Here is a 72,089-nt window from a genome sequence, read left to right as displayed (position 1 = left end):
AAAAATACCCTTGACCTAAAACTAAAATTTTCTCCCTTAATATCAAATATCAAAATATATTTATTTATTTTTTCTTTCATATCACTTCTCTCTCCTTGTTCTCTCTCATCATATTTTTCTCTCTCTTTCATCATTTTATCATACACTTTCTCTCTCCTTAATCTCTCCTATCATACTCTCTTTCCTTTTTTTTCTCATTACACTTTCTCTCTCATCATACTTTCTCTCTTCTCAATCTCTTCCATCACACTCTCTTTCCTATTTTTTTTTCTCATTACACTTTCTCTCTCATCATACTTTCTCTCTCCTCAATCTCTTCCATCGCACTCTCTTCCTTCTTTTTTTCTCATCATACTTTCTCTCTCCTCAATCTCTCTTTTCTCTTTTTTTTCTCATCACACTTTCTCTCTCCTCGATCTCTCTTGTCACACTCCCTCCTTTTTTTTCCTCAACACACTTTCTCTCTCATCGTACTTTCTCTCTCATCATACTATATCTCTCCTCAATCTCTCCCATCACACTCATTGTTCTCTTTTTTTCTCATCACACTTTCTCTCTCACCACACTTTCTCTCTCGCCATACTTTATCTCTCCTCAATCTCTCTCCTCAGTTTTTTCTCATTATATTTCTCTCTCTTCATCCTCTCCCATCATACTTTCTCTCATATCATATTTTCTCTCTCATCTTCTCTTATCATGCTCTCTCCTATCACATTCTCTTTTCTCATTTTCTTTCATCACAATTTCTCTCTCTTCATTCTTTCACATCACACTTTCTCTCTCATCATTCTCTTTCATCATATTTTTCTCTCACATTCATCTTTCTCTCATATCTAATTTTTTCTCTTATTTTCCTTTAAAGGTAAAAAAGGAAATTTTGATTTATTCCGATAGAAAATATGCAACTAACCAAACATTGCTTTTAAGAGTGATATTCATGCTCACACTCATTCTCATTCCACAATACAATGATTCTCATTCCGATTCCTATTCCTAGGAAAGAACCAAACGCCCCCTAAATCCAATAACGCTCACAATGCAACAAATGGAAATTAATAAGACATCTTCTAATTCTAATAAGAGAAAACAACCTTCGGAAATGAACCAAACATATATTTGGCATCTAAGGCTAGGTCATAGGATTCAAAGGTTAATAGCTGATGGACCTTTGGGTTCATTGGTGGTGGAAAATTTTCCAATCTGCGAATCTTGCTTGGAAGGGAAAATGACCAAGAGACCTTTTAAGGTCAAGGGGTATAGAGCCAAAGATGTGTTGGAATTGGTTCATTCTGATTTTTATGGACCTATGACTATCCAGGCAAGAGGCGGTTTCGAATATTTTGTCTCTTTTATAGACGACTATTCAAGATACGGGTGCATTTACTTTATACATCGTAAGTCTAAGTGCTTTGATAAGTTCAAAGAATACAAGGCTGATGTGGAGAAACGTAATGGTAAAAGTATCAAGACACTACGGTCTGATCATGGTGGTGAATACCTCTTAGGAGAGTTTAGGAGTTACTTATCAGAGGCTGGGATTCAATCCCAACTGTTTGCACCTGGTACACCCTAACAGAATGGTGTGACAGAATGAAGGAATATGAATCTTATGGAAATTGTTAGATCAATGATGAGTTATTCAGAATTACCAAATTCATTTTGGGGATATGCTCTGGAAACAGCAATGTACATTCTGAACTTGGTACCTTCTAAGTCAGTGCCCTCTACTCCCACAGAATTGTGAAATGGGCGTAAACCTAGTTTGAAGCATATTCAGATTTGGGATAGTCCAGCACATGTGCTGAAGGGAGACACTGATAAGTTGGAATCATGTACAGAAGTTTACTTTTTTGTGGGTTATCTTAAAGGAATGAAAGGTGGTTTATTTTATAATCCTAAAGATCAGAAGATCATTGTTAGCACCAATGCCTGATTTTTAGAAGAGGACTATGTAATGAATCATAAGCTTATGAGTAAAATTATTCTTGAGGAAATAAGAGTAGACACGTCTATTTTAGTACCAACTGTACAAGATGAGATACCACAAGAAACTGCAACATGTGTCACAAATGATGCACAATTACAAGTAGTGTCTCGTCGTAGTGGGAGGGTTGTTAGGCAACCTGATAGATTCATATTTTTGGGAGAATCTTAGGACTTGATCCCTGGTAAACATGAACTTGATCCCTGGACATATGATGAAGCACTCCAAGATAAAGATGTAGCATCTTAGCAAAGTGCAATGAACTCTGAAATAGAATCTATGTACTATAATCAGGTCTGGGAGCTTGTAGAACCACCAAATGGTGTAAAAGTCATTGGATGTAAATGGGTCTACAAAAGAAAAAGAGAGATAGATAAGAAGGTGGAAATCTTTAAAGCAAGGCTTGTTGCAAAAGGGTATACTCAGAAAGAGGGAATCGATTATGAGGAAACCTTTTCGCCGGTAGCCATGCTTAAGTCTATCCGGATACTTTTATCTATTGTCGCTCATATGGATTATGAGATTTGGCAAATAGATGTCAAGACAGCTTTCCTTAATGGAAGTCGTGAAGAAAATATCCATATGAAGCAACCAGAGGGATTCATTGCGAAGGGCAAAGAACATCTTGTATGTAAGCTCAATCGGTTTATCTATGGACTGAAGCAAGCTTCGAGATCTTGGAACATCCGGCTTAATGAAGTGATCTAGTCTTATAGATTTATTCAGTGTCCGGATGAGTCTTGTGTATACAAGAAGAGTGACGGAAACGTGGTGGTATTTCTTGTACTATACGTAGATGACATTTTGCTCATTGACAACAATGTCAAAGTGTTGTCAGATGTAAGGGTATGGTTATCCAAGCAGTTTGATATGAAGGATTTGGGAGAATGTGGACATATTCTTGGGATCAAAGTAATAAGGAATCGCAAGAAAAGAATGTTATGTTTATCCCAAGCTTCATACATCGATACTATCCTTGCTCGTTTTAGCATGCAAAACTCCAAGAAAGGTTTTCTACCTTTTCGGCATGGAGTACCTTTACCTAAAGAGATGTGTCCTAAAAAATCAAAGGAGATAGAGGACATGAAGGCAACTCCTTATGTTTCGGCTGTAGGAAGCCTAATGTATACGATGTTATATACGAGACCGGATATCTATTTTACCGTGGGCATGGTTAGCAGATATCAAAGTAACTCAAGACAAAGACATTGGACTGCCGTAAAGCATATATTGAAGTACCTGAAAAGGACTAGAGATTATATGCTAGTTTACCAAGCAGATGATTTGCTCCCTATGGGCTACACGGATTCGAACTTCCAATCAGATAGGGACAATAGTAAGTCGACTTCAGGGTATGTGTTTACTTTAGGAGGTGGAGCCATAGCATGGAGGAGTGTTAAGCAGAAATGCGTTTCGGACTCCACCATAAAAACTAAGTATGTGGCAGCCTCTGAGGCAGCCAAAGAAGTTGTATGGCTCAGAAACTTCTTGATGGACTTAGATGTGATTCCTGGTTTGCCCAAAATTATCATAATTTATTGTGATAAGTGGTGCAGTAGCAAACTCAAAGGAACCACGAGCCCATAAGGCAAGTAAACACATTGAGCGCAAGTACCACCTGATACGAGACATCATAAAGCGAGGAGAAGTTGTTGTTGCTAAGATTGCATCGGAAGATAACCTGGCAGATCATTTAACTAAGGCCCTTCCGGCGAGAGCTTTTGATAGGCATGTTGAGGGGATGGGGATTAGATGTATGGCAGCATAGTCTTTTAGTATAAGTGGGAGATTGTTAGGATGTATACTAAAAGCCTAGCTTTTTGTATGAACATTTATTTTGTAATAAGAATCATATTGGTCAAATGTCTGCATTTAGTAAAATGTAGTTATCCATTTAATTTATATTATAGATAACATGATGTGTGGTCTCACACAGAAGATCATGTTATCAGTTCCTTATAAATTATAAATAGTAGCTCATAACCAAGATGGATTGGGACAAACCATTGGAATGGTTGTAGTGTAATTTGGTACTAGTTTATCTTGACTATAAAATTACACTAGTACACTATGTATGTATTGAGCATGACCATTTGAGGTTGTTCCTTTTATACTGACTGTATAAAAGAACATAACCTCTGTTATTATGGATGTGCGTACTCTTAATCCCGATATAATAACAAGCACATATACTTAGTATTTATTTCTTTAATTTATCAATCGGTGAGATTTATTCGTTAAATCAATAAGCCCGATAAGTGGGAAAATAATTTTATTTATATGGTATGTTGTTGATTATAGAAGGAAACTGTGTCCTAGTTATCTAGGTTGATGATGTCCCCTTGAGGAACTCATAAGGATTGTCATGTAAATCCTACAGGTGGACTTAGTTCCGGCATGACAATGAAGTTGAGTGGTACTACTCTTGGAGCTAGATATTAATTAAGTGAGTTGTTAGTAACTCATTTAATTAATAAACATTTGATATCTTAAACACAGGGAGACTAATGCACTCATGATAAGAATGAGCCCATAATGTAATATGACATTGGTGCGGTAGTTCAATAATGACTCTTTAGTGGTATGAGTTATTATTGATGAACTTGAGTTGGGTGTTCGGGTCGAACAGAGGAAGCTCAAGTCCATCAGGAGGCCAAAACCAATTCCTCCTCTAGGTCCCTGTTATAGCCTCTTATTAAAAGCCTTTTTATTCACCCAAAGCCAGCTTCTTACCCAAGCTAGGGGCTGGCCACATCCTTGCTTGGTGCCCCAGCAAGGGGTCGGCCAAGCCTTGCTTGGTGACCAAGCAAGGGGCCGGCTACTAAAGTAATAAAAAGAGAGATTTTAATTTTTATAAAAATCTTTCCTTTTATAGCAATCTACAAAGGATTAAAAGAGAGATTTTAATTTTAAAATCTTTCCTTTTTTGAAGTCATCCACATGGTTTTAAAAGAGAGTTTTAAATTTTAAAATCTTTCCTTTTTTTGTTGCCATCTATATTGGTTTTAAAAAAAATAATTTTGATAAAACTTTCCTTTTTTGTAACAGTGATTTAAAAGAGAAGTTTAATTTTAAACTTTCCTTTTGTAGCCATCACAATAGGAAATTTAAAAGAGAGAGAGATTTTAATTATTATTAAAATTTCCTTTTTTGCTATGATTGGAATTAAAAGGAACTTTTAATTATGTTTAAAACTTTCCTTTTTTGCATTCACCAAGGATTATAAAAGAGAGGTAGATGGTGTCTTATGATAAATAACACAACCTAAAGTTCCCTCTTTTCTTTTCCTTGGTGGTCAGCCCTTCTCTTTCTCTTCTCCCTTTGTTTTCTTCTCTTGAGGTCGGCAGCACATCAAGCTCCATCTTCTTATGGCCGGTTTGCTTGGAGGGGAAGAAGAAGAGAAGGAAGTTTTCTATTTTGGCATTCCTTGGATGGCCGAAACTTGTAGGCAAAGAAGAAAGGCTCCGGTGGATTTCATCTTGGTAGATCATCGCCCACACGACGTCCAAGAGGAGGAGAGGAATACAGTAGAAAATCAAGAGGTCTTTAAGATACAAAGAAAGGAATAACTAATTATTTGTTTCCGTTGCATAATTAGTTTGTGTTTTTTATATAGATCCTGAAATACCAACATAAGAGGCTAGCGATTTTGTGTTTCAATTTTGTGTTTCTATTGTGGTCTCTATAGTTAAACCTAAGGTTACTGTAAGAAGTTTAAATATTCAATTTCTTTGAAAGGCGTTGTCTAGGAAGTGGTGGATGATCTCATACCCAAGAAGGTCGAGTGTCTCGCCATGTTTAACCTGGAAGTCAATCTTTGAAATAGATATTTAATCAACTTTTGTAATATGGTTTAACTTCTGAAGAACACATGGGTTGAACTTAGAGTAAAAATGTTAAGTTCCATTTCCAATCCAAGTTTAACTTCTGAAGAATAACTTGGATTAAAAATATTAAGTTTCGTTTGCAATCTAAATTTAACTTCTGTAGAGTACATGGGTTGCTAGGAAAAGTTCTGTGCTTATACAAATTTTTATACAAGGGAAACAGAACAGAATTCCAAGTAACACCCAACAATAATATGCACCATTCATCCAAGATCATGGGCTATCTGAGCCATCCATCAAAGATCTAGTTCATCCAAGTCAAAGGAGAGTAGATCACAGACATTGATCAAGATCTAAGGCCTTTGATATAGATTTGAACTAATCCAGTGGTTGATCCAAATTTGGATTATTCTTAGCCACCCATTCAAATCCATTTGAAAGATACTACAATTAAAGATTGATGAAGCACAGTGAGATAGGGATCAAAAATGGAGGGGTGTGCGAGCTTCATCTTCTTCCCATCTTCCATTGTCGACATCTCCACCCCATCTTCTCTCCTAATGCCAATCACCGAGAGGTAAAGGGCTTTTCCTTCCTCAGCGATCATCCATTCACCTTCCTTCCATCAACATAATCCACCGAGAGTTTATGGCCTTCTTCTTCCACACTAACACCACCTCCATCGACGCCACTATCGGAGCTCGCCCGCCATCATCTATTGAGGTCAAGGGCTTTTCCTTCCTCAATCATTGATATCCAGAGAATCAAGGGGATGTAAGTACCTCTATAGTAGTTTGATATGATCAACTAAGTCAAGTTAAGTCATGTGTATATTTGATACATTGTGTCTAAGTGTATAGAAACTTAGAAGCACAAGAAGTCGAGTAAAAGATGTTGCTAGCGAGAAGGATGACACGAGAGAGAGTCGACAGGCTCGGTGCATCCGAGGAACGAGGTGCTGCGGAAGAGTACACTAGCAGAGGAGAAGGAAGCTAAGCGCGCAGTATTTTCGAGGTATAAGAAGCTAGAGCCGAAGATTACTCGAGGAGAAGGCTGGAAGATGGGTTCGGGTGAGTCCAATTCTGGATAGTTGAAATTACCCAAATGAACGAAACCGAAATGGAGGAGAATCGGACAGTCAAGTTGGTGTTGATTGTCCGAGCGCCCGAACCCCGTGGGCACCCCTAGGGGCACCTCCTCGACGCGATGCTAAGCGAGGGCACGTCAACCACGTCTGGGTGCCTGAACCAGGATAAGTTTATCCTTTGTGAATCGTTGTTGGCGTGGATAAAGTTTTATCCACATCCAGGTATCCGTACCCCATCCAAGCTCCCAGAGCTGCCACATCAGCAAACTGTCAGATTCGACCAATAAAATATAAATATAGCCCTGGTCTCAGTAGTTGAGAACAACACTGGTTAACAAGTTCTATATTTCAGTTTCTAGTTTTGTTCTTTACTTTTCTGAGCTTTTAACATTGTAAGAGGTTATTCCACCTTTGGAAGAAGGAGATTTTAGTGAGCTACATTTGCCTTAGATTAACAATCTTCAAATTACAAACCAAGTAAATATTCTTGCCTCTTTCTTTACTTTATGCATTTAACTTTCTGTTTCTTAACAAGTATCTGTATAACTTAGTCTAAAGATCGAGAAAGGGTATTCTTTTAATTTCAAGTAATTCACCCCCTCTTGCTGGCCGCCCGAGGACCTATAGGGGATTCCTTACTGTAGGTCTCGTGTGGCCAGCAAGAGAGGGATGAATTTCCTTGAAATTATAAAAATACTCTTGTTGATCTTTTAACTTTAATTAGACAAACACTTAATAAGTAAAAAAGAAAATATGTAAAAAAATTTGAGGCTACCGAGATTTCCTTGATTTAGAACCGGAAATGTTGCTAATCCAAAGTAATGTTGGCACTAGCAAAATCACCTTCTTTAAGCTAGGTCGGAGGCGGAGAAGCCCCATACAATGTTTGAAAGCACAAATATAAAATATGGAATTAAAATTGAAGTACAGAAAAGTGTTGTACTTAAATGAAGAGGATCATGGCTCTATTTATAGTTTGCTGGTCGAACTGTAGTTTTGCTAACGTGGCATCTCTGGGTGCCTAGACCCTCTCTAGGCGACCCAGTTGTGAGATTTATCTGCTCGCAATAGCTACTCAACGGTGCAATGAAAACAATTCATCCTTGTCTAGGCTCCTGGACCAATCCTAGCGCCCGGAGTGCTGCTAATGTGGACTCGGAAGTGATCTGTAACAATGGCTCTGCAACGAGGCGCCTGTTCGGCACTAAGGTAGTTTGGGCTCTCGGACTCTCTCTGGGTGCTCGGAGTCGAGTTCCTAGACTTGGTTCAGGTGCCTGGATAAGGTCAACTCAGAGTTGACTTTATCCGGCTTCGACTCTGATCACTTGGGTGATTCTCCAGCTATCCAGAGTTGAGTTCACCCCAAACCCAACTCCGGCCTTCTCTCCTTGAACAGTCTTCCCCTCTAGTTTCTCGTCCCTCGGAAGCGTCGTGCGCGTCCTTCTCATCTGCCAATGTATTCTTCCATAGTACCTCGTCCCTCAGATGCACTGAACCCGTCGACTCGCTACCCATACCATTCTTCTCACTAGCTGTGTCTTCCACTCCACTTCTTGTGTTCCTAAGTTCCTGTACACTTAGACATAAGAATCAAATATAATAGGACTTAACTTGACTTGGTTGACCGCATCACAATCAACTCGGGATACTTACAATCTCCCCCTTTTTAATGTGCATCAACCCAAATTAAGTTAGGGTAATATAAACATAGAATTTATTTGAAAAAATAAATTAACAATCGAAACCAAGAATAATGCAATTAAGTACCACTAAAACATGTAAATAATTGACTTCCCCTAAACCCCTAAATTTCGCTCTCCTTTGATCACATCAAAAAATTAGGGGTATATCTTGAAAAAAATTCTGAAATAATTTTCTAAAGGTGAGTAACCAATACCCAAATATGAGGAAAAAAATTTTAAGAAATATTTTTAAATGTTCGAATTTCTAAGAATTAAAAGACCAGATTTGTTAAAAGTAATTTAAAAATTATTTTTAAGTGTTTAAAAAATACTAACTTTTTTATGATGGTTAAACTGTTGGAGTGTATACTGAAAGCCTAAGCTTTGTAAACATTCATTATGAATAAAGAATCACATTTGGTCAAATTGTCTACATTTGTTTGTAGTTGTTCATTTAATTTATATTGTAGATAATATAGTATGTGGTGTCACATACAGAAGATGATGTTATCAGTACCTTATAAATTATAAACAGTAGCTCACGACTAAAATGGAAAGGAACAAACCATTAGAAGGTCGTAGTGTAATTAGGTATTAGTTTATCTTGACTATATAATTACACTAGTACACTCAGAGTGTATTGAGTAGGACCATTAGAGGTCGTTTCTTTTATACTGACTTTATAAAGGAACAAAGACCTCAGTTATTATGGAAGTGTGTGCTCTTAATCCTAATATAATAACAAGCACATATGTTTGATATTTATTTCTTTAATTTATCAATGGGTGAGATTTAGTTCGATGAATCAATAAACCCGATAAGTTGGGAAATGGTATCACTTATAGTGTGTGTTAGAAGGAAACCGTGTCCTAGAGATACTAGGTTGATAATGTCCCCAAGAGGAGCTCATAAGGATTGTCATGTTAAACCCTACTGGACTTAGTCCGACATGACGATAAGGTTGAGTGGTACTACTCTTGGACTTAGATATTAATTAAATGAGTTGTCTCACTTAATTAGTGGACATTCGATATCTTAAACACGGAGACTAACACACTCATAATAAGAAGGAGCCCAAAAATGTAATTTGGGATTTGGTGGTAGTTCAATGATAGTTCTCTAGTGGAATGAATTATCATTGATAAAATTAAGTTGTGTGTTCAAGGCGAACACGGTAATTTTATCGGAGACCAAACCAATTCCTCCTCTCGGTCCCTATCGTAGCCTCTTATTTATAGAGTTCTATACCCACCTATACCCACCCAATAGGGGTCGGCCAAGCTAGCTTGGGAACCAAGCTAGAGCCGGCCTAGGTATAATTTTGGGTGGCCAAGAAATTTAATTTTAATTTTTATTATTATGTGGAAGATATAATTTAAAGAGAATTAAAATTAAAATATCTCTCTACAAAAGATTAAAGAAAGAGATTAGATCTCTTTCCTTATTTGTAGATTGGAGAGATGTTTTATTTTCTCTTTAAAATTATTCACATGTTAATAAAATTAAAGTTATAGAAATTTCCTTTTATTAACCATGAAGAGATTTTTAAAGAAAAATTTTATTTTTTAAAATTTCCGGAAACAAATTAGGAAGTTTTAATTTGTTGATTGAAACTCTCCTAATTTGCTCTTTTGATTGTGGCCGACCATTACAAGTTGATTGGGAAATTTTATTTTATTTTTCTCAATTAATTCATGTCAAGGAAAATTAAGGAAATTTTATTGTAATTAAATTTCCTAATTTGCCTAGGCCAAGGAATATAAAAGAAGGGGTGAGGGTGCCTTCATGAGACACAACATCTATTATTTCTCTCCCTCTTTTGTTCCTTGGTGTGGCCGGCCATCATCTCCTTCTCTTCCTCTTGTGGTGGCCGAACCTCTCCCTCTCCCTTGGAGCTCTTGTGGTGGCCGGATACTACTAGGAGAAGAAGAAGAAGAAGGAGAGGAAGCTAGCATCTCTTGGAGCTTGGTTAGTATTTTGGTTTTTTTCTCCTTGGTGAAGTTTTCCTTTGTGGCCGAACCTTGCTTGGAGGAGAAGAAGGTGGTTGGTGGTTTCTCATCTTGGTAGATCGTTGCCCACACAATGTCCGAGGTTAGAAGAGGAATACGGTAGAAGATCAAGAGGTCTTTCTAGAAGGTATAACTAGTAGTTTTTCCTTTTCCGCATCATGCTAGTTATTTATGGAAATAATACCAAATACAAGAGGCTTACGTTCTAGTATTTCGAATATGTTTTTCGATGTTGTGTTCTTTTGTTTCTTTCTTTTCCTTGTGATTTGATTGTTCTCTTTGGTTAACCTAAAGTTATTTTAGGAAATTAAATATTAGCTTTCTATTAAAGGTTTTGTCTAGTCGGTGGTGGTTGCTCCCATATCCAAGAAGGTCATGTGCCTCGCCACGTCAGTACTGGGAACCTTTTATGGAAATTAATATTTAATGGAATTAATAACTTAAGAGACTTGGGTCGAACGTGTTAAGTTCCGCAGGAGATCCAAGTCAAAACCTAAAAGAACAAATAGATTAAGTTTTGGATCAAACGTGTTAAGTTCCGCAGGCGATCCAAAATTTAATTTAAAAGAACACATGGTAGCTAGGAAAAGGTTCAGACCTTTGTACAAAATTTTTGTACAGTGGAACCTATAGGTTTTCCGAGTAGCAACCAACAATTGGTATTAGAGCTAGGGTTTTACCTCTATGTATTTGGTATTTAGTTTAATTATGCACATGTCATACATAATTTAGGCAGGTTAATAGTAGGATGTGCTAACTTTGTGGATGCAGGATCCAACTATTATGGCTTTTAGTTATTATGTGTGTGATTGGACCCTTGGACATGTCAAGGGCATTTATATGTGTGTGCATGATTGTATTAAAATACAGCAGGAGCTGTATTTAGTTTTATTAGGATTTTATTTTTGATCTAGATACATATACATTCCTTTTATGGAATATAGGATCAAAAATGTAAAATCCTATTTATGTCGCGGATCGAATCTTGCAAAGCGGAACTAGGAGCAAGATGGATGCGACAGTTAGACCCGGTGGCGGTGGCCAAATATGGCAGCAGCTTCGGATGACAACACACGGAGGACAATTAAAGATAATATCCATAATAGTTGAAAATTAGATTTTCTATTTATTGCTTTTATATTTTGCTGTGTGTGCATGTTAGTTTACAAGTTTAGTAGGCTAGCATAGTTAAAATTCCTCATTTATAAATAACTAAGTGGGAGAGGGATTTTTAAGTAAATCCCATGGTCTCCATTACTGGTTTGTAAGTGATGCAAACAAGCTTGCGCGTTGGCTCTGAGTGCCTTCCTCCATAACGGATGAGCTTGTTTGCGGATCACTAGAACAGACTTCCATTTTTGGATGACTATAGGAAGTTAAATAAGAGCGTGTGATCTTCCCCAACGGAAGGGGCATAATCTTATTAATGGACTTAGTGTCAAGTAATGGTGTACACTTAGACACATCTAATAGTATCCTCCCCAACGGAGTCACTGCTATTATTTGTGTGACCAAATAATACCAACTATTAATTTTATTTGTCAAAAAGTTAGGATTGACAAGATAATAAAATTAATGGGTTAAAATCCTCCTTTTACAAATGTTGAAATTGTATACGTCCACACTAACGTGGCATACAAAATTCACGGTGTTATGAGGTGTTGGTTAATTTAAAATAGTATTGTTTGAGGAATCAATATTATTCTAAATTTAGAGTTCTGACCAAAAGTTATTTGTGATTCTTAGGATGACTTTCAACCCACTGTCCATCATACTTCAACAAAATAGACTTACTGGACCAAATTATTCTGACTGCTGAAAGCTATAAATTTGTACTGACTGAACCTTGTCCTGATACACCCACTGGTGAATCTACCCAAGAGGAGATTGAATATCATAAGAGATGGGTAAAGGCAGATGAGATGGCGCGGTGTTACATTTTGGCTTCAATGTCAAATGTATTGCAACATCAGCATCAAGGTTTGCCAACGGCTTCTGATATTATGAACAATCTCAAGGAACTCTTTGGTCATCAGAGTAGGACTTCTAGACAAGAAGCTATGAGAAAGATAATGACAGCCACCATGAAGAGGGTACTCCTGTAAGGGATCATATCCTAAAGATGATGGCTTATTTGAGCGAGATACATCCTTGGAGGAGAAATTGATGGGGAAACCCAGATCGATATGATCCTCCAAACGCTACCTAGAAGTTTTGAGCAGTTCCGCCTGAACTATAATATGAATAAGAGGATTTATTCATTAGGGGAACTACTGACAGAACTTCAAGCAGCAGAAGGATTATTTCGTCATAATTCTCAAATTCACTTTGCTGAAAATGGTTCTACTTCTAAACCGAGAGGAAAGAAGAAGAAGAAACAAGCTGGCTCAGCAAAGAAAGTGAATAAATCTCAGAGTACGGGATTTAAAGCTGGAGTGAAGAAGCCGAAGGGCAAGTGCTTCATCTGCAAGCAGGCAGGACATTGGAAGGCGGACTGTCCTCGTAAGAACCAAAACAAAGGTATATCTCATGCTCTAGTTGTTGAAACATGTTTAGCGGTGTTATCTACCAGCACCTGGTGTGTAGATACGGGAGCCACTGATCATGTCTGCAATTCCTTGCAGGGGTTCCAGGAAACCCGACGACTATCTGAAGGGGAGATTACCGTCTACATGGGCAATGCTACTAAGGTGGCAGCTGTTGCAGTGGGAGACGTCTACTTGTCTTTTAGTAGAAATAGAAATTTGGTTTTAAGAAATTGTCTTTATGTACCCAGTTTTAGAAAGAATTTAATTTCAGTTTCTAAATGGATATTCAGTTTCTTTCAGTAACGATGTAGTTATTAAAAGAAATAAAGTGATTATCTGTTCTGGTGCATTAGTTGGCAATTTGTATACTTTAAATCCAATTTCTTCCATAAAGCAAAACATGGAAATTTATAATTCATCTTCTAACTCAAATAAGAGAAAAGAACCTTCAGAAATGAACCAAGCATATCTTTGGCATCTAAGGTTTGGTCATATTAACTTGAGTAGGATTCAGAGGCTTATAGCCGATGGACTTTTGGGTTCATTAGAGTTGGAAAATTTTCCAACTTGTGAATCTTGCTTGGAAGGTAAAATGACCAAGAGGCCTTTTAAGGCCAAGGGGTATAGAGCCAAAGAAGTGTTAGAATTGGTTCACTCTGATTTGTGTGGTCCTATGTCTGTCCAGGCAAGAGGAGGTTTTGAATATTTTGTCTCTTTCATAGACGATTATTCAAGATACGGATATATTTACCTAATGCGCCGCAAGTCCGAGTGCTTTGATAAGTTCAAAGAATACAAGGCTGATGTGGAAAAACGATTAGGTAAAAGTATCAAGACACTACGATCTGATCGTGGTGGCGAATACCTCTTAGGAGAGTTTAGGAATTACTTATCGAGGTCGATTCAATCCCAATTATGAACACCCCAACAGAATGGTGTAGCAGAACGAAGGAATAGGACTCTTATGGAGATGGTTAGATCGATGATGAGTTATTCAGAATTACCAAATTCATTTTGGGGATATGCTCTGGAAACAGCAGTATACGTTCTGAACTTAGTACCTTCTAAATCAGTTGCTTCTACTCCCATAGAATTGTGGAATGGGCGGAAACCCAGTCTAAGACATATTCGGATTTGGGGTAGTCCAGCACATGTGCTGAAACCAGATGCTGATAAGTTAGAATCTCGTACAGAAGTTCGCGTGTTTGTAGGATATCCCAAAGGAACGAAAGGTGGTTTATTTTATAGTCCTAAAGACCAGAAGGTCATTGTTAGCACCAATGCCCAGTTTTTAGAAGAAGACTATATAATGGATCACAAGCCCAGTAGTAAAGTTATTTTAGAAGAACTTAGAGATGACATGTCTACTTCAGTACCGACAGTACAAGATGAAGTACCACAAGAGACTGCAACACGTGTCACACATGATACACAACCACAGACAGTGCCTCGTCATAGTGGGAAGGTTGTAAGGCAGCCTGAAAGATTCATATTTTTGGAAGAGTCTTCGGACTTGATTCCGGGTAAACATGAACTTGATCCACGAACATATGACGAAGCACTCCAAGATATAGATGCAGCATCTTGGCAAAAGGTAATGAATTCTGAAATAGAGTCTATGTACTCTAATAAGGTCTGGGAGCTTGTAGAACCACCTGATGGTGTAAAAGTCGTTGGATGCAAGTGGATCTACAAAAGGAAAAGAGGGACAGACGGGAAGGTAGAAACCTTCAAAGCTAGGCTTGTTGCGAAAGGGTACACTCAGAAAGAGGGAATCGATTATGAGGAAACCTTTTCACCGGTAGCCATGCTTAAGTCTATCCGGATACTCTTATCCATTGCTGCTCATATGGATTATGAGATTTGGCAAATGGATGTCAAGACATCTTTCCTTAATGGAAGTCTTGAAGAGAACATCCATATGAAGCAACCAGAAGGATTTATTGAAAAAGGCAAAGAGCATCTAGTGTGCAAGCTCAATCGGTTCATTTATGGATTAAAGCAAGCTTCAAGATCTTGGAACATCCGATTTAATGAAGTAATCCAGTCAAATGGATTTATTCAAAGTCCGGATGAGTCTTGTGTATATAAGAAGTGTAACGGAAACGTGGTGGTATTTCTTGTACTATACGTAGATGATATTTTGTTAATTGGCAACAATGTCAAGGTATTATCAGACGTAAGGGTATGGTTGTCCAAACAATTTGATATGAAGGACTTAGGAGATTGTGCACACATTCTTGGGATCAAAGTTATAAGGGATCGTAAGAAGAGAATGTTATGTCTATCCCAAGCTTCATATATAGATACAATCCTTGCTCGTTTTAGCATGCAGGATTCCAAGAAAGGTTTCTTACCTTTTAGACATGGAATAGCTCTATCTAAAGAGATGTCTCCAAAGACATCGAAAGAGATAGAGGACATGAAAGCAGTTCCTTATGTTTCGGCTGTAGGAAGACTAATGTATGCAATGCTATGTACGAGACCTGATATCTGTTTTGTTGTGGGCATGGTTAGCAGATATCAGAGTAACCCTGGACAAGGACATCGGACTGCGGTAAAGCATATATTAAAGTACCTGAGAAGGACTAGAGATTATATGCTAGTTTACCAAGCAGACGATTTGCTCCTTATAGGTTACACGGATTCAGATTTCCAATCAGATAGGGACAACAGTAAGTCTACATTAGGCTATGTGTTTACTTTAGGAGGTGGAGCCATTGCATGGAGGAGTGTTAAGCAGAAATGTGTTTCGAACTCAACCATGGAAGCTGAGTATGTAGCAGCCTCTGAGGCGGCTAAAGAAGCAGTATGGCTCAGGAACTTTCTAATGGACTTAGATGTGATTCCTGGTTTGCCCAAAATCATCACAATTTATTGTGATAATAGTGGTGCAGTTGCAAACTCGAAGGAACCACGAGCTCATAAGGCAAGTAAACATATAGAGCGCAAGTACCACCTGATACGAGATATCGTGAAGCGAGGAGAAGTTGTCATCGCCAAGATTGCATCAGCGGATAACCTGGCAGATCCTTTCACTAAGGCCCTTCCGGCGAAAGCTTTCGATCGGCATGTGGAGGGAATGGGAATCAGATGTATGGTAGAAGATATGGCAACTTAGTCATTAGTATAAGTGGGAGATTGTTGGAGTGTATACTGAAAGCCTAAGCTTTGTAAACATTCATTATGAATAAAGAATCACATTTGGTCAAATTGTCTACATTTGTTTGTAGTTGTTCATTTAATTTATATTGTAGATAACATAGTATGTGGTGTCACATACAGAAGATGATGTTATCAGTACCTTATAAATTATAAACAGTAGCTCACGACTAAAATGGAAAGGAACAAACCATTAGAAGGTCGTAGTGTAATTAGGTATTAGTTTATCTTGACTATATAATTACACTAGTACACTCAGAGTGTATTGAGTAGGACCATTAGAGGTCGTTTCTTTTATACTGATTTTATAAAGGAACAAAGACCTCAGTTATTATGGAATTGTGTGCTCTTAATCCTAATATAATAACAAGCACATATGTTTGATATTTATTTCTTTAATTTATCAATGGGTGAGATTTAGTTCGATGAATCAATAAACTCGATAAGTTGGGAAATGGTATCACTTATAGTGTGTGTTGTTGATTATAGAAGGAAATTGTGTCCTAGAGATACTAGGTTGATAATGTCCCCAAGAGGAGCTCATAAGGATTGTCATGTTAAACCCTGCAGGTGGACTTAGTCCGACATGACGATAAGGTTGAGTGGTACTACTCTTGGACTTAGATATTAATTAAATGAGTTGTCAGTAACTCACTTAATTAGTGGACATTCGATATCTTAAACACAGGGAGACTAACACACTCATAATAAGAAGGAGCCCAAAAAATGTAATTTGGGATTGGTGCGGTAGTTCAATGATAGTTCTCTAGTGGAATGAATTATCATTGATAAAATTAAGTTGTGTGTTCGGGGCGAACACGGGATGCTTAATTTTATCGGGAGACCAAAACCAATTCCTCCTCTCGGTCCCTATCGTAGCCTCTTATTTATAGAGTTCTATACCCACCTATACCCACCCACCAATAAGGGGCCGGCCTAGGTATGATTTTGGGTGGCCGGCCCTAGCTTGAACCCAAGCTAGTGGGGGCCGGCCAAATTAAATTAAAAAAGAAATTTAATTTTAATTTTTATTATTATGTGGAAGATATAATTTAAAGAGAATTAAAATTAAAATATCTCTCTTGTAAAAGATCTACAAAAGATTAAAGAAAGAGATTAGATCTCTTTCCTTATTTGTAGATTGGAGAGATGTTTTATTTTCTCTTTAAAATTATTCACATGTTAATAAAATTAAAGTTATAGAAATTTCCTTTTATTAACCATGAAGAGATTTTTAAAGAGAAATTTTATTTTTTAAAATTTCCGGAAACAAATTAGGAAGTTTTAATTTGTTGATTGAAACTCTCCTAATTTGCTTCTTTCGATTGTGGCCGGCCATTACAAGTTGATTGGGAAATTTTATTTTATTTTTCTCAATTAATTCATGTCAAGGAAAATTAAGGAAATTTTATTGTAATTAAATTTCCTAATTTGCCTAGGCCAAGGAATATAAAAGAAGGGGTGAGGGTGCCTTCATGAGACACAACATCTATTATTTCTCTCCCTCTTTTGTTCCTTGGTGTGGCCGGCCATCATCTCCTTCTCTTCCTCTTGTGGTGGCCGAACCTCTCCCTCTCCCTTGGAGCTCTTGTGGTGGCCGGATACTACTAGGAGAAGAAGAAGAAGGAGAGGAAGCTAGCATCTCTTGGAGCTTGGTTAGTATTTTGGTTTTTCTCCTTGGTGAAGTTTTCCTTTGTGGCGAACCTTGCTTGGAGGAGAAGAAGGTGGTTGGTGGTTTCTCATCTTGGTAGATCGTTGCCCACACAATGTCCGAGGTTAGAAGAGGAATACGGTAGAAGATCAAGAGGTCTTTCTAGAAGGTATAACTAGTAGTTTTTCCTTTTCCGCATCATGCTAGTTATTTATGGAAATAATACCAAATACAAGAGGCTTACGGTCTAGTATTTCGAATATGGTTTTCGATGTTGTGTTCTTTTGTTTCTTTCTTTTCCTTGTGATTTGATTGTTCTCTTTGGTTAACCTAAAGTTATTTTAGGAAATTAAATATTAGCTTTCTATTAAAGGTTTTGTCTAGTCGGTGGTGGTTGCTCCCATATCCAAGAAGGCCATGTGCCTCGCCACGTCAGTACTGGGAACCTTTTATGGAAATTAATATTTAATGGAATTAATAACTTAAGGAGACTTGGGTCGAACGTGTTAAGTTCCGCAGGAGATCCAAGTCAAAACCTAAAAGAACAAATAGATTAAGTTTTGGATCAAACGTGTTAAGTTCCGTAGGCGATCCAAAATTTAATTTAAAAGAACACATGGTAGCTAGGAAAAGGTTCAGACCTTTGTACAAAATTTTTGTACAGTGGAACCTATAAATTTTCCGAGTAGCAACCAACATAAACATAATAGGAAAGTCAAAATAAACATTTTGATGACAAGTAAATATTTATTTTGACCGATAAGAATTTTTAAATCAAAAATACCAATTTTCAAAGTTAGATGCTTAAAAATAGAATCTGATATCTAAAAATTGTGATAATTTTTTTAAATATAGAAAATTTAATACTTATTCATAGAAAAAATAAAATTTTCAAATATAATGTCTAGATATTTTTTAATTATAAGAACATTATTTTTAATAAATAATTCAAAATAAATTAGATAACTATCAACAAATATCAAAAAAAAATCTTGTAATAGAGAACATAATATTTTATCATAAAAAAGTAAATTTTTACAAAAAATAACTCGTGAAACTTTTTAAAATTTTAAAATATAATTTTTGTTAAGAAATTTATACAAAATTATTTAATGCTCGGAAAATTCTCAAATTTTTCTACTACTAAGTAACAAATGTCTTTTTCAAAAAAAAAAATAAAACCTAATTAATTTAGAACAGAAAGGAGACAAAACAATTTATTTGAAAATTTTAACTATAAGATAATTTTAAGCATGTAAAAAAAATTAAGGAAAATTAAAATTAAAACATGCATAAAATTTTAAATTAAGCATGATTTAAGAACCCAAAATAAATTCCTACATACTAGATTTCTCAAAAAATTGTGTGATATATATTTTTTAGGAATTTTTTTAATTTACACCTTATGAAGTCTAAAATATCAATTTAGCCCTGGATAATTCCTTAAATTTAGAACTATAGAATTTATTAAAAAATTAATTTGATCCTTTAATTTTTCATTTTCAGCTTTTAATTTATAAAAATCTTCTAATAAGCATGATTTTACTAAGGTTATTTTAATTTTAAATTTTCTTTCTTAATTGAACTTCTAGAAAGTATTTTGACAAATTGATATAACTAATCGAGAGGTAGAGAACGTACCTTACTTACCGTGTCGGTTTCGCTATTCAACGCTTCCCCTTGATCGTTGTTTTCTTATAAAGTGCATCCCCCTTCATTGATGCTCATTTCTGATGAGCTTGCTTCGTCGTTGACTTCTTGGTGACTTGCCATAAGTGCAAGTTTGGTGTAGGCTTCAATCTCTAATTCTAATGACGATGATTCGTCTCATGTTGCCTTTAGGTTCTTGTGTTCTATTAGTATTGGCCTTTTGTTCTTGTCTTTCTCCTTCAATTTTGAGTAGTTATCCTTGTTGTTCTCTTTTTCTTGACAGTTATAGCACCGAATCTTTCGTTTGCTTCATGGAAGCTTCTTAGCCTATAACTTGTTAAACTTATTAGACTTAAGGAATTTACTAAACTTCCTTATCATAAATGCAACTTTATCTTCGTCGAGTGATGTGTCAGAATCAAGTTCGTCCTTCTTGGCTTGCAAGGCTAGGTTCTAACTTGACTCTATTTCTTTTGAAACTCCTGTACATCGAGACTTGTGTAATTTGAAAGTCAAGAATAACTCTTTTAGGGTACTTACTTTCAAGTCCTTAGAGATGTAGTATGCATCTACTAAGGATGACAATTCTTGTGTTCTTGAAAAGGTATTGAGCGCGTATTAGATTGAGTCCTAATTCATTGCTGACTCTCTAAGGTTGTTGAGTTGGGTGATTAGTTCTTTAATCTTCACATGGAGTTGAGTCACCTTCTCTCCCTTGTTCATCTAGAGGTTTGTTAGCTGATTCCAGAGGATGTCCCGTCTTGCTAGCTTGGTCTCCGAGGTACCTTTATGGAGTTCCAGAAATTTCTCTCAGATATCTTTAGCAGAGTTATAGGCATCGATTCGGTTGACTTCTTACAGTGGTAGTACAATTAGCAGATGAAATTATGCTTTGTTGTTAGCCACAAAGTCGGCTTCCTACTTTTTGTTCCACAAATGTTCCTCTTTGTCTTCTCCGTTTTCATCCCTGGGTACTTCAAAATCATTTTTTAACGTCAGAAAAAAAATATCAAAATTGGTTTTAAAATATACCTCCATTTTGCGCTTCTAGAGCGCAAATTATCCTTTGAACTTCGGTAGATGAATGCTTGAACCGACCATCGTCTTATTGCTTCAGTCGATGATTAGTCCTTATGAGGTGGTTGGGCTCTGATACCAATTGTAGGTCTCGTGCAACTGACAAGAGGAAGTTGAATTACCCTAAAATTACAAAAATACCCTTCTTGATCTTTCAACTTAAATTAGACAAATACTTAATAAGTAAAAAAGATAACGCATAAAAAGAAATTTGAGGCTATCGAGATTTACTTGGTTTGCAACCGGGAAGGTTGCTAATGTTGAATTTTTGTTTTAAATTTAAAGCATTTTTTGTAGTGTTTTTAGTCCCACATTGCTAAGTGGAGAAGCTTGGAAGGGCTTATATAGGAAGCCCTTCCATCCTTGCTTAGCAATGATAAGAGGACCTACACGCATGCGCGGGCCAAGCCCAAATCGAGTGGATTTGGGGGGGTTCGAGCCGGAAATCCATAAACCGGGCATCACGTGCGCGATTAACGTGCGCAGGGGGGGTGCAAATCCCCAGCCCTTGGGCCTTGCGCTCACGGGCGGCCCGGTCTGTTTTTGCTGGTTTGGTTCAGTCTGAACCAAACCTGAACCAAACCAGTTTGGTTTCCGGTTTTGGTTCGGTCTGAACCAAAACCAAACTAGAGTTTGGTTCTGCGCGTGAGGAAGGGACGCGGACGTGACACTGAGGCGCGTTTCCTCGCTAGCGAAGCAGTGCTTCATACCTTCTCAGAGTGAATAAAAAGGGACTTGCTTCTCCCTTCTCTGTGCGATTCTTTCTGCTTTCTTCTCGTCTTTTTTGTCCTGAGGCTTGGTCTTTTGCCGGCGATCTGAGGTTGGGTCCGAGTGTCGCGTCCGTTTTGGAGTGCACCTACGGACGAGACGAGCGGTTGTCGGATCTTGGGGGAATTTTGCCGGAGAGCCTTTGCACCGTGAGGCGGCAATAAATTCTCTAAGGACAGTCGGCGTGCCGACGCTTCAACCGGATAACTATATTCTAAACCCTACTCCTTTATTTATCTGTCTATTGCATGCTATTTTTTGTGCAAATATAATACTGCTTGTATTGCTTTATTATTATACAACATTCTTAGAGAATTTATTGCATGTATCAATAGACATGATGAATGATAGGGTAATAGGATCTGATGAGGCTAGTGCTAGACCCGAGAAATTTTACGGACAAAACTTCAGACGTTGGCAACAACGGATGAAATTTTGGCTTACTACGCTAGGGTTATTCTCCGTTATAGAAACAGACCCTCCTTCACCTAATGAAGAGGAACCTGCCCGTAGTGCTGCCTTAGAGAGGTTTAAGCAAAGGGATTATCTCTGCCATGGGAGAATCCTGTCTGCCCTCTCAGACGCACTATTTGATGTGTACTGCTCAACCTCTTCAGCTAAAGAGCTGTGGAAATCTTTGGATAAAAAATATAACTCCGAAGATTCTGGTTTAGAAAAGTATACTGTGGCAAAATTCCTGAACTTCAAAATGGTTGAAGGCAAATCTGTGGTTGAGCAGACACATGAATTCCAAGTTCAAATTCATGGTCTTGCTGAAGGAGATATGCCATTACCTGAAAAATTTCAGGTCTTGTCTATCATCGAAAAATTGCCTCCGAGTTGGGAAGATTTTGGCATGACTCTTAAACATCGGAGAGGTAAAATCTCTCTAGAAGATTTGATGATTGCCTTAAATATCGAAGAAGAACATCGGAAGTAACATAAAAATGATGATACGAGAATGCCTATGGATTTTATTCCAAAGGCAAATGTAGTAGTCTCATCTGACAAGAAGAAATTCAAAAATCAGAAAATGAAGAACAAGATGAAACCCAACCCAAAGGTTCAAAAGAAAACTGGAACCAAACCTAAGCCTTGCTGGGCATGTGGACAGGTTGGACATTATGCCAAATTCTGCCCTAAGCGAAAGGACAAGAACCAAAGCAATACGTCCAACACCAAGGCACAAGTAAATGTCGTGACTGCTAGTGACGACACCAGCGATAGGTTTGTTACCTTCAAACCCGAACTAAACTTGATCTATCAACCCAATGAATGGTTAGTTGATACAGGTGCTAATGTACACTGTTGTGCTGATCACTCTGCCTTCCTTACTTATCAGGTAATTGAAGGCACTTCCGTGACCATGGGGAACCATTCTGCAGCCAGGGTGTTTGGGATAGGACAAGTTGACCTGAGGTTCACCTCTGGAAAAGTCCTGTCACTGCATGAGGTGCATCATGTTCCAGCGGTCCGTCGGAATTTGATTAGCGGATCAAAGTTAGTCCGTGCTGGTTATGAGTTGAACTTCAAATGTAATAAAGTTGTAATATTACATTTAAGAACCTTTATTGGAAAAGGTTACCTTAATGAAGGTTTATTTAAACTCAATGTAGAAAATGCTACTTTAAATAAAACTTCTAATATTGGTTGTTCATATAACATTGAGTCTTATGATCTGTGGCATGACAGATTAGGACATGTCAATTTTAATACCGTAAAAGGATGATGAATCTTGACATGATCCCTAAGCATGCTATAAATGATAAGAAAAAATGTGAAATTTGTGTGCAATATAAACAACCCCGTAAACCCTTCAAATCAGTTGATAGAAATTCTGATATTTTAGAATTGATTCATACTGACTGTTGTGAGTTTAACGGTGTAATAACGAGAGACCATAAAAGGTATTTCATTACCTTCATTGATGACCACTCTCGTTATTGTTATGTTTATTTGCTAAAAACCAAGGATGAAGCTTTAGATAAATTTATGATTTTTAAATCTGAAGCTGAGAATCAAACTGATAAAACTATTAAGAGGTTAAGGTCTGATAGGGGTGGAGAATTTACCTCGAACCTGTTTCGAAAATTTTGTCAAGATACAGGTATAATCCATGAGGTAACTACTCCATATAGTCCTCAATCCAACGGTATAGCAGAACGAAAAAATCGAACCCTTGAAGATATGATTAATTCCATGTTAGGCAGTTCTGGGTTACCCAACTTTATGTGGGGGGGAGGCTCTATACACTGCATGTCATGTGCTAAATAGAGTCCCAATGAAGTCAAGGGATAAAACCCATATAAGCTTTGGAAAGGCCGAAGGACAAGTTTGAAATACCTTAAAGTGTGGGGGTGCCTGGCAAAGGTACTAATACCTGAACACAGAAGGAAAAAACTTGGTCCAAAGACCGTAGATGGTATTTTCTTGGGTTATGCTCAAAATAGTATTGCATATAGGTTCCTGATTATTAAATCAGAAATTCCTGGAATTGATGCAAATACTATTGTAGAACTTCGCGATGCTACATTTTTTGAGGATATATTTCCTATGAACACGAGAACACCTCAATCTAGTATTTCTACTAGAAATGAGCCTTCTTCCGTAGAGGTCCCATTATCCATAGTGGGTACACCTTCCTCAAGTCACTCTAGACTAGATGAATCTAGTGAGTATACAGAACCGAGAAGGAGCAAGAGGCAACGTGTGTCTACGGATTTAGATCAGGACTTTATCACCTATAATATAGAAGGTGATCCTGTGACATATAGAGATGTCATGGCTTCTCCTGAAGCTAAACACTAGAAAGAGGCTATTAAAAGTGAAATGGACTCTATTATCTCTAATGCCACTTGGGAGTTGGTAGATTTACCTCCTGAGTATACCACTATAGGATGTAAATGGGTGTTTAAGAGAAAACTAAAACCTGATGGGTCAGTAGATAAATTCAAAGCCCGCCTAGTTGCTAAGGGATTCAAACAAAAAAGAAGAGATTGACTATTTTGACACTTATTCTCCTGTTATCAGAATTACTACAATCCGAGTGTTAATCGCATTAGCATCCATATATCATCTTGAGGTCCATCAAATGGATGTCAAAACGACATTCCTAAATGGAGATCTAGAAGAAGAGATATATATGGATCAGCCTGAGGGATATGTAGTCTCTGGAAATGAGAATAAAGTCTGTAGGTTAGTCAAATCTCTTTATGGTTTGAAGCAAGCTCCAAAGCAGTGGTACGAAAAATTTGATAAAGTTATGCTATCGTTTGGCTTTGAAGTAAATGACTCTGATAAATGTGTGTATGCTAAAATGAAAGGTGATAATTGTATTATCCTATATTTATATGTAGATGATATTCTACTATTTGGAACTAACCTTTCTATTATTAATGAGACTAAGGCCCTCTTAAGTGGTAAGTTTGATATGAAGGATATGGGTTGTGCTGATATGATTTTAGGGTTGAAGTTGACTCGTTCAACTGATGGAATAACAATTTCTCAGTTACTCTATGTTGAGAGAGTATTAGAGAAATATGGTTATAGCCAAGTTAAATCTGTTGTCACACCATATGACCCTTCAAAAACTCTCCATAAGAATAATAGTGGTGTGGCAGTGTCTCAATTAAGATACTCACAAATAATAGGTAGTCTAATGTATTTAGCTAATTGTTCTAGACCTGATATTTCTTTTGCTATAACGAAATTGAGCAGGTTTACCAGCTGTCCGGACATAACCCATTGGGATGTATTAGACAGAGTACTCAGATACCTAAAAGGTACTATATCCTTGGGCTTGTGGTATGGGAGATTCCCTGCAGTCCTGGAGGGATATAGTGATGCTAGTTGGATAGCAGACACTGCTGAGTGTAAAGGCGTTACTGGTTATGTCTTTACACTTGGAGGCGGTGCAGTTGCTTGGAGGTCTGTTAAACAGACGATTATATCCCGTTTTACATCTGAGGCAGAATTGTGTGCTTTAGATACCACAGTAACTGAAGCTGATTGGCTTAAGGGTCTTCTTTCAGAAATTCCCTTGATGGTAAAGCCAATACCTTCTATTTCAGTACACTATGATAATCAAACAACAATAGCTCAGATTAGAAGCTCCAAGTATAACCAGAAATAGAAGAGACATGTACGAATAAGATTGAAGTCTATTCGTGAGCTAGTGTCTCTTGGAGTGGTATCATTGGACTTCATAAGTTCAAAAGACAATATTGCTGATCCACTCACAAAAGGACTTGATTCCGAGAAAATCAAGAGATCCAGTAAGAGAATGGGACTGAGGCCTATCTTGGTTTCATCTATAACGGCAACCCAACCTATCTGATTGGAGATCCCAAGAAGTAGGTTCAATGTGGTATAAACAAGTTATAAGGGTGAACCGTAAGCATCAAATTGATTGAGATGTAATCTCATAGTCTCTTCCCTCGATAGATGCTTGACTGCTAGTAAGGATGAGCTTGGAGGCTCTTAATGAGTTCAAGGTCTTATTGACAGGATGCTCGCAGTACATCCTTGGAGAACTCACTTATGTAAGTGTAATTGTGTGGTCGTAGTGTGGGGGGTCTAGGCAACTCCCCTTAGCACTTATGAAACAAGATTCGGTGGCATGGCCGTAATGCACCAACCCAGAAGGATTCAACCGTCACCCGTGATGAGTTGTTACCATTTGACTTCACATATAAAAAGGTTTAAGTTCAAGACCTAGTTCACTTCAAACTTATGTGAATAAGATTGGTGTACTTAGGTGAAAATTCAAACCGAAAGGTATTTTCACTAAAAGCTCATTGCAACCTAGCCTCAGGACATATTTTTTTTGTTTTTTGTTTTTAACCGAAATGATTTGAATTTGTGGGGGATTGTTGAATTTTGTTTTAAATTCAAAACATTTTTTGTAGTGTTTTTAGTCCCACATTACTAAGTGGAGAAGCTTGGAAGGGCTTATATAGGAAGCTCTTCCATCCTTGCTTAGCAATGATAAGAGGACCTACACGCATGCGCGGGCCAAGCCCAAATCGAGTGGATTTGGGAGGTTCGAGCCGGAAATCCATAAACCGGGCGTCACGTGCGCGATTAACGCGCGCAGGGGGGGTGCAAATCCCCAGCCCGTGGGCCTTGCGCTCACGGGCGGCCCGGTCTATTTTTGCTGGTTTGGTTCAGTCTGAACCAAACCAGTTTGGTTTCCGGTTCTGGTTCGGTTTGAACCAAAACCAAACCAGAGTTTGGTTTTCGGACTTCGATTTTGTTCCGCGCGTGAGGAAGGGACGCGGACGCGACACTGAGGCGCGTTTCCTCGCTAGCGAAGCAGTGCTTCGCACCGTCTCAGAGTGAATAAAAGGGGACTTGCAGCACCTCTATTCTTCACTCAAGTCTCGAGCTTTCTCCCTTCTCTGTGCGATTCTTTCTGCTTTCTTCTCATTTTTTTTGTCCTGAGGCTTGGTCTTTTGCCGGCGATCTGAGGTTGGGTCCGAGTGTCGCGTCCGTTTTAGAGTGCACCTACGGACGAGACGAGCGGTTGTCGGATCTTGGGGGAATTTTGCCGGAGAGCCTTTGCACCGTGAGGCGGCAATAAATTCTCTAAGGATAGTCGGCGTGCTGACGCTTCAACCGGATAACTATATTCTAAACCCTACTCCTTTATTTATCTGTCTATTGCATGCTATTTTTTGTGCAAATATAATACTGCTTGTATTGCTTTATTATTATACAACAGCTAATCCAAGGCAATGTTAGCACTAGCAAAGTCTCCTTCTTTGAGATAGGCCAGAGGCGGAGAAGCCTCGTACAACATTTGAAAGTATAAATATGAAAGATAAAATTAAACCTAAAGTACAACAAGTGTTGTACTCAAATGAAGAGGATCAGAGCTCTATTTATAGCCTACTGGTTGAACTAGCCATTTTGTTGACAGGGCATCTCCAAGCGCCTGGACCCTCTCCGGGGCCCCTAACTATGCACCTTATCTGCTCGCACTGGCTACTCAATGGTGCGATAATAACAATTCATCCTTGTCTGGGCGCTTGGACTAGTCCGGGTATTCGAAGTGCTGCTGACATGGATCCGAAAGTGATTTGCAACAATGACTATGCAACAAGGCACGTGTTTGGCACCAAGGCGGTCCGGGTGCCTGGACTTGGTCCAGGCATCTGGACAAGGTTAACTCAGAGTTGACTTTGTCTGGCTTCGACTCCGATCACTTGGGTGATTCTCCGGCCATCACTACAAGAAAAAAGTCAAACAACAACGGTTTTTCACCGTTGTCGTAGGCCATTTTGAACTGTTGTTAAAGGTCGTGTTGTTAAAAGGGGTGACAAAAGACAACAGTTTTTAACCGTTGTCTTTGAAGGCAAAGACAACATTTTTTACAACGGTGAAAAACTGTTGTCTTTTTCTTCAAAGACAACAGCTTTTCACCGTTGTCTTTGAGCGTCTACATTTAATAACATGGTCTTCAACAACAGTTTTAAACTATCTACGACAACGGTGAAAAACCGTTGTCTTTTTTAGAAAAAAAATTAATACACAATTTTCCAATATTATAAATCATTCAAAATATTAAATTTCAAAATAAAATTTAATATATAATTTTCTAACATTCAAAAATAATATTTATAACATTCTGAAGAAATTTCATAAGCAACCAACAAAATTTCATAAGCAACCAACAAAATGATAACATTTTTAAAACAAAGGTAGAACAATATAACAAAAGATTTTCTACTTAGATGTCGGTGAAGAGGAGGGATTGCAGCTCCTAGTGCTCCTTAATTTGTTAAAATCTCTTCATTTTTTTAGCTTGTCGGCATTCTTCCCAATACTCTTGAGGGCACCTAAAAAGAGCAGAATGAAATTATACAATCCTGTGCACAAGAACTATGTAATTCTAAGTGGTGGATCATGTCTGTTACAAGTTCGCCACTAATTTTTTTGACCATTATGCACAGATTGTAGACAAGCATGAAAATAAGCAGAACCATAAATATAAGCGAATAAAGGATACCTTTCAATCTTCGAAATCTTCTTTTCTGGTTGGCCCGTCTCCTTTTCCTCTCTTCTTTTGTTAACTCTGCCTCTTCTTTGATGTTTCCTTTTCCATGAAAAATCTCCTCAGGGGCAAGCATAGCCGCATCTGAGACGGCCAATGGAGCAACCTGCAAAACCATTGTATTTCAGTGACTTGAAACTGTTTTTACCATAAACTAAAAGACAACTCCAAAAGATATTTTTACCTCTTCCATTGCTAGAGCAGGTACATTGACTTGTATAGACATATCCTCAATAACCTACATCATAACTTATGGTCAATCAAGAAATAAATACTAAAATATGAAGTCACAAGAATATGAAGTCACAAGGAATACAGAATATGAAGTCACAAGACTGAAATACTAACTAAGATCAATAAGTTGTCAAATTTTGTATCAATGATGGATTCCTTCTGAATTGAGCATTAAGCTTCATTCCAAACAAAAAGAGAAAAAGAATGACTGTACAATAGGTATTACCTTCTTAATAGAGAGAATTAAATTGTGGATGAATCTAGGTGCAGTGCAGTTGATTCCAATAGCAACGACTTTGTTGCATGAATCAGCCAGAGAAACACATTCAGCCATAGAATCTCCACTAACAACATTGATCCCATCCTTCGAAGTGAAAGAAAACCAAGCTGGATTTTTGTGTCACACTCCAGAAGAAGTTCAACATATGCCTGTAAAAGAAGTCAGAATTAGGATCCACTAAAAGGAACATCTTGAGCAAAATAAGAATCTCAAGTCTAGGGTTCCACTAAAATCAAGCTTCTTAATATTTGCAGTAGATTCTTGTAACAAACTCTATTCTGAATTTCTGTTTTAGCTAAATCTTATCCAAAGCCTCAACTATTTGTGACATTTTACTCTTTGGTATTGAGTACCCCAAGTACCTAAATGTGCAACGAAGGAAGAGCAGGAACCATTGCTTAGCTCTACAAATACATCAAAAGATACTTGAGCTTCAAGTTTATTTGGAATTGTTTCAAAAGCAATTATATCAGCTCCAGCTTCAGAAAGAACCTCAAGCCTTCTCCTGTGAAAATCTTTGACGATTTCCACAGTAATTTCTTGGCCATAGTTTCCACTACAAACAGAACAATCACATGATCATCTAATGAAGACCTCCATATCATATTGTAGTCCCGAGCAGCATTAACAAGATGCACCTGTACTCAGAACCATCTGCTAGATATGCTCCATAGCTTCCTATTGATGCAGCAACCAACACAGGACGCTGCTTCAGGTTGATTGCGCCCTCACTGAATCCATAGCTTCCAAATGGCGAATCAAAACTTCTATAATTCCCCAAACATCCTTCTTGTTGAGCCTGCGAGACTGCAAATTTCTTGGCCTGCTGAATCTGAATTTTGACCTCCAATTAGAGTGCTGTGGCTGGTTCCTGCATGGAATTAAATGCATCTCAATGGACAGAATAAGGAGCTGAAAAGAAAGAGAAAGCAACAATGAAAAACATACACTGGAAGAAATTGAGGACGCTGAAGTGCTATAGTTTACAGTCACTGAGGGAACATTCCTGCATAAAGAGAGGAAAATGCGAAACACGCCAAATAATAGAAGATGACATGTGAGAAAGTGTATCTCAAGAATGGGTATGTAGCTGTATGATGATGACCATGTACAAAGCACTCAGTTTTTGGACTGTGGATAGAACCAAAATAGAAATAGAAACAGAAACATTTTGTATGTTGCTACTGCAACATAAACAAGAAGATAGAAATAGGTTATCTTGATGAACATGCTAGAATTAAGGTAGTAACAAAGAACATCAATATGAAGGAAAAAAACAAAAACAAGAAAGAACAAAATCTAATGTCCAAGAAAGGAAGATTTTCAAAGTCAACATGAACTATGTTTATATAATCTAACTCTCTTATTACTACTACACTACTAGTTGACATTATAGAAACACACGATTTAAGACGAAAATGGATGTTTCAGGATTTGGAGGCAACTATAAATTTACCTATTGACATGGTAAATATCTTTCACTTTACAATTTTGCAGTTGCAGAAGCCTCAGAGCGAACAAGGAGGCAAAACTATTCAACAATAAAGAAGAAATGGATAACAAGGAGGCAAAAGTGTTCAACAACACCTACATAATCTGAAAGTCCACACACAAACTCTGTTCTCGGTAACAAAGTCAAACTCTAGAGTCACTTAAATGAAAGGTTTCTCAAACGAAAACAGAACAAGTCAATTCAAGATCTCTCAAATAAAAGCTTCAACCTAACAGTCTGAAAGTGGGGGGAAAAAAAATACTGACGCCTTTGAACTCCTCCGCAAAGAGATCCACAATAGTCTTGCCGGCCCACCTGTTCTTAACCTATATTGACTCAAGCGTTAGCTCAAACTTACGTGAAGCATCAAAATGAAAGAATCGAGCGAAGAAAAGGATACAGGTCTATTTTGTTTACGTGCTCGTCGTCCCCCTCATCATCGAGATGGACCGAAAAAAAGATCCAGCATCCATCACTATCTGAAAACAAAGACAGTTTTTTAAGTCATAAAAACTGTAATGGAAGAAGAATGATGGTACAAAAGAGCAAGTTAATCACAAAAAGGGCAAGATAAACTAGCAGATTGCATATCTGTTAAGAATAACACTTCTATTCTTGATGAGCAAAGAATTCATCTAACAGTATACTCACTGCCGCACAATACAGGACGCCCAAATGCTAATTATTAACAGATCAGCAATCAAGATCAATTGTTTAGGCAATCGGAGGATAGCATCAAAATTCATCTATCTTTTACCCTAAATCTACGTTCGTCAGAAGGAGTCACTGAAAACAACCAAATGGGATCACCCTCCATGAAATCCAAAACATGATTCAAATCAACATGAAAGAAAACTGAAGTATTTGTGGCTCATCAAACAAAATCCGACTACCTTAAAGCCAAACGAAGCATGGGGTTGGATCGCTTCTGTCTCAAGCGTGCCCTTTTAGGAAGGCAGGGTCGCTGGGGGGGCACCGAGGAGGGCGGACTGCTGCATCTCCAGATCGTTGATCTGCTGCTCTCGGTCCATCTCGATGATGAGGGGGACGACGAGCACGAGGAAAAAAAAAGGAGAAGGGGCAACAGGTTTAGGGCTTGGAGAGGAAGGAGGAAAAAAAATGTGAAGTAGGTGAAGAGATCATAGGTTGGACGAAAATCCTTAGGGATCGAGAAGGTAAAGGGGGGAATGCGGCGGCAAAAAATTTCGAGGAGAGGGAAAGAAAAAACGCGGCAGTAAAAAATGACGAAGGGAAAAAGCGGCGAAGGAAAAAAAATAAGGGTATTCAACAACACTTAATAGACAACGGTTTTCAAAAACCGTTGTCATAATCCTAAAAAAAATCCACATAGACAACAATTTTCAAAAACTGTTGTCATAGCATTTAAAAACTGTTGTCGTAGACCCAAAAAAACATAAATAGACAACAGTTTTTAAAAACCGTTGTCGTAAGAAAAAAAACTACTAAAAGACAACAGTTTTTATTAAAACCTTTGTTAAAAGGTAAAAAGACAATAGTTTAACATAAAACCGTTGTCGTTTGAGTGTTGTTGAATGAACATTTTCTTGTAGTGCATCCAGAGTTGAGTTCACATAAACCCAACTCTGGCCTTCTCTCCTCTAGTAGTCTTCCGCTCTGATTTCTCGTCCCTCGGAAGTGTCGTGCGCGTCCTTCTCGTCTGTCGGTGTACTCTTCCGCAACACCTTGTACCTCGGATGCACCGAGCCCGTTGACTCGTTTCCCGTGTCATCCTTCTTGTTAGCTACATATTCTGCTCGACTTCTTATGTTCCTAAGTTCCTGCACACTTGGACACAATGATCAAATACAATAAGACCTAACTTGACTTGGTTGATCATATCAAAACCAACTCGGGGTACTTATATTTACTTCCTACGAGCGCCATCACCGAGCTCCACCCATCTTCCTCCTCCGATCACCACATATAAATCTTGTGAAGAGCAAGAGATTTTCTTACTCCTTCACGAGTCTCAAACTCATCATCTTCCGGCCATCATCATCGTCGCACACAACCATCGCAAGATCCGATCGCCACCAAATGTCTTCCTCTGATCCTGATCTGAGCATGGGGTTACCCTATCTCGTTCTGTGAGTATTCTTGGTTTAGTTTCTCTCCTAGGATTAATTTGAAGTTGTGCATTCCTTTGAATACCTTGTATTTTGATTTGGTTTATTTTCCCTTATTTTTAGCTTGTCATCGTTTGATTTTTAGTTTGTTCAGTTGATACAATGGTGGTTGTGGTAATTAGAATCCTTATTTGTATCATGCAATACAGTAGCGAGGATTAGGTTTAATTGTTCTTTGCATACCATGAATTTGATTGCAAGCATAGAGTAGGTTTGGGTTTCTCTTAAGAGTAGGGATTACATTTCTTTCTTAGAGTAGGGATATTTCACTTTAGCTCTTCCTTATTTCCTTGCATTCTTAGATTAGATTAGGTTAGATTTATCTACATTGCCAATATCTCTAGAATCCCAATTCAAACCCCAAAATCGATAATAAATCGATCATAAGATATCATCTTCGCTACATTCCTTGTGAGAGAGGATCTAGATCATTTCCTATATTATATTAGTGTAGAGAGAGGTTCCAGTAATTAATTGTTTGTAAATATGTCACAACAACACATTCTATCAATGATCTACACAGGCTGAGGAGGACGAGCCTGAGGGTGATGATAGTCCTTTGATAGAGCTGCCTCCTCTTGATTATGCTCAGCCAGAGCTAGAGTATCCATTTGCTCAGGCAACTCCTCTGCAGCTAGATGATCCATATGCATGATTATGATAGGAGATGCAAGATGGATTCCTATGGATCGCCTTAGAACAACAGCAACAAGAGATGCTTGACATTGTTAGGGTATGGCACATCAACCAGCAGTCTCCTCCTCTAGTTATATGTTTAGGTCTGAATATGCTTGATTTCTGGATATTATGACTACTAGTATTGTGTGACTTATGTTATGGTTTAGTTATATGCATGTGTGCCTTTATTACTTATCTTATCCATGTGCATTTCAATTTCAAATTTTTGGAAAACATGCTTGGATTCATATAAACAATGACTTAAAATTCATGATTATTTTGCATCATTAGTATATTTTTTAACATTCTAAATTTCATCAGGCTTAATTTTAAGTGCATTCTTTGCTTTTCTTTGTTTATTAAAGTGCATTTTTTTAATTGCTTATTTTTAAATTCCAAATTATCAAGCAATTAAATTAGGTTAAAATTCTCAAAGTGTTATTAAAAAAATGATTTTAATTTCTTTGAAAAAGTTTTTCAAGTTCATTGAAATTATTTTGAAAATTTCTAAGTACTTTGAAAGCATTTTAAAGTTTTTTTAAGGATTTCAAAATCAGTTGGAAATAACTTTAGAAATGTTTTAACACATTTAGCAAATTTGAAAACTTTCAAAGTTAATTTTCAAATTCATTTTGAAAAATTTATTTTCACAAATGACTAGTCAAAGTTAATTAAAATATTTACATAGTGCTCTTCAAATTTATTTTTGAAAAATTCACAATGTGTTTTTCAAAGATGTATTTGTACTACTTTGAAAAGTTGCTTAAGTGCTCTGAAAATTTTGAAAAGGCATTTCAAAATTAATCTTGAAAAAAAAAAATTTGAAAACAATTTTATGTTTAAAAACTATTGGTTTTCAAAAGGTTTTTCCATTAGACTTAATTTAAAATTTTTTATGAAATAATTTTGAAAATGCTTTAACAAAATTTGTAAAGGAATTGAGTATTTGTGAAAATTAGTTCCATAAACTTATTATTTAAATATTATATGAAAATAATTTTTGAAAAATTTGAATTAAAAAATATTATTTCCAAAAAATAAGGTATTTTTTGAACCATGATTGTTTTCAATTTTGATATATATCGAAGGGGAGAATAAATTTAAAGTTTGAAAAATCATTTTTGATTTGGAGAATATGGATTTAAAGGTTGAAAATTCTTTTTGGTTTGAAATTTGCAAAACCTCAGGGGTTTTTTTTTCATCCAAGGGAGGCTTTAAATTAAAGGGAAATTTTGTTATCTTTAAAAAAGATTTGTACTTACATTTATTTTAATTTCAAATTGAGTTATTAGACATCAAAAAAGGAGAGATTATTGGTGAAGGATGCACTAAATAAATAAATCTGTATTTTGATATTGGCAAAATTTTAAAAATTAAGCTCTTATGGATCTTATAATTGTGTTAATTGCATAGGATTTAACAAAGAAGTCTTAGAAGATCAAGTGGACTCGATACTAAGCAATAAAAATCCTAGTAGGTCAAGTGGGTCTGATACTTAGCAACGAAAGCTCTAGTAGATCAGATAGATCAAATACTAGGCAACGACCGACTTAGCATATCAAGAGAACCAAACATCGGAATAGGGCATACTCGATGGGTCAGTAAGGATCAGACATTGAATCAAAGAGAGTCTTGATGGGTCAAGTGATCAGACGTTGAGTAGAGAAAACTCAAACATGTCAACTAGACTAGATGTTTAGCAAAGGGTGAGTAAAGGTAACTTCCGCGGTGGTGAGATCATTCTGAAAAGAATGACAAGCAAGGACGTGGCCTCACTATGGGGACAAACTTAAGCGTCGATCAGACAATTTTGTAACCATCATACTTAGAACTTGCATTCATATCATACTCTATTATATGTGTTAACACTGTTTTGTAGGGTTCGGGCTACCAAATGGTGAGTTTGGTTGACTGAATGGTCTAGGCAACATAACAATAAGGTTCGGTTGACCGAACACTAATTTGAACAAGCAAGTGACATGATAATTGAGGTTTTTGTAGTGCTGATGTGATTGTTGATGTGGATGAAGATAAGTTACGGAAGGCTAACATGATAGAGGATAATCTTCGGCTTACTAACATGATAGTTTGTGATCCTGTCCGAATCGCCGAACCAAAGGACGCTGAGCACGTGGCGCGCTCCTAGTCGATGGCTTAGGCCTCCGAAGCTCCGGCGAACCTGCACAGAAGTCGGGCCGGGAAGGGGTTCCCGGCGGCGACCCTCCGACGCTCAAGTCAGGCAAGCAAACAGTGGAAAAGAGTGGCTCCAGAGATGTTTCACGCGTACCTCCGGCGAAGTCTGCGGCTCTTTATATAGAGTGGTGAAAGAGCTTCTACACGCTCACCGAGGCGTGTACGTGTCCGCAGCCCATACCTCGGTATGTGTTTGTCAGAAAGCTTACCTGACGCCATACTGCAACAGTCCCATTGCGCCTTCGATGGGACAACAGGACACCCCGTTGTCAGACTAGGAGTATGGCTTAGCCATACGACTTGACGGTTGTCAGCAGATGTTCCGGTCACTATTTACCCACCGCCGGCCAGGACATCCGCCCGGCCGGCTAGACGAAGAGCGCCGTCCGGACGGCCCTAATTCCCTGCGCCGGCCGGGCGGCGCGCCCATTACGTCCTACCTTCTCTTAGGCCTTCCGCTCGGCCATTGTTTACTATTTCATTGAGCGTCGGAACCCCGATTCCTGTCAGGGCGCCTTTTACTATCAGATGTTTACTGGCAAACCGATCGGCCTGAACTTTTCTCATGAGTCCGGTCGGCTCACCCTTCTTCGACAGACCACCTGACCTTTTGACCTCCACGTGGCGTTGACCCCTCGTTAGGGGTCCCGGGCTCTTACCACCGGATCAGTTTGCATGGTCAAGGATAAGTCACATACGGCTGATGTGGCCAAAGATCAACATCAAGATGCTCACGTGGTAGAAGGTCAATGGCAAGATACTGGGTTCGATCAACTAAACTTGTACATCAATCGACTAAAAAATAGATCTGGATTAAGTTGACCCCGAATTAGATAATTTATTAGTCGACCAAACTAGGAGTTCGATCGACCGATTAAGTGCTATAAAAGGAGGCTCGAGTAGAGACTTCAATACATCAAATCTTACTCTCTCCAACCTTCATCTCATGCAAAATCTTTGTCTCTGGCCGTTGTGACTCTTTGACAACCAAGACTTTAGATTTTTTATCTTTTATTGCCGGTAATCTACTTAGTTGCTATTTCATTTTGTACATCTTTTTCTAAAGGTCAGTAAAAGTGTTACCGAACCTTATTTGTGTAAGAGATTTTTCTACCTCTGATTAGTTTTTTGGAAAAGAAAAAGGTAGTGTTTGCCTAATCATAAATGATCCAAAGAATTACAGGCCTTGAAGTAACAGCCCCAAGGACTATGAACTAAGTAATAATAAATTATGCATTTATATTTTTTTATATTTCCGTTGTGTTCATACTTTGAATATCAAAAAGAAAAGAAATTTTTTTTAAAAATGATTAAATTTTTACGAGCCCATCATATTTTTGGTCTTACAAAGTTATCTTTTACCAGCCATGAGCTTATAATAATACAACAAAAGAATATAAAAGATAAACACAATAAATAGAATACAATGAAAATGAATTACACAATGGGGTTCTTTCTATTTTTTTTTCTCTTTGGAATGCTAAATATGTTTAGGAATGTAACCATACTACATAAAAATCATCTGCAAAGACTTCCCCTTGAACCCCTTCCTAGTGCTTTTGTTGATTTTTAAAATCCACTCAATCAGTTGATTGATCTTTATCGACTGATTGCTTAAACCTGAGTTGATTAATTGCTTCAACCTAGCTGATCATCTTTACATGTAGTCGACTTTTCCTAGATTTTGTATATTATACTTGTTGAACTTTTCATGTGCATATCATACTTTCATTGTAAAAAGATGAAGTTATCACTTTATTGGTCTTTTTAGGATGATCTCACACATTTTGGAAGAGAGTAAATCATGAGGACTTATTCAATCTTAATAAAACTGCTAAAAGATAATACTATAAATACAACCGTTTAAAAAAAATATTATAAATTTGATAAAAGATAATAATTTTTGATAAAACCTTTATCTTTGTGGTGATGTAAATTACAAAAGATAAAAATTTTACACTGTTATTTTTCAACATCATATTTTACAACGATTTTCTCAAATCATTATCTTTAAGTACTTTTTATCTTAACAACCGTTGAGATAATGATGTATAAATTATTATCATTCAGTAAATTATGATAATAAAACAATGATTTATAATCATTATCAATTAAATTATAATCATTGTCAATGAAATTATAATCATCGTGTTAATCCCGCCTCCAAACTGTGTAAGAGATTGGGAATAATGATTTTGGCAGTGAGCATCAAAACATCGCAGCTAAGTTTTGATTTTAGCTCAGCCTCCAAACCCTTAATCCCCAAATCTCATTGCTCCTCCCTCTCCCTCCTCCACTTCGTTAGCCTCTGCTCCTCTTCCTCATCCTGTCATCATCCTCTCCTTCACCTCACCTACCCTTCCGTTCTCTGCTGTGGAAGAGGAGTTCTAGATGCTCCAATGGCCTCCTCATAGGCCTTTGCCCAAAGGCATCCGTGACTTCTCAATCAACGCCGACGGCCGCTTCCAGTGTGGCCTCAATGCCCCCTGCATGGCCACCTTCGAAAGCGAGGTCCTCTACAATGCCAGCATCTTTGGCACCATCTCCTCCATGTCCTCCCTCCTGTTCTTCGAGATCCGCCGTTTGTTTGCTTCAGGCTCCTGCGGCGCGAGCGGGAGCACGAACAAAAGACCACTCACCATGAAGCTCCAGAAGGTGTATAGGAGCTACCGAACCTGCCGTAGGTTAGCGGACTCCGTCGTCGTCGCTAAAGAGCTTCGGTAAGATTAAAGGAAAGAAGAAGAAGAAAAAATCCTTTCTGGCTTTACTTTCTTCTTTTTGTTTCTCGGTTTTGGTAGATGTCAGACTTTGGATGGTGAATTTTTTTTTTCCTTTTTGTGTTTGGGGATTTTGGAAGGTGGCAAGCGATAGACTTCTCTTAGTTCAATAGAAGCACGGTGTCGATCACGGGAAGCAGGAGACGGTGATCTCACGGTTGAGCCGCATTAGTTTGAATGCTTCCAAGGCTCGTTCCCCTAAATCTCTATGCAAGAAGAAACCTTTTTAATTTTTTATGTTCTGTGCAAGATAAGAACTTGAGAGAACTATGAGCCCTTTCTTCTGACTTCCTGATGAACTAGCTACTGTGTTCCTTTCAAATGAATAATTTACCTTTCCATAAATTATCTTAAATATAAATTTCAGGAAAGTTTCTATGCTTTATTAATTATATAGGTTAGAATGTATGATCATGAAGTTGAGATGTTTCTGTTCCTAGAAATGAAGCATGCTATTATTGTATATAAATATTCCGTAACACTTTACTATTTATCTTCTTATTCATTTATGTTGGATAATAGCTACAAATTGAACAATACTAATGGTTTCTTTTCTATTTTTTTAGTGCCTCGATACTAATGGTTTTTTTGTAGGAATGGAAGAGGTTGATAAAGAGAAAGTACAAAGGATAATTTATGAGAAGGGCAAAGGATCAATATATTTTGAGAATGAGAAAAGAAAAGAGGCATTCATTAAATAGAAAATTGAAAGCTTGTATGCGCAACGTGCAAAACTTACAGAGAAGGATATTTCACATTTCCAAATGGTAGGCATTGGTTAGTGATTTATTTTGTGGGCCTTTGTTTGCTTTGATATTTGATTCCTATTTATGTTGAGGTTCTATGCTTAAATTAGATGATACTGCAAACATTGTTATGCTGTCAAAAATATTTCTCTACACTAAAATGTTCATGCTAACTAATTTACCTACAGATGTTTTGTGGAGTAGCATAAACTTTAACTACAATAAAAATGCTAAAAGACAACTATTTTAGGAGAAATCGTTGTGATTTTCTTAAAAGACAACAAAACTGTTGTCTTTGTGGTGTTGTAAAACATAAAAAATGATTTTACACTATCTGTTGTCTTTGTTTAAAAACTTGTATCATGTGTCACTTCCTCATAAACAGATAGTACATGCTTGACTCCAAAAGCAGTGCATTTGTTTCATTAGATCTTAATGACAGTGTTCAACGTAAACACTTGCATCTAAAAATAAATTGTCATGATATGAATATTATTTTTGAATAGGTTCAACCTATGGAACTTGAGAAAGTCTTGTCAAAGGGTGCATACATGCTTCTTTATGTTAGGTGAGTCAAATGTAATGGATTCACAATCTTGTATAATTTGTTTTTTTTAAAACAAATATCTTACCCTATTTGCCTCTCAAATCAGGTGCTTACCTCATGATCCAAGTTCAATAAGGAGAGCGATGGCTCAACTTGCACGCGCTAGGAAGAACATGATTGGTGCTGAGTACTGGCACCACCTTGCAAAAGTTTTTCATCTGACCTTCACTAGTACAACCTTTACAAATTCTGAGTTGTCCTAGCTTCATTGTTTATGCAATCTCATTAAGCAGCCTCTACTTTTTAAGCTAGTAGATTCTGTCAGGTACTTTAAGTTGCTTAAGAAATATTTGTTTCATTAAATATTATGTATCCATGCCCACCAAATATGTTTGATTATATATTGGCTTGTTGTTTCACCTAACATACACCATCCATATTTCATTTAATTAATCTGTAGAGAGTGGTTGCCAGCAATCTAGTTATGCCACTTGATGAAATTGATAAGACGGGTTCTAATGTCCAGGGGGATCTAGCATCCGCATTATTGGAAGTTCTTGATCCAGAACAAAATAAAACTTTCAATGATCAGTATCCTCAGCTATGCTACTTGCTGAATTTCTATTCCGTACAACTTCCTTACTAGTTGAATGGATACATTTAGTAAAATACTATTTAAATGAGTGTCTTTTCAATTCTCATATTAATTCTTAATTGTTTAATTGTAAAAATTCCTTAACTTGTTTTTCAGTTATTTTAATGTTCCTTTTGATCTATCAAAGGTAATTTTTGTTGCAACTGCAAATAGAATTCAACCTATTCCTCCTCCACTCTTAGATCGAATGGAAGTCATTGAGCTTCTTGGCTATACACCTGAAGAAAAATGAAAGATAGCTCTCAAGCATCTTATACCACGAGTCTTAGAGCAGCATGGCATAAGTTCTCAGTTCCTTCAAATTCCTGAGGTATATTTTCTTCAAATTTAGTTTTGTTAGATTAGAAACAAACTTCTTCATATACTGAAATTTTTATTAAGGTATCTAGTATGAAAATTTTAACAATTTTAAGCATAAAAATATTTTTGCTCACTAGAAATCAAACTATTCAATAGTTCCTTTTTGAGTTTAGATCTTCTTTAGTTGTATAATTCCTTTTTGCTCACTAGAAATCAAACTATTCAAGCTATAGTTCCTTTTTGCTCACTAGAAATCAAACTCCGCCCATGATGACCGGTCATGGCCAGTCCCAAGCTCGGATAAAGGAGGAGGGTTGCGTTAGGTTGCCAGCCAGCGTCAAACTATGGCAAATATTCAATGAATGAATTCATTAAACTATTGTGCTAATGCTAGGTTGTTCCTCGGAAGGAACGCGTTGCAGGGTCCGACTGTAACGTCTCGGCAAGGACCGCTACAGCTCCAGAACTCGGGTGTAGTGATAAATATGCAAGAGTTCGCATTACAGGGTTCGACTGTAACATCTCAGCAAGGACCGCTACTTCTCCATGAGAACTTGAGTGTAGTTTTAAATTGGCAAAAGTTCTCACACCATAGGTTAGATAAGAACAAATATGATAGGAAAACTAATAATCTAAGATTTGGAACATGGAATATAGGAACTCTCACTGGTAAATCAATGGAGGTAGTAGATATGATGATTAGGAGAAAAATTAGTATTTTGTGTGTACAAGAGACAAAATGGATAGACGAGAAGGCAAAGATGATAGAGAACTCGGGTTTTAAGTTATGGTACACTGGAAAGAGTAAAGCAAGAAATGGAGTGAGTATCATTGTAGATAGTTTGTTAAATGATGAAGTTGTAGGAGTAGTTAGAAAAGGGGATAGAATTATAGCCCTTAAGATAATAGTGGCGAAAGAAACTATCAACATAATTAGTGTATATGCACCGCAAGTAGGATTAGATGAAGCTACCAAATTAAGGTTTTGGGAGGGCTTTGATGAAATATTACAAAACATTCCACCAAATGAAATGATTTTATTAGGAGGTGATCTAAATGGGCATGTCGGAGTGAAAAATGAGGAATATGAGAGAGTACATGGAAGTTATGGGTTTGGAACGAGAAATGAGGAAGGGAAAATTATATTAGATTTTGCGATAGCATATGACCTTATATTAGCTAATACGTTTTTTAAGAAAAGAGAAGAACACTTAGTCACATTCAAAAGTGGGAATAATAAATCGCAAATTGACTTTCTTATGGTAAGGAAGAAGGATAGAAAGATTTGTAAAGATTGCAAAGTCATCCCTGGAGAAAGCTTAACTATCCAACATAGGGTAGTAGTATTAGATATACGCCTCAAACATAGTATCAATAGAAAGAAAATCTATACAATTCCTAGAATTAAGTGGTGGAAGTTAAAGGATGGGAAACAAAATATATTTAAGGAGAAGGTAGAAGTACAAGCATTAGGTGAAATATACGTGACTCTAATACAACATGGGATAAGATGGTATCAAAGTTGAAAATAGTAGCTAAGAGTGTACTCGGTGAGTCAAAAGGACACGCACCACTAAGTAAAGAATCTTGGTGGTGGAATGAGAAAGTACAAGAGAAAGTGAAGGAAAAACGAATAGCTTATAAGGAATTATATATTTGTAAGAACGAGGAAAACTTAAAAAAATATACAATAGCCAAGAAAGAAGCTAAGAAAGTAGTGAGTGAAGCAAAAAATGAAACTTTTGAACGCTTATATCAAAAATTGGATACAAAAGAAGGGGAAAGAGACATTTATAGAATAGCTAAAGTGAGAGAAAGGAAAACAAGAGATCTTAGCCAAATAAAATGTATTAAAGATGAATGTAATAGGGTATTAGTAAATGATGGAGAAATAAAAGAGCGGTGGAAGAGGTATTTTCATCAACTTTTTAATGAAGGTTTAGGTGACCAACTTAACTTAGGTAATTTAATTAGGTCAAATGAGCATAGAAATTTTAATTTTTATCGTATACTTGAAGTAAAACAAACTTTAAATGAGATGCATGATGGAAAAGCCGTTGGACCGGATGATATTCGATAGAGGTATGGACTTAGGGAGACAAGGTATTGAATGACTTACAAAATTATTTAACATGATATTGAAAGCGAAAGAATGTCGATCGATGGAGGATAAGTACTCAGTTCCCTTATATAAAACAAGGAGACATACGAAATCAGGCATATAGGGGTATTAAACTAATGAGTCATACTATGAAACTTTGGGAAAAAGAAATAGAAAAAAGATTAAGGAAGGAGACAACAGTGACAGAAAATCAATTTGGGTTCAAGCCTGGAAGGTCGACAATAGAAGTTATACATCTCCTTTGACAATTAATTGAAAAATATCGGGAGCAAAAACAAGATCTACACATGGTATTCATTGACTTAGAAAAATCTTATGATAGAGTCCCAAGAGAAATTATTTGGAGAATTTTAGAAAAGAGAGGTGTTAGCGTAACATATATTGAACTAATTAAGGATATGTATGAGGATGTAACGACCAGAGTAAAGACTTCAGGCGGAGTAACTGAAGCATTTCCAATAAAGATAGGGTTACATCAAGGATCAGCCCTAAGTCCCTATCTTTTTACACTAATTATGGATGAACTCACTGCACAAATTGAAGCACAGTGGTGTATGTTGTTTGCAGATGATATTATTTTGGTAGATGAGACACGTGAAGGAGTAAATGCTAAGCTTGAATCTTGGAGGGAAACACTAGAAGGGAAAGGTTTTAAGCTTAGTAGATTAAAGACAGAATATATGGAATTTAAGTTTAGTAATATTAGAAGTAATGAAACAATTGTTAAGATAGGAGAGGACGAGTTGTCTGGAATCGAGAGATTTAAATATTTAGGATCATTTTTACAAAATGATGGAGGATCGAGAGATGTCTTACATGAATCAGGCGGGATGAGTGAAATGGAGGGAGGGTCGGGGTTTTATGTGGTAGTAAGTACCTCTTAAACTTAAAGGTAAGTTCTATAAAACCGTTGTTATGTTATATGGAGCTGAATGTTGCGCTATGACTCGAGCACAAGAGTTGGAGAGATGAGGATGTTAAGGTGGATGTGTGGACATACGAAGATGGACAAAATAAGGAATGAGCATTGAGAGAAAGTCGGAGTTCATCTATGAGGACAAACTCGAGAGACACGTTAAGATGGTACGGACATGTACTTAGACGACCAATAAATGCTCCAGCTAGGCGATCTGAAACCATGATAAACATGCATATCAAACGAGGAAGAGGACGACCAAAAAAGACTTGGTATAATAAAATAAAATAAAATTTATTTAAATATAGATGATAATATAATAGGAGATAGGTGTCGCCAGGAGTCCTGTCAAGAAATTTAAATGACCTCCCAGTCGGTGACAATCAAGCAATTCTACATCAAAATATACATCGACCATGTATTGGAATATACACACAACCACGCAGTTTATATCATCATCCCACTCTACTGGAACAAAATAAACAACCACGCTATATATATTTAACGACCTATTGTCTAAAACCAAAAACAGGAAAAGACAACACATATAAAAACGAAAGCAGCTTAAGGCTTACACAATAAACAAAGCAACATTTCGGAAAGCAAAACCCACGTAACGAAAACTCACATATCATATACCATGATAAAATAGCAAAAAGACAATGACATGTCTTCCGATGTGACGCGGGGACCAGCAAACAGGATGCTCCAAGCGACACCATAAATAATATAGTGTCCACGGGGTGAGTTCAACAACTCAATGAATACCAATAGACATGCCTAGTAAGATATATCTAATAGCAATAAACATAGAATACGACTTCCTAATCATATATAGGAAAGATCGCGAAAAGGTAGCGAGGAAGTCAGACTCACCAGGAACTCCTATCCGCATAAAAGGGTCACAAAACCGAAGTACCCTAAATCACATGCATCCAACTAAACGCGAATAAACGCAGAAACACAATCACAAGAAATAAATGTATCAACGATCATATGATGCGATGATGCGTCGCTAGTCATATCTCACACAAACGGCGGACCGAGGGTAGGTGACGGCACTCTGTCGTTGATGGTGACCGATGGGCGGATCTTGTCGAGTACACCTATCCTCCTACCCCAAATCATAAATGGGGGGCGCGAATGTTCTCAACTCCCAGGACGGGAGGAATCGCATGTTGTATCACACTACCCGTGACCAACGAGCCAAACAAAGTCCTGCTGCAACACACTCTGATCGAACCCACTGTGCAGATCCATGTAACTAGCGATGTGCTCAACAATAATGGAGTCGATTATCGACAAAGATGCAATCACGTGATGCATGACACTAATGACAATATCCCGATCGGATAAAAATCCATATATATATAATATGGGTACCACAGTATCAGTAAGTCAAATCCACGGGTCTAGGGTATACAGGTCCTCTATGGTATAACAACCTAGATCCTGAACATATCCGCCTCCATAACATATGTACCAACAATATGCACAGATCAAAGAAAAATGGTCGAGGTACACCAATCAGATATGATATACAAAATGTAGGTATACAAGCCAAGTATGGTATAAAAACTTAGATATCAGATAATCTAGATACACATGCCAGAAATAAAATCCAGAACCTAGTCTTAACCTCAGTAAAGCATGGTATGTCACTTACTCTAGGAACTAAGGTACTCATGACAATAATCACGAGGTATAAACATGGATACCTAACAAGCGACAAAACAGAACATGCTATGGATATCAAACTGACATACCAAAGACAATCATGATTATTGCTTATAGCTATAAAATACTATGTATATCCAATTGACAATATCATAAAAGATAAGTCAAGAGGTACCCGCCTCCGATATAGATTGAATCGAACCAATCCGATGTCGAGACGCCCGTCTCGAATCAAAGTCCTGTGTCACCAATATATATATACATTTTTATTTAACTACAACTCAATGAATAGCTAAATAAAATCCTCTAAACTAATTTAGGGTAAAACCCTAATCAATCTAACAAGCTGGTAATTCAATTTATCCCTAATTTAATACATGAAACAATTACTCTACTCCTTACCTCAATCCCAGATCTCTGTTCTTAATCCGCAGCCAAAGAGGAACTGCTGGAAGGAGTGCTGCCTGAACAAAGTAAGCTAGATCAAGAACATCACAGAAGAGAATAGAACAAAACCTCACAGCCGCACTTATTGATCCACAGCACTCAATTTCACCTCATAATCCTTATTCTTTGATCCACAATCGAGAATCATCACTGCTGGAACCCAAGAACAGCTTCACAATCACAGAACCTCACATCCCTGAATCGGATCAAGATGAGAAGATCACAAATTCAACCAAACATTCCAAATTCAAACAACAACCTAATTCCTGAAACCAAACCTTACCTTCAAGATCGTCGGAGATCAAAGAGTAACAAGAATAAGGATCAACCATGATGCAAGGGCACAGCACCGTATGATGGTCGGCTTCAGTGCTAGGGCACAGGGAAGACAACGCCACACCGGCGTTGTTCTGGAAGGAGACTTCCGAGTGGCGCTCAGGCCGAAGAAGTCGCGGTCGGTGCTAGGGCACAGGCGCGCCGACGGTGGATCGGCGCTGCTCCGTTCGCCTCAGGCGGTGGCGGCGCCTTGTTGTCGCCGTGAGGGGCAGAGGGTGAGGAAGAAGAAGGAACGGCCGCGAGGAGGTTAGGGCACGGCGTCGGGTTCGGCAAGGGGAGAAAGAGGGGAGCGCGCGGGAGAAAAAAAACAAGGGAAAAATGAAAAATAAAGGAAAAATAAATAAATAAATAAACTTTTCCTCGTTAAAACAGGGTAGCCTAAACAGGCTTTCCCGGTGTAAAATACCGGAAATAGGCGAATATTAATAAGGGATTTTTCCGAATTTTTTGGAAATTTTTCGGGAATTTTTCGGAGCTTGTACGGACGAGTTGACGGGGATAAAACGTAAGTTTTGGCTACCCATTTAAGTGAGGAAAAGTTGATTTTCCTTTTCTTTTTAAATTCTTTATTTTCCTCGCCGAAAACCCCTCTCCCACGCCGAGCCGACCGAGCCTACCCCTCCGAGCCCTATCGCCGCCGCAGAGCATCTCCCAGCGTCATAAGGAGAAGCCGACCTTCTCTCGTGCTTCTCTCGTTCAGGCGACACACTCACCGCCTACTTAGCCACCTCAGCCACCACCGGTGGCCTCTCTTTCACGCTTTAGCATGCCACCCACCCTCGCTTCCCTCTCTCAGACCGACTCAGCCGAGGACGCCGAGGTTCATCTTAGATCGCCGAATCCAGGCTGGAGGTATTCACGGGAGCGAACCCAAGCCTTGGTGGTTCCGTCCGTGCCCTAATTTCCACTGTTAAGTCTTCCTTCAGCCACCTCCTACAGTGAAGTCTCGGCAGAGGAAGCAACAGGCAGCCACCTTCTAGTGGCGGACAGTCCAATTCGGCCACAAATCTTGATCCAGCAGCAACAAGGTAAGAATTTGGTGATTTTAGGTAGCTGTCAGTGGAAGTATTATAAGGTTGTAAGCTTTGTGTAACAATTGTGAGGTTTGCTTGTTTTTGTTTACAGCAGCAAAACAACCCTTCTCCGGTAGAAACTATCTGGCTGTGAGTTTGAGGTAAAATTTAGGGTTTTGGACTTCGTTGTAGATGATTTCTAGTTGTGTTAGCATTACATGTTAACTTGGATTCATGTGTAGGTTTCAATTGAAATCGAATAGTGGAATGGTTAGGGTTAATGGAGCTAATCCTAATTGATTTTGAGTTCAATTTAATTAGGGTTCTTGAAGGAAAATACTTTGGTTTAGCTATTTTGCTTATAATTAAATTTAGCTAAACTAGACCTTATGTTTAATATACAGGACCTTGACGCGAGACGAGTATCTCGGAGTCAGATTGGACCTTTCTATTTACGGAGGCGGGTACTTTTGACTTTTTGTCTTTGATATGCTTAGTAATGAAATTAACATGTTGCATTAATTGTGTTTCTTATATGTTTCGGTTAATCACTACCCAAATCTTGGTGCATGCTTGATTGATTGATTGGTTTGCATCTCATGTATATTTTACCTGCTTATACATGCTTATAGGGGTAGTGACCTAGGTTTTATACCTTCTGTACCTTTGATTCGATATGATCCGTTGACCTAGGGTGCACTTTTCTATATATATGGATTAGGTCGGGATGTTTTTATGGTTATTGCCATGCACCACATGCTATGCGATAGTCCGCTCCATTATTGCTGAGCACATCGCCATTCATGGATCTGCATACACCACCACCGGTTTGGTCACAGAGTTGTGAGGAACAGGGGCACCGCGTGGTCTGACGTGTTATCCGGATTCCTCCTCGTCCGGAGTGAGCATCAAGGCCCCCATTTATGATTTGGGGTGAGGATAGGTGTACTCGACAAGATCCCGTCCACTCCATCGTGAGTAGTGACGAGTGGTCGGTCTACTCCTACTAGTGTGCGAGATGATCGATCCGTCAGTGTCGCATCATCATGTTTTATTGCTGTTTATCACGTTTATACGCCGCGTATATTGGATAACTATGTTTGGTACGATACAAGATTTCTATACCACTCTGTTTGTCGCTCTGGTTAGTCAGGTTCCTCTCTGCTTACTTCAAATGTATTTTGTCTTTCTTATATCGGATGCGATTAGTGTTAGGTGTTATTTCTTTACTTTCACTGCTGAGTGTTGGACTCACCCGCCTCCATTGTTGATATTTTCATGTGTTGCTAGTCCCCTGCGACCATCAGCTATAGTTATCTTTGGTGTTGTTTATGCTTTTCATTTGACTATGTTTTAGACTTGGTTGATTTGATACTTGGATATTTTATTTTAGCTTTGCTCTATCGGACTTTGTTTTAGTCTTGTTTTGGATTTTACATATGGATATTGTATGAAATCCTTCCGTTTTGATGGACTTTTGGTATGATTTGGATTTTATTCTACTACGTATATACCTTGGATGGCGTAAGAGGTGAGTTCTTTGAGCTTTCTGAGTGTAATTGAATAGGTGGATTTTCGAGTACTATTGTTTGTGATTACTATTATTAATTGCGTGGTTGTGTGTATATGAATATTTATATAAACTGCGTGGTGATTGTTTTTATTTATTGTTATTATTCCTATTAGAAAAGTTTCGTGTTGTCATGTTCACAAATTTTTTTGGACGGGGACTCCTCGTGACAATTTAGTGGTATCGAGCCATGTTTTGCGATTTTTGTTTTCGTATTTTGGATAGTTGAACTCGATATCAAATTATTGGTATCGGAGCTCCGAGTTCGGCTGGATTTTGTGTCGATTTTGAGATTTATCGTCGCATCGGGCCTCGAGATTTATCGGATACGCTGTTGGTATTCGGATATTGGGTTAGCTGTGTCATGAGTCAAATGGCATTTTCGGATTCTGTTGTGATTATGTTTGGTTCCATTACGGATTTATATGGATTTCACGATTTTCTCGTCGTCAAAAGTCGAACCGATAATGTGGAACATCTCCATACAAAGAAATATGTATGATGTTTATTTTATGATTTTTATACTTGTAGTAATATCCGAATTTAATTTATATGAGACGATCTACTCAGTACACGAGACGCCGGACGACCACGCGAGGACTACGAGATCTCTGGATATGTCGAGATACCCACCGTTAGTGAGCCCGCTACCGTGGACAAACTCGGCATCTTGCGGCACGTTGGGCTTTCGGACGGCTCCTATAGAGGTACCTACCTCGGCTACTAGGCCTGGATCGGTACGGTATACCGTATCCAAAATCGAATACCGTATATCGTACCGAAAAAATCGATATTCTAAAATTGATATTGACACTGTACCGAAATGTCGTTACGGTATCGATAAAATACCGTTATGCCGAAGTTATATATATATTACATATAATATATAAAAAAATAATTGTCTTGTAATGAAGGGCAGTGATCATATAAGAATAAGAGTTTGAATTTCGGACCCAAATATGTAAAATTGAAGATTAAACCAGTAGCTAATGGTCCCAGGGTGGTGACTCGCCGGAGACTCGTCGAAATCTTGCCAGAAATAACTAAATGCTAGCTGGAAAAATAGGGGAAGCATATAGGCTTCAATCCCTACTAAAAATACCATAAATCCACCAAAGAAACAAAAGCTAAAACTCACTGGAAAATCGGACAAGAACTTGCGCAAGCACAGATTCAATGAAGGGAAAAAATATTAGGGCTGGAGAAGAAGTTTCTAAGTTGTTGTGCATCTTCTCCGGCGACTATGTGCGGTGGTCGACTGTGGAAGGAAAGAATCGCGAGTCGCGACGTGTGCGCCGACGGCGCAAGGAGAGAACATGGTTTGGGGCCGTTTAGGGTTTGGTTTAGGCTTTAGGGGAATCTAAATTAATCATTTAATCTATAGTTACTCGGTATTTCGGTATACCGAAATATTATAAATCCTTACCGTTACCGTTACCGTTACCGTTACCGACAAATTCGGTACGGTATGATACCGTACCGAATTTTTCGGTATACCGAAAATTTCGGTATATACGGTATTTTTTCGGTACGATTTTTTGATATTTCGGTATTTCGATATTTTTTTTCAGCCCTAATCCCTACAGTAGTTCCGGTACCATCAGAGGTACCATTGGCATACCCGACATCTGCTCCAGCGCAGCCTACAGCGTATTCAGTACCACCGCCACTTGGATCTACTGTGTACTCGACACCAGTGGCACCTGTTCCCCCAGTGCCTACAGTAGCAGTAGCTGCACCATATCCGGTTCCATTACCTACCGTACCTCCAGCTGCGGCCACTTATGTTCACCCGGCAGTACCACCGACGGCTTATGCTTCAGTATATACAGCAGCACCGGGAGTTCCACCTCCGGTTTATTTCGCGGTACCACCTGTAGTATCAGCTCCAGTGTTTCCGCCAGTTCCTGCAGCCGTCCTGGCTGAGTCGATGAAGACTCGTTTCACTCTTTTCCGCGGAGATCTCGATCCGAGTATGACTCTTTCATGGATAGAGACTATGGAGCAGACTTTCTTCTATATGGCTTGCTCCGAGTGGGAGAAAGCAGAGCTGGCTGCCTACCATTTACGGGATGAAGCTAATGCTTGGTGGATTACTCAGCGTTCTATTATTGGTGAGCGCAACGTCACGTGGATCAGGTTCAGAGAGGCTTTTGAGAGCCACTTCTTTCCGCTGTCTTATCAGATGGCTCGCCGACAGGATTTTATGAGTTTGAGGCAGAACAACCGCACAGTGACCGAATATAATACTGAATTCCACCGGTTGGCTAAGTTTTGTCCAGAGTTAGTTGCGGATGACAGAACTCGCATGATGTAATTTATTCAGGGACTAGATGGTTATCTGTATGTACGGCTTGCCGGTTTAGGGATCACATCTTACTCGATGCCGGATCGAGCTGATGATAGAGTTAGCTCAGACAAAGATATCCGACAGAAAAGGAAGCATACGGTCGACATCGCGCAGCGGCATGTGACAAAGATCGAGTAGTCATGACGGTCAGTCGAGTTCTTCCGTATCTCGTAGGCCTCGAAGTCGTGGCGGTCTTCTTGAGGACATTCTTCTCAAGAACCCAACCACCTCCCATGATACTCATTGTTTGAGATGTGGATCCAGAGATCACCTCACCTCTGCATGTTTGCTTTTATTGCAAACCGCCCGGGCACCAGAGCCGAGATTGTTAGTCAAGGCTCAGACACGACTTGAGGGTCAGTCGAGGGGTCTAGTCATCGGGCATATCGAGGAGGGCGGCCCAATCTTCACAATACAGGAGCAGCCTCGGCAAGCATTTGGCATGCTTGGCAGAGTACTCGGTGCTTACCCGCAGTTCTATTCCAGACCTTATTATCCCTCGAGCCAGACTCGCCTCCATGCCAGGTCACCACCATCCTCTCGCCTTCTCCGCACATGGTCCAATAGCCCGCTTAGTCGCAGCATTAACCACCTCCTCCTCCGCCAGAACCGGTCGTGTTTATGCGATTACAGAGAGGATGCTCAGCGGGCCGTTTTCCGCGGTACGATTTCCATTTATGCATTTTCCGCTGATATTTTGATTGCTACTGGTAGTTCGCATTCTTTTATATCTCGTACCTTTATGCGGAAGATTGGTAGATAGGTTGCCCGTTAGACTTTGGCAACATGACACTTACGGTAGATCTTCTAGTATTGGAGATGATCGAGTTTGATATCATTCTTGGCATGGATTGGTTGTCAGTATATCATGCTACCGTTGATTGCCAGACGAGGGTGGTCACCTTCCGGCCTCCCCTCGTGGAGTTTCACTTGCATCGAGATGACGGCATCTCGATTATTTCGGTGATTCATGCTCAGAAGCTGCTGTCATGGTTTTCTATTATCTTCGATTAATACTGAAGACGGCAGTAGTTCGCAGCTCTCCGACATTACAGTAGTCCGAGAGTATCCGGATGTATTCCCTGAGGAGCTTCTGGTTTGCCTCCCGAAGGCCGGTGGAGTTCACTATTGAGCTGATTCCGGAACCTCACCGACATCGAAAGCTCCGTATCGTATGGCACCGAAAGAGTTGAACGAGTGAAGGTTCAACTGGATAGGGATTTATTCGCCCTAGTGTTTCACCATGGGGTTCTCCAAGATTATTTGTCAAGAAGAAAGACGGTACCATGAGATTATGTATTGACTACAGATAGTTACCATCATAAATAAATATCCATTACCACGGATTGAGGATTTGTTTGATCACCTCGAGGTACTTCATGTATTCTAAGATTGATCCGCGATCCGGATATCATCAGTAGAGTCGAATCTGATATTCAGAAGATGCTTTCCGTACGAGATACGGTCATTATGAGATTTTGGTAATGCCATTTGGGCTTATCAATGCTCCAGCGGTGTTTATGGATTTGACGAACCGAATATTTCTGGAGTATCGGTTTGTTATCGTTTTCATTGATGACATATTGGTCTACTCGCGTTCGAGGAGGAGCATGCACAAGATCTTCGCACAGCCTCGTAGATTCTTCGACGACATCACCAGACGCGAAGTTCAAGTGTGCATTCGGTTATCCTCACCGGTTTTCGGGACACGTGGTTTCTAGCGAGGTATTTCATTGATCCTCGAAGATCGAGGCCACCGGTTGGGAGCACCAAGTCGATTCAGAGATCCGCAGCTCGATTGGCGGATATTCGACGCTTTGTTGAGGGCTTCTCATTGCTATATCGACACGCCTTACCAGGAAAGGCGTGAAGTTTACATGGTCCGAGGATTGCGAGACCAGCTTTCAAGAGCTGAAGCGGAGATTAGTGTCGGCTCCAGTTTTGGTTTTACCTTCTGGAGAGGACGGATTTGTACTCTACACCGACGCTTCTCTTCAGGGTTTGGGCGCTGATGCAGCACGGCAGAGTAGTCTCTTATGCTTCTCGTCAGCTGAAGGAGCATGAGAAGAACTACCCAGTTCATGACTTGGAGCCATCATTTTTGCTCTGAAGCTTTGGCGACATCATTTATACGGTATCACATTTGAGATTCTCACTGATCATAAGAGTCTCAAATATATTTTCACTCAGAAGGAGCTTAATCTCCGACAGAGGAGATGGATGGAGTTCCTGAAGGACTACGATTGTACCATTAGCTACCACCCGGGGAAAGCTAATGTGGTTGCAGATGCACTCAGCAGGAAGTCCAGAGGGACTTTGGCTTGCCACCGGACTTCAGTCACGGATTTGATTCAGGGTTGCTCTGAGTTAGACCTTGAGGAGCAGGGATCTACAGAGCAGGGTATTCTTGTTACTATGGTTGCTCAGTCGTCGATCAGGACGAAGATCCGAGAGGCACAGGCTGGTGATCAGCATTTGCAGTTCATTAGCAGTCAGATAGCTTCCGGGCAGCAGACCGAGTTTACACGAGACGAGGAGGGTATCATATATTTCCGAGGCAGATTATGCGTACCTCAGTCTCATCCGGTCTTACAGGAGCTACTCCAGGAGGCTCACCGTTCTCGATTTGCGATCCATCCAGGTGAGACCCGTATGTATCGAGACTTGAAGCGTTCCTATTGGTGGAACGACATGAAGAAAGACATCGCGGATTTCGTAGCTAGATGTCTTGTCTGTCAGCAGGTGAAGGCTGAACACCAGAGACTTGCAGGATTACTTCAGCGGATTCCTATTCCTGAGTGGAAGTGGGATCACATTACCATGGACTTTGTGGTAGGATTGCCGAGTACACGACGAGGCCATGATGCGATTTGGGTAATCGTTGATCGATTAGCCAAATCCGCGCATTTCTTAGCGATCCAGAGGACTGATTCCCTGGATCGATTGGCAGATCTGTATTGTCGAGAGATCATCAGACTACATGGTGTTCCATTGAGTATCATTTCGGATAGAGATCCACGGTTTACGTCGCTTACGAGTCTGCAGCAGCCTTGGGCACACAACCGATTTAGCATGTAAACTTTCCATCCCGAGACGGATGGGCAATGAGCGGACCATTCAAACTTTAGAGGACCTCTGAGGTCATGTGTTATGGATTTTGAGGCGCTGGGAGGACCATCCGTTAGTAGAGTTCGCCTATAACAATGCCTTTCATTCGGCTATCCGGATGGCACCGCTGAGGCGTTGTATGGTAGACCTTTGCGACACCCGTCCTCCGGATGAGGTTGAGAGGCCCATTGTTGGGACCTCAGAGTTCAACAGATGCAGAGTTGGTCCGTACTATCGACGGAGGATGTCGAGGCGCAGGACCGTCGGAAGAGTTATGTTGATCAAGAAGACCACTAGAGTTCTCTGTTGGCGACCATGTATTTCTGAGAGTTTCACCCACGAAAAGGGTGAAGAGATTTGGTCTCGGGGTAAGCTAGCTCCGCGATACATTGGTCCTTTCGAGATCTTGGAGAGGATCGGAGCGGTAGCTTACCGATTGGCACTACCACCGTCCTTGTCAGGCGTTCACGATGTATTCCACGTATCGATGCCGAGGAGATACGTGCCCGATCCGACGCATGTGCTGGCAGATATTCCAGCCCTTCAGCCTGACATTACGTATGAGGAGGTTCCGGTACGGATTCTCGACCGGAAAGAGCGCCACATGTAACAAGACTATCTACCGGTTAAAGTCGGATGGCAAGATCATTCGGACGAGGAGGCTACTGGGAGCTCGAGGATACTATCCGAGCTCGATATCCCTATCTTTTCACTTGAGGTATGTGATTTTTTTTCCATTCAACATTTATACTCTATATCTATTGTTAGTAATTGTTGATGGTAGATAACGAAATTTGGGGACCAAATTTTTATTAGTGGGGAGAATGTAAAATACCGGAAATAGGCGAATATTAATAAGGGATTTTTCCAAATTTTTGGAAATTTTTCGGAATTTTTGAAAGCATGTTTAGGCTTCCCATTTAAGTGAGGAAAAGTTGATTTTCCTTTCCTTTTAAATTCTTTTCTTTATTTTTTTCCTCACTCCCTCGCCGAAACCGTGCGCGCCGAGTCTTCTTCCTCGTGCCGAGTCGCCATCTCCTCCCGAGCCCTAACTGCCACTCGGCAGTTCCCTACTTCCTCCTCGAGCCGATTTCCCCTCTTCTTCTTCTCTCTGTGCTTGTGCCGTGCGACACCGCCGGTCCCTTGCCGCTGCCCTAGCGCCTAGCCACCTCGCGCCGCCACCACTGCCGACGCCGCCTCTCTCTCACTTTGCCCTAGCGCCGGCTGCCACCACAGTACCACAGCCGACGTCGCTCGCTTCCCTCTTGCACCGACTGGTTAGCCGAGCACTACCGACGCCGAGGTTCATCTGTGCCCTAGATCGCCGGAATCCAGAGGCTTGAGTAGGTCTTCAGTTGGGAGCAGCAACCCAAGCCTTGGTGGTTCCGGTCGTGCCCTAATTTCCACTGTTAAGTCTTCCTTTAGCCACCTCCTACAGTGAAGTCTCGGCAGAGGAAGCAACAGGCAGCCACCTTCTAGTGGCGGACAGTCCAATTCGGCCACAAATCTTGATCCAGCAGCAACAAGGTAAGAATTTGGTGATTTTAGGTAGCTGTCAGTGGAAGTTTTATAAGGTTGTAAGCTTTGTGTAACAATTGTGAGGTTTGCTTGTTTTTGTTTACAGCAGCAAAACAACCCTTCTCCGGTAGAAACTATCTGGCTGTGAGTTTGAGGTAAAATTTAGGGTTTTGGACTTCGTTGTAGATGATTTCTAGTTGTGTTAGCATTACATGTTAACTTGGATTCATGTGTAGGTTTCAATTGAAATCAAATAGTGGAATGGTTAGGGTTAATGGAGCTAATCCTAATTGATTTTGAGTTCAATTTAATTAGGGTTCTTGAAGGAAAATACTTTGGTTTAGCTATTTTGCTTATAATTAAATTTAGCTAAACTAGACCTTATGTTTAATATACAGGACCTTGACGCGAGACGAGTATCTCGGAGTCAGATTGGACCTTTCTATTTACGGAGGCGGGTACTTTTGACTTTTTGTCTTTGATATGCTTAGTAATGAAATTAACATGTTGCATTAATTTTGTTTCTTATCTGTTTCGGTTAATCACTGCCCAAATCTTGGTACATGCTTGATTGATTGATTGGTTTGCATCTCATGTATATTTTACCTATTTATACATGCTTATAGGGGTAGTGATATACCATGCTTTACCATGTTCAGGACCTAGGTTTTTATACCTTCTGTGTACCTTTGATTCGATATGATCCGTTGACCTAGGGTGCACTTTTCTATATATATGGATTAGGTCAGGATGTTTTTATGGTTATTGCCATGCCCCATTTGCATGATTGCATGCTGTGCGATAGTCCGCTCCATTATTATTGAGCACATCGCCAGTTACATGGATCTGCACACACCACCACTCATGGGTTAGTGGTCGATTCAGGCAGAGTGTGTTGCAGCAGGGACTCTGTTAGGCACCGTTGGTCCGCTCATGGGTAGTGTGATACAACGTGTTATCCGGCAGGGATTCCTCCTCGTCATCGTGTACCGGGAGTTGAGAGCATTGCGCTCCCCCATTTATGATTTGGGGTAGGAGGATAGATGTACTCTGACAGCATCCCGTCCACTCGGTCACTCATCAGGAGTAGTGACGACAGAGTGCACGGTTGTCACAGCCCTACCCACTCGGCCTCACTATTGTGTGTGAGATGATCGACTGGCGTCAGGGGTGACCAGGACGCATCATTGGCATCATATGCATGATGCATTTATTGCTTGTGTTTGTGCTTGCTGCATTTATATGCTGCATATTGTTTGGATAACTATGTTTGGCATGCATACAAGATTTCTATACCACTCGGACTGTTTGTCCTTATGCTCAGGTCCTGGTTAGTACAGTTCCTCTCCTGTTTACTTCAAATGCATATTTTTGTCTTTCTTATATCAGGAGACTGTACGCATGATTAGTGTTAGGTGTTATTTCTTTACTTTGCATATCAATTGTACCTGCTGAGTGTTGGACTCACCCCGCCTCCATTGTTGCTATATTTCAGGTTGATGCTGTCAGGAGAGAGAGTTCCAGTTGCTAGTCCCCTGCAGACCATCAGCTATAGTTATCTTTGGTGTTGTTTATGCTTTTCATTTGACTATGTTTTAGACTTGGTTGATTTGATACTTGGATATTTTATTTTAGCTTTGCTCTATCAGACTTTGTTTTAGTCTTGTTTTGGATTTTACATATGGATATTGTATGAAATCCTTCCATTTTGATGGACTTTTGGTATGATTTGGATTTTATTCTACTACATGTCTGCCTGGATGGCAGAAGAGGTGAGTTCTTCGGATTTGAGCTTTACGAGTGTAATTGAATAGGGTGGATTTCGAGTCAGAGTACTATTGTTTGTGATTACTATTATTAACTGCGTGGTTGTGACAGCCAGAGACTGAATATCTATATAAACTGCGCGGTGATTGTTTTTATTTATTGTTATTATTCCAGCCGCCTGTGGCTGAGGTATATGAGGATGTAGAAAAGTTTCAGATTGTCCACCGTACAGGGGAGATGTTGTCGAAATTTTCTCGGACAGGGACTCCTCCGGGGCGTGACACTCGGACCCCGTTTTTATCCCCGCAAACTCATCCATATGAGCTCCAAAAAATTCCTGAAAAATTTCGGAAAATTCCCTTATTAATATTTGCCTATTTTCGGTATTTTACAATAGGGCTCAATGGCGTAAAAAAATTCATACAGCTGACCCCACCTAGTGGGAAAAGACTTGGTTGTTATTGTTGTTGTTGTATCTTCTTTAGTTGTATATGACAAAGATGATACTACTAGTAATTCCACATTAAAAATTCTAGTTTTTCTTTATGTTCACTAGTATAGTTCTAATTATGTAAAAATAAGTCATTTGAACATTAACATAACTTTTTTAATCACTTAGAATGTACATGGAACTTAAAATCATGTGCCAATTTGCAATTATATATGCTATAGGTAGAGATAAAATGCTTAGTTTGTTCATGAAGACAAGAAAATTTGAGCATGCCTATTTATTTGCAGATTATGTAAATATGTGATTAGAAGTTAGATAAAATTTAGCATGAATAAACGTATGTGTGTGTATAATAACATCATTTTATGACTTATTTGTTGACTATTTCACAAAAGTTCCTATGATTCACAAAGTCTTAACATTTAATCAGCACATATATCTGGAATAGCATGCATGACTTCTAGTTGTCCATGCACCATGCTCCTTATTAGTCTGATTTAAAGGTACATTTATGATCTTTTTTCTATGGAGTATCATTCTCTTTATCATATAGTCACTAGTCTTTATTGGTGGAGGAAGCTAGGCATCACATGTATACGTAGAGTGGTAGTTCATGTTTGAACAAGGTTTTTTTTATCACTAGCATATAGACTTAGTGATAAAATTTTACATATTTATGATATTTATGTAAACAAATTAAGGCAAAATAGGAGTTACATTATTTTTCATTTGTGTTTAGGCATGCTGACAATAAGCCTGCAAGGATAAAATTGGTTTAGTGTTTATCATGTGAACATTGTCACTTAATTATACCATATCTTTGTACTAATTAATTAATACTAATCAATATGTTTGTTTCTCATATGATCAATTTTAATTTGAGTTTTATTGATAAATTTATTTTTCACCAGTAATGGAGCTAGCAATGGTGATAGTGACTTGAGTATTTAATTCCTTTGCTTTTCTTTGTTTTAATCTTGAAATTGTCCCTACTTTTCATATCACAATTCAGTCAACTATTACCTTTTGAATCAGTAGAATTATTATTTATGAATATGGAAGAATGTTGTGAATTTGTAAATTTTATTAGGAAAATGTTGTGAATATTTATTATAATTTTTCCTTATATATTAGACCACATATTTGATGAGTAGGAAATTTAGGTATTGAAAACTCTTTTTGTATCCTCTTAGTGTTTCTTAAGAAAGATGTAAATATATCCTCTTTATCCCAAATGTATATAGATTCAAGTCCCAAAATTAGACTTAGGTTGAATAAATATTGATTTCAGATATGATAAATGATCTGATCTGATCTGAATATTAAACTTAGGTTGAATAAATATTGATTTCAGATAAGAAGATGATGCATGACTTTCTTTGATGATTTAAGATTTGAATCCAAGTGTTGCTTTGCTTATATGTAGTTTCAAACATTCGTGTTCCCCTAATAAAGAACATTTGTCTATAAGTTCCCTCATGAATGTTTACAGCATAATGAGTACTAAATTATTGAATGCAATAGATTTGACGTCTCAAATCACTAAAGAGACAATAAGAAGTGGTATGAGTACCAAATATTGAAATAGTTGTGACATCTCCCAAATGTTAGATGGAAGTACAGAGCTTTTATTTTGATTCACAAATTGATGCGGCTAATTGTTAGAAGGAACAAATGGTGCCTTGGGGATAGTTCATTGAAGCTAAAGCATCTTGATTGACTCGATTTGCTTTACAGGATTCAGTCCCTTGGGGCAACGGCACAGTTCATGATGGTGTGGCAACGGTACAACTTGAACTCATCATTCATGGCATCCAAGTGCACCTTAGGTATTTTCACTCATGTATTGAAACTCTTTTGGATATCCATACAAGACTACATATCTGATGTGTTATAATCTATAAGTGTTTTGGTTATAATGAACTTTTGGTGTAGTGATCGAGCATCAATCTGATGTGTAGTGCTACAAGTATTGTATATATGTTTGTAATTAAGGAGTGATCATTTAAAATGCGATGATATAAGTTTGTATTTTATATTGCTACATGTCACTTGTATATATATTTTCTATAATTTTTTGATATTATTGTATGATGTATATTAAAAACATAACACTGGTAAATTATTATATAGACAATGATTTATTGTTCTCTAGTATATGTTAAGAAACGATAACGGTTAAAAATCATTGTCTAAGATCTAAAAAAATTATAGTAAATTGACGCGTTAAGAAAGATAGGTTGTTCAAAGACAACGGTTATAAATTGTTGTCTTATCATTTGAAACACAATGAAAAAAATTGTTGTCAAAAATCATTATAAATCGATGTATTAAGAAAGATAGGGTGTTCAAAGATAATACTTATAAATTATTGTCTTTCCACTTGAAACACAAAGATGAAAAATTATTATAAAAGATTCAAAAAAAAAAAAAAATCATTGTAAATGGATGTGTTGAAAAAAATAGGGTCCTTAAAAGATAATAGTTAAACATCATTATCTCTTTCTTAAAATGATAATGATTAAAAATTATTATCTTTTGAATCCTATTTTTCTCAACCTATCCATTTACAATGGATTTTTGGTCCTTTAACAATGATTTGCCATCTTTATATTTTAACAGATTTGTTATAGTGCATTGGGAATCACTCGATGCATCTCTAGCGACAAAAAAAAAACAACTAGACCACACCTGTGGGGGCATGTATACCATACTCGATCAAAGAGCATGAAGCAATTGGTGGCTTGATGACCATGGAAAAAGCGATAGGAAATTTCAAGCAAAAGGAGCCGATGATTGATTTGGGGAAAAAATAAGACTAATGTGTTTGGAAGTAAAATTCATCATGGGTGAAACCCAAGTGAGAGAGCGAGAAATTTCAAGAGTAATTTAAGAGAATAATGGCTAGGTGCTTCCAGCGAGAACCACAAGAGGATTAGATGAAAATAGAGCAAATAAATTAGATTAATAAAATATTATTATAAAATATGATAGTAAGAAGGGAGACAATGAGAGAGGAAATAGGAAATTCTTATTATTTTTTTGGAATCATCTAGGATAGATACAATACAACCCTCTATTTACCGGGTAGGATGATACATACACATTAATAACAAATATATGTTGAACGAAAATGAAGAGTCACATTCATAAAGTGAATAGTTGCATTCATTGAAACGAAGAGTCATATTCATTGAATATTAGAGATGGATTCATAGGCATCCACAAGATATATTCATAGATACATTTATAACACTCCCCCTTGATGCCTATTATGATATTGTCTCATTAAAAATCTTATCAGGAAAAATCCAATGGGACAAAAACCATGGTGAAAGAAAAAGTACAATATCATCTCTCAAGTCTCTCAATTTGCATATACCAACCTTTCAAAGTGGTAATAGGCAGTGCCTTTGTAAATAGATCTATCAAATTATCCGATGATAAAATTTATTGAACATCAATATCACCTCTCTTTTGGAGATCATGCGTAAAAAATAATTTTAGTAATATGTGTTTCATTTGATTGCCTTTGATGTAGTCTCCCTTTAGTTGAGTAATACATGCAACATTATCCTCATATAATGTCGTCGAGACATTCTTATTTAGGGGTAAACTAGATGCCTCTCAAATGTAATGTATTACAGATCTTAACCATACACATTCTCGATTTACTTCATGAATTGATATGATCTTAGAATGATTAGAAGATGTAGCAGTAATCGTTTGTTTCATAGATCTCCAAGATATGATTATGCCACCACATGTGAATACATAACATGTTTGAGTTCTACCATTATGAGGGGCAGATAAATAACCTGCATCAGCATATCTAATCAATTTTGTTTCAAGCGTTTGAGGATAATATAATTTCATATCTAGCGTACCTCAACAAAATTTACAACAAATGTTATATCGAGTCTTGTATTATTGACAAGATACATTAGTGCTCCAATATCACTAAGATATGGTACTTGAGGACCAATAAGTTCTTTGTCATTCATTCAAGGTTGAAATGGATCTTTATTAATATCAAGTGATCTTACGACCATTGGGCTACTCAATATATGTTCTTTATCCATATAAAATTTGCCCCCAGGGCGTAGCGCAGACGGTGGGCGCATGATATCTCTGGTGTAATGGCCAGGGGTCGATTCTTAGGAACTGACGACCTGGGGTTTATCCCGCCATGCGCCTATGGCCTGTGTGCCTGCATGAACCTCCCTCCATATCCGTGGGGCTGGCACTAGGGGGGCCGCTAAGGTAGCGGATCTACCTTTTTTATCCATATAAAATTTCTGTAGCACCTTTGATGTATAAGTATTTTGATGCACCAATATTCTGTTTTCAAGGTGCTTAATATGCAAACCAAGGTAGAGTTTTGTTTTTCTGAGATCTTTCATCTCAAACTCTTTCTTTAGGTAATCTACCATTTAGGAAAGTGCATCAATAGTACCAATAATGTTAGGTCATCGATATATATTGTGATTACGGCAAGTTTGGATCCAAATCTCTTAATAAATACACATAAACATGTGAGATCATTTAGATATCCCTTTTTCATAGATATTCACTGAGATATCTATATCACATATGTCCAGATTATTGCAATCCATATAGATATCTATATAACTTAATTGAGTATAATTCTCGATGACCTAAATTGTATGCTTCTGGTAGTTTGAATCCTTTAGGAGTTTCATGTATATGTCATTATCAAGTGAGTCATACAAATAGGTTGTAACAACGTCCATTAATTGCATTTCTAATCTTTTATGAATTGTCAAACTTAACAAATATCAAAATATTGTTGCATCTACCACAAGAGAATATGCCTCCTCATAATCAATTCTTGATCTTTAAGAGAAACCTTGAGCAACAAGTTGTGCTTTATATCTGACAATTTTATTTTTCTCATTTTGTTTAGCCACAAACATCCATTTATATCAAATCGGTTTTATGTCCTCAAGTGTAGGGACAATAGATCCAAAAACTTTATGTTTTCAGAGTGATTTCATTCTACATCAATCGCATCTTTTCATTTAGGCCAATCATTTCTTTGTCTGCATTCATTAACAAACTTTGGTTCAAGATCCTCAATATCTTTCATAACATTGTATGCAATATGATACACAAAAATATCATTGATGTCGATTCCATTTCTGTTCCATCTTTTTCCAGTCATAATATAATTTATAGAGATCTCTTGATTTTCAAGTACTTGAGATTCTTTTGGAATCATATTATTTATGACTGGAGACTCCTTCAGAGTTATTATTTCCTCGCTTTGAGCCTTTATTTCCTTTATTTTTGGAGGATTTTTATCTTTAGACCCAATAGGTCTACCACGTGTCACCTGCAGTTTAGGCTCATTGGCAAACTTAGGTTGTCCTTGGGGGATATCAATTCTGATTGGAGCATTAGTGGTCGGAATATATGATTTTATCACTTGCTTTGGGTCAGTAAATGCATTTGGCACTTGATTGACTAACTTTGACAAGTGAATAATCTTTTGAACTTCCAATTCACTTTGCTTTATTTGAGGATCAAAATGAGATAATGATAACTCACATCAAATAATTTCCTTTTCCAATTGCTTACTTTCCCCTTTTAATGTTGGAAATGTGATTTTATCAAATTGGCAATCAGCAAAATGTGTCATAAATAAATCTCCTGTTAATGATTCTAGATATTTAATAATAGATGGAAATACATATCCAACATAAATTCCAGCAATTGACATGTATACCGCACATCCAAAAATTTTAAGATGTGAAATATTCGGTTCCTGGCCATGAACCAATTGTAAAGGGTGACCTCATGATAATTCGTAGGTCTAATGTGAATTATTGTCGTAACATGTATATAACATGTCTCCAAGTAGAAATTGGGAGTTTTGTATTCATTAGAAAAGGTCTTGTAATTAATTGAAGATGTTTAATCAATGACTGTCAGTCCATTTTGTGTGTGAATATATGCTACAAGATGTTCAATATTTGTTCCAATGGACATGCAATAATGATTAAAAGTATGGGAAATAAGTTCTTTGATATTATTGATACGAATGGCTTTAATTGGATAATCCGGGAAATGAGTTCGTAATCAAATAAATTATGCAAGCAACCTCGCAAATGCTTGATTACGAGTTGATAATATCCACAATTGTGACCATCTTGTTAATGCATCTATTAATACCATAAAATATCTGAATAATCCACAAGATGGGTGTATAGGCCCGCATATATCACCTTGAATTTGTTCAAAAAATGTTAAGTGTTCTGTCTTAACCTTAGTTATTGATGGCCTTATTATTAACTTTCCTTGTGAGCGAGCAGTGCATGAAATTTCATTGGGAAGAGACATATTCTGGTTTTTCAAAAAATGCCCACGTGAATTCTTAATGATTCATTGCATCATTTGATCCTGTCCGAAGGCTGAATCAATGAACGCTGGGCACGGAGCGCTCTTCGACTACTGACGTGGCTCTTCAACTGCTCTTCGACTACTGACGTGGCTCTTCAACTGCTAGAACGAAGCTCCGGCGAACCTGCACAGAAGTCGAGCCGGGAAGGGGGTTCCCGGCGGCGACCCTCCGATGCTCAAGTCAGGTAAGCAACGATGAAAAAGGTGGCTCCCAAAGTCTCAGAATGCGTACCTCCGGCGAAGTCTGAGGCTCTTTATATAGAGTTGTGAAGGGTTAGGGCACGCATACCGAGGTGCATATGTGTCCTCTGTCCTTTCCTCGGTATGCGGTTGTCAGAAAACTCACCTGACCCATACCGCTACAGTCAAAGCATGTCCTCGATGGGACAGCAGAATCCCCTGTCACAAGATTTGGAGCATGGCTTACACGTGAAACATACCTGCTGTCAGAAAAAGACCTCCCTTGTCCTTTTCCCCTTTGCTCCAGATCTAGCGTCCGGGCGGACAACTCCCTCAACATCCGGCCGGACATATGCGGTGGTTTACTTGGGGAGATTCTCCATCACATGCTTTATGGGGACTATTAGCAGTGTTACCTTATGGCTTTGGCCGAGCGTGGGGTCCGCTCGGCCCACGACCTTTTCCCCTAAGCGCCGGAACCCTGCTTTCGACAGGGCACCTTTAACCATCAGCTGTATATCGTCCGGTTGGCAAGCCGATCGGACCCATCCCTCTCCGGACGGACGACTACCACTATGGCTTCCACGTGGCGTTGACTTCCCATGGCGGGGCCCCCTGCTCTTACTACCGGATCACTTGCCTCTCCTTCAAGTCTAGTCGAAGGAGGCGAATTGTCCGACTGACTGGACTGCGAATCTAGCCGGGCAGCTCCTCCGTGCTAGTATCCTCCGATCGGCCTACCGCAGAGATGGCCTTGAACAAATCAACAATGGCATTCGCCGGATCTCCTCGGGTTTTGCGCCAATCTCTGACATTAAGGTTGAGCATGCTTTCATTAAATGCTCCGAATGGTAGAATGCCACGTGGCGCAATGCCATCAGCCTACGGCGGCGGCGGCATGGTGTTTTGATGCGATTGAAGCGATTCGAAATGGACGGCGAGATGCACGCTTTGATTCCCGTGACCTGGATCCAACGGTGGAGGCCGGCCGGCCTCCTCCCGTCTCGCCTCCTTCTCGCCTCATCATGTCGCTCCGCCTCGGCTCCGAGCTCTGCGATCGTCGCCTCCGACGCTCTCCGGCGCCTTTTTCGCGATCCCTTTCCTCGCAGTAAGATTTTATATCTTTCCTTCCTCCTTTCCGGTGTTTCCTCAGCGTTTTTTCCTCAGTTTCGATCCTTGAAACCTCCTTTCGTTTGCTGTCATTTTTCTCCTGCCTTTTTGCCTTTTGATTCCTTCCGATCGGCCAATGGCTAGTTCTTCAAATCCCGAAGACCAGTCGCTCGGCCCATGGTACACCACCATGCAGTCCCGATTCGAACAGCGGGACTTTGATATTTTGACTAACAATTTCGAAATCCCAGAGGATTTCGAAATTCGTTTAGCCGGTCCTTCCGCTCGGCCTCATAGGCCGCCGCGCGGAGCTTTCTGTGTCTTCCGAGACTAGTTTACCGCCGGTCTTCGCTTCCCTGTGCATCCTTTCATCATAGATGTCTGCAATTTTTTCGGTGTGCCGCTCGGCAGTCTAGTACCCAATACCTTCCGTCTCCTTTGCGGTGTTGTCGTTTTGTTTAAGATTCACAACATCCCCCTCCGACCGGAGGTCTTCTTTTATTTCTATTACCCCAAGCAAGCCGAGCCAGGCACCTTCATGTTCCAAGTTCGACCCGGCTTGGTCTTTTTCAACAAACTCCCTTCTTCCAATAAACATTGGAAGGATTATTTTTTCTACATCCGCATGCCCGATCAGGCCACCTTCCCGACAAAGTGGCAAGTCAGCTTGCCCCCTACTCCCGAGCTGAAGAAGTTCAAGACCCGACCGGACTATCTCCACGCTGCAAACATACTAGCCGGTCTGCGACTCGACATCAATAAGCTCCTTCATGAAGGAGTGATGTATATCTTCGGTCTGAGTCCTATACGGACTCCTCTTCCGGCCAGCTTCGGTAAGAACTTTACTTGGACATTTGCTTTGATCGCTAACTGACATGGCCGGTGTCTTGAAGAGAAAGGTGGCCGCTCTGGAAGCCGCGGCGGCCAGAGAAATGGAAGCTTTGGGTATCCATCCGGTCGGATCCCACGAAGGTGAGAGCGGGACTCAGGCTGAGTCGGCCGCTCAGGCCTCTCAACAAAATGTGGCCAGCGGAGCCACCCCTCCCCAAGAACGAACTGCACCCGAGGAAGGTTCCGCTCGGGAGGAGGAGCAGCCTCTACAAAAGAGGCGCCGAGTGGAGACTCCTCTGCCCTCGGCCACGTCAACAGTCCAACCGTCCGAGCGAGCAACCGCCGCCGCTCGAGGCAAGGTGCCAGAGGTCGAAGCCATTTCGTCCGACCGGACTCCTTCTGAATGGGACGAGCCGGAAGCCCCCATTGAGGCTATTCCGGTCAGCACCCGCCCACCCGCTCGGCATTCGATCAAGAGATCAACTATCCATTCGCAGTTTTCTGCGCCGACTTCTGATCCCGGTCGGACGATCCCTGGTCACGGCCGCACAGTACGGGTCACCCTTCATCTCCCGACTGAAGAATTGCTGCCAGAAGCTGACCGGCCAACCGCGCCCGAGCATACCATCACCTTGAAAGGGCCCCTGGCCGAGATGTGGGCCGACGCTCGGGCGCGCATTGCAATGATCCCCCTCCGGAACTTGGCCAATAGCCATATGCAGGAGTCCACGGGGGTAAGTTTTCTTTTATTAATCTTCACTTGCATTTTTCCGCTCGGCCTTTGACAATTTCGCCTTTTTGCCTCAGCGATGGGTGGAAGAGATAGCCGTCTCCAACCGCCTGGCTATGGTGGATGAGGAGCTGAGGCAACTGAAGGCGGCAGGCGGTCCGTCCGGCTCTCAGGGCCCGTCTTACTCCGAGCTGCAAAAGGAGCTGAAGAAAGCTCAAGATCTGTTGGCGGCCGAGCAAAAGAAAACGGCCGATCAGGCCCACGCCCTGGCCAAGTCCGAGCGACAAGTCAAGTCGCTCGACACAAAATTAACCCTGGCCACCACCCGAAAAAATACGGCCATCTCCGATTTGGAGAAAAAGAACGTGGAGGCTCGGGGCCTGGAGCTTAAGGTAAAAGAGCTGATGGAGCAGCTCGACAGAGAGAAGGTGGGCCGCTCGGCCGACGCGTCAAAGCTTCAGAGTCTGAATGAGGCCCTCACTGGCTCCCAGGCGGCCTTCAAAGAATATCAAGATGCCGAGCCGAGTCGAGTTGTTGCCTTAAGACAGGCCTACATCCGCTCGCCTGAATTCTCGGAGAAAATCTGCGAGCGGATGTACATAGCCTTCGACTTGGCTATGACCGCGACCACCAACTATCTGAAGTCCAAGGGTCTTCTTCCAGAGTCCACTACCATTCCGGCCGGCGATCAAGTGGCGCTCCTGGAAAGCATTCCCAAGACCCTTTACGATTACATAGAGTAACTTTTGTAATTCGGCCACTCGGCTAGATATGATCCTTTTTGTACTTAGGCTGCCCGGCCTAAAGTTTTAATTTGAATGCAGTGTTTTCCTTTTGCACGCTGTCCTTTTAAGTTAGCATGTGTGTCGTCCACTCGCCTATTATCACTCTTCTGGCATTCGAAAGGGAGTGTAGCGAAGTACTTGGAGTTACCTTTCCGCTCGGCTATTTATTTCGAGTGTGTAACCTTCCGCTTAGGTAGCAGAGATCGCTCACTAGAAGCCGACAAGTACCTTTGTGCTCTGAGCCGAGCAGGACGTGGAGTCGGTTTTATCGATATTGAAGGCGAGTTTCCGGAGGAATTGCATCCTTCTTATTGGCCTCACCCACACGACGATCTTCCAATCGGGCGTTTATAGACGTCGGCTCGTCTCTCGATATTTAACGTCGGAGCTCGACGATCTTCCGCTCGGAGGGTTTATAGACGCCTGCCTCTCAATATTTAACGCCTGAGTCGCGGTCTTCCTCGCCGAAGGTTTATAGACGCCGCCTCTCGATATTTAACGTCGGAGCTCGACGGTCTTCCGCTCGGAGGGTTTATAGACGCCGGCTCGTCTCTCGATATTTAACGTCGGAGCTCGACGATCTTCCGCTCGGAGGGTTTATAGACGCCGGCTCGTCTCTCGATATTTAACGTCGGAGCTCGACGATCTTCCGCTCGGAGTATTTATAGACGCCGGCCCGTCTCTCGATATTTAACGTCGGAGCTCGACGGTCTTCCGCTCGGAGGGTTTATAGACGCCGGCTCGTCTCTCGATATTTAACGTCGGAGCTCGACGATCTTCCGCTCGGAGTATTTATAGACGTCGGCTCGTCTCTCGATATTTAACGTCGGAGCTCGACGATCTTCCGCTCGGAGGGTTTATAGACGCTGGCTCGTCTCTCGATATTTAACATCGAAGCTCGACGATCTTCCGCTCGGAGTATTTATAGACGCCGGCCCGTCTCTCGATATTTAACGTCGGAGCTCGACGGCGCGGATATTTATAGCCGGTCGGCGCGGCTCTCGATCTTTAACGACGGAGCTCGTCGGGCTTTTAAGCCTAATTTTGGACAACGTTTACCTGGCCGAACGGCACAAGGTCTTCGGAATTGAGCCTTTGGCTCGTACAATATACCTCCGGCTTAGCAGCTCGAGGCCTTCGTTGTCGAGCGCTTGGCTCAGATAATTTACCTCCGGCCGAGCGGCACGGGGCCTTCAGATACTATACCTCCGGCTGAGCAGCTCGGGGCCTTCGTTTTCTCGTCGACGATGCCTTATATTTGTTCTCTTGATTTTTCATTTCTGCATTTCAAGTATTCAGTTGAAAAAAGTGCACAGGATGATTTACATTGGCACACCTTTCACCCCGCCCGGTAAGGCTGGAGGTGGTTCGCGCTCCACGGCTTATCTAGCTGCCGACCGTCTTCATCCTCCAGATAGTACGCGCCCGAACGGAGTTTTTTGATGAGTTTGAAGGGACCTGCCCACGGAGCTTCAAGCTTGCCGACGTCGCCGATCGGCTTGACTTTCTTCCAGACCAGATCGCCGACCTGGAATGATCTGGGAATGACGCGTCGGTTGTAGTTTTGCTTCATCCGTTGCCGGTACGCCATCAACCAAACGGATGCCTTGGCTCGCTCCTCGTCAACCAAATCCAGCTCCATGTTCCTCTGCTCGGCGTTGCCTTCATCGTAACTTAGGACCCGGACGGACTCGACGCCAACTTCAACCGGAATGACCGCTTCGCCGCCGTACACCAGATGGAAAGGTGTGACGCCAGTTCCTTCCTTAGGAGTCGTTCGGATGGCCCATAAAACGCCCGACACTTCATCTACCCAACTTCCTCCTAAATGATCGAGCCGAGCGCGCAGAATACGAAGAATTTCCCGATTGGCTACTTCGGCTTGACCGTTGCTTTGGGGATAGGCTACAGATGTGAAGTGCTGTTCAATGCCGAAGCTTTGGCACCAATCTTCGAGAATTTTGCCTGTGAATTGCCGTCCGTTGTCGGAAATCAGTCGACGAGGGATGCCGAACCGACATATGATGTGATGCCATATGAATTTTTTAACCATCTGTTCGGTGATCCTGGCTAGCGGCTCGGCTTCCACCCACTTGGAAAAATAATCAACCGCCACTAGCAAAAATTTCCGCTGCCCGGTCGCCATCGGGAACGGACCAACGATATCCATTCCCCATTGGTCGAACGGACATGAAACTGTTGATGCCTTCATTTCCTCTGCCGGTCGGTGGTAGGAATTATGGTACTTCTGGCACGACAGGCATGTTGATACGGTCCGAGCGGCGTTTGCTTGTAGGGTTGGCCAAAAGTATCCAGCTAACAAGATCTTCTTAGCCAATGATCGTCCGCCCGGATGACCTCCGCATGATCCTTGATGTACTTCTTGGAGAATGTAAGCTGAGTCTTCCGAGCTTACACATTTCAATAGCGGACGTGAGAATGCTTTTTTGTAAAGCTGATTGCCGATGAGTGTGAACCGACCGGCTCTCCTTCTTAGTAGTTGGGCCTCATTCGGGTCGGCCGATGTAGCTCCCGAGCGGAGGAACTCTATGATGGGTGTCCTCCAGTCGCTTGGAAACGTGAGGCCTTCCATCCGGTCGACGTGCGCCACCAGCAGTACTTTTTCGATTGGTTGCTGAATGGCGACCGGCGTTATTGAGCTTGCGAGTTTGGCTAACTCATCGGCTGCTTGGTTTTCTGCTCTGGGTATCTTCTGGACGATAACTTCTCTGAAATTGGCTTTAAGTTTCCCAAATGCATCAGCATAGAGCTTGAGCCGGGCGCTGTTAATTTCAAATGCACCAGAGAGTTGCTGCGCGGCCAATTGCGAATCAGAATGAAGCGTTACCCGACCGGCGCCAACATGCTGAGCTGCCTGCAATCCGGCTATGAGGGCCTCATACTCTGCTTCATTGTTGGTAGCTTTATAATCCAACCGGACGGATAGATGCATCTTCTCTTCTTGAGGTGAGAGCAGCAATACTCCAATCCCACTCCCGAGGCGAGTGGACGACCCATCCACATATATTCTCCACATAGCTTCCGGCTCTGGCCTTTGCACTTCGGTCACAAAATCAGCCAAGGATTGCGCTTTGATCCCCGAGCGGGGCTGATATTGGATATCGAATTCGCTCAACTCTGTAGTCCATTTGATAAGCCGTCCGGACGCTTCTGGATTCAACAACACTCTTCCTAACCGGCTGTTCGTCCGGACAATGATGGTGTGAGCCAAGAAATATGGTCGAAGGCGCCGAGCGGCTAGAACCAAAGCAAAGGCCAACTTCTCGAGCCTGGTGTAACGAGATTCAGCATCTTTTAAAATGTGGCTCAGAAAATACACCGGCTGCTCTTCGCCGCTCTCCCTCACAAGTGCTGAGCCTACAGCATGCTCAGTTGAAGACAGATAAATATAAAGTGACTCACCCCCGATCGGCTTAGCAAGTATAGGCAGGGAATTAAGATATGTCTTCAATTCTCCGAACGCTCGGTCACATTCTTCATCCCACTGGAACTTAGCAGCCTTGCGCAGGATCTTGAAGAATGGTAGGCTCCGGTCGGCGGTTTTGGAGATGAATTTGGACAAAGCAGTTATCCGACCGGTCAACCGCTGCACTTCTCTTGTATTTCTTGGAGGTGGCATATCTTGTAGAGCTTTCACCTTGCTGGGATTTGCTTCGATTCCCCGTTCGATCACTATATACCCCAGAAAACGCCCTCCTTTTGCTCCGAACAGGCACTTCTGGGGATTTAACTTGACTCCATACTTACACAGCGTTCGGAAGGTTTCCTCCATGTCCTTGAAGAGATTGGCCGCTCGGACGGACTTAATGAGAATGTTGTCCACATAAACTTCTAGATTCCGCCCGATCTGCTCTCTAAACACTTTATTCATCAAACGTTGGTATGTGGCTCCCGCATTCTTCAGTCCGAACGGCATCACATTATAGCAATAGGTGTCGTCGGCCTCACGAAGCTGACTTTTTCTTGATCTTCACGGGCGAGCGACACTTGGTGATAACCCTGGTAGGCGTCGAGCATACAGATTAATTCGCAGCCAGCCGTAGAATCCACCAGCTGATCTATTCGGGGCAGGGGATAAAAATCTTTGGGGCATGCTCTGTTTAAGTCCCGAAAGTCGATGCAGACTCTCCACTTGCCGCCCGGCTTAGAGACTAATACTACGTTAGCCAGCCAGCTCGGGAACTGTACTTCTCGTATATGGCCTGC

General features: G+C 39.8%; 1 protein-coding gene and 1 pseudogene across 7 annotated transcripts; one reads left to right on the top strand and one right to left on the bottom strand.

Annotated features, from left to right (window-relative positions):
* Positions 1-28,891: 28,891 nt before the first annotated feature.
* LOC121978220 lies at positions 28,892-29,744 on the bottom strand (annotated as a pseudogene).
* A 7,932-nt stretch (positions 29,745-37,676) lies between these two features.
* LOC121974977 lies at positions 37,677-59,602 on the top strand. 7 transcript variants are annotated; one of them, XR_006110172.1, is made up of 6 exons: positions 37,677-38,223; positions 38,875-39,047; positions 39,533-39,594; positions 39,680-40,164; positions 40,325-40,538; positions 59,541-59,602. XR_006110172.1 is itself a non-coding variant. In XM_042526290.1 (2 exons), exons 1-2 carry the CDS (start codon positions 37,895-37,897, stop codon positions 38,383-38,385), a joined length of 354 nt encoding a protein of 117 aa, XP_042382224.1. In that variant the 5' UTR covers positions 37,682-37,894; the 3' UTR covers positions 38,386-38,861. The 7 variants fall into 7 exon arrangements, 1 of the variants encoding a protein (XP_042382224.1); XR_006110174.1 differs by lacking the exon at positions 59,541-59,602 and adding an exon at positions 57,081-57,135; XR_006110173.1 differs by lacking the exon at positions 59,541-59,602 and adding an exon at positions 47,444-47,503.
* The last annotated feature ends 12,487 nt before the right edge of the window (positions 59,603-72,089 follow it).

This window comes from Zingiber officinale, chromosome 4B (genome assembly GCF_018446385.1).
Source record: "Zingiber officinale cultivar Zhangliang chromosome 4B, Zo_v1.1, whole genome shotgun sequence".
NCBI classification, from domain to species: domain Eukaryota; kingdom Viridiplantae; phylum Streptophyta; class Magnoliopsida; order Zingiberales; family Zingiberaceae; genus Zingiber; species Zingiber officinale.
This window is presented reverse-complemented; position numbering and strand designations above follow the sequence as displayed.

What these genes read in the sequence shown, in the direction of transcription:
- LOC121974977 (XM_042526290.1), top strand. Translation starts at nt 37,895, where the DNA reads ATGCTCCAATGGCCTCCTCATAGGCCTTTGCCCAAAGGCATCCGTGAC. An exon ending in GTCGTCGCTAAAGAGCTTCG is followed by an intron (nt 38,224 to 38,360) that starts GTAAGATTAAAG and finishes GGATTTTGGAAG; the next exon opens with GTGGCAAGCGATAGACTTCT.